Genomic DNA, 72,089 nt, shown 5'->3' on the forward strand with positions numbered 1-72,089 from the left:
TTCGTCTGTTTCCTTGCGCTACCTCGCAAACGCGGGAGACAGCGACAAAGTATAAAAAAAAAAAAAAAAAAAAAATATATATATATATATAAATATATATATATATATTTTCTTTTTTATTTCAAACTATTCGCCATTTCCCGCATTAGCGAGGTAGCGTTCAGAACAGAGGACTGGGCCTTTGAGGGAATACCCTCACCTGGCCCAATTCTCTGTTCCCTCTTTTGGAAAATTAAAAAAAAAACGAGAGGGGAGGATTTCCAGCCCCCCGCTCCCTCCCCTTTTAGTCGCCTTCTACGACACGCAGGGAATACGTGGGAAGTATTCTTTCTCCCCTAACCCCAGGGAAAATATATATATATATATATATATATATATATATATATATATATATATATATATATATATATATATATATATATATATCTCCTCTTTGTCAACCTTTTCTCATTCATTCCCTCCATATGTCAAAGTTATTTCAGCACGCCCTCTTCAGATCTCTCAACCACATTCTTTTTCTTTTACACTTTCTTTATTTATGAAACTATCTCATCACATGTTGTCCATGAACATTTCATTTCCGAAACATCCATCCTCCTCCACACAGCCTCATCTTGCCTCACATCCACATAATATTGTCAGGACTGCTACACCTTCAAATATACCCATTTTTGCCCTCCCAGATAATGATCTCCCAGATAATGATCTCTCATATAATGCTCCTTACACTCTTTATCTTCCAATAGATTTAGATATTTCTCTAAAGTTTCCTCAATATTCTCTCTCACCCTATTTCTCATTTTTTCTCTCTTTTTCTAGAGCTGCCATCTCTATATGATGTTAGTTTCGATTAAGGGTTCCTATCTCTTTGAATTGTCAGTTTATATGTTATGAATCTCATTCTCATGTATTAACAGGGTCAAATGTAGGATTTCTAATTACCTGATCTTGGTATGTTTACATTTAATGTAAAAGTTTTACCTTTACCTGTTTGTAGACCTTGCATTACATTCAGCACATGTAATGTTAATGTTTATTTGATTATTTGCAGAGCTTCTTTCTATACAAGAACATGATATATGCCTCCAAACTTCACTAACTAACAAGCTTCCCACAGAGCAAATTTTGAAAAACCATTGCTGTATGCAGAGCCTTGCAGTAATAACATTGAAAGAAACAAGCATTGTCATTGAGGTAGATAATGATGAACAGAACAACAACAACAGAAGCAGCTGAAGAACATGAATGACAGTCAGAGTACATACCAACTGAAACACTAGAGGTAATAGGAACAACATTAAAAACAGCAGTTGAGGGCTAATGGAAACATTAAGGAAAAGAGTGGACAAAAGAATCTGATGAAAACTTTTCATTGTTCATAAGGACTGTAGTTAATGTGAGGCACAGTCCAACATCTTATATCTAACCAGATTTTTATTATTGACGATATTTAGTTATGCCAAGACCATAGTTAATGATTCATTCAGTTAAACTGTTCATTGTATGTACATCATACCTTTGGTAATGATATGTATTTAACAGCTTGTATATTGTCTCAGAAGTCATTTTATTTAGAGCAAATTAGAATTGTGTTTAAGAAGCATATCTTATCCATGAGTCATTACAAGTACTGAGTAAATTTTGCACTGGCATTTGACTTATGGAGAGTTTGAGATGTAATTACCTATCTTTGTAAAAAAAATAGTTATAATAGGTATTGTATACATTTTTTTATTATCAACATATGAATGAAACTGAGAAATACAAGTCCATTAATGTTGACAATGGTCAAGAGAAGACATAATGAGCTGATTTGCAGTGTATGAAAGAGTTTATGCAAAGGAGCTCCTGGATTAAGGCACACACTGAGGAACAGTACACAAGTTGAGAGGACTGTAGATTGTAAACCTTGAGAAATGGTATGTTTAGCAAGTTATGATGAGAAGGGTGTGGTGTTTCACTTTATGGGTTAAGAGGAGAGGGCCTACCTTATGTAACCTAGCAGAAGAATGAAGAAGTGAGACGAGAAGCCACTGTATTCTCACGAAGCCCAGATTATGAACAGTGTTCCTTGCTGAGTTTTCCACAAAGTGCTTTGGCGTTGGCTGGTTTGAGACTGCTGCTCCTTGTTCTACTATTCATGCATTGTGAACAGTTCTTACACTTAGTAACTTAAGGCAACTTACCCTAGAAAATAGAACAGCTCAATGATCTTTTCTTGCACATTCCATATACTGCGCTTGTGGGGATCATGTATTTCACCTTTGATGCTTAATCATTGAATATCTATGGTTCCCATAGGCTGCACAATGAATTGTAGTGTTCATATATTTAAAGATTTTGATATGGAGGGCAAACAAGTGATATGTTCATTGTAAAAAATACAGATTTAGAGAATTCAAGAAAATGCTTACATACAAATGAAAAATTGTTCAATGCTAGGAAAGCTTTATAAAATATTATAATTTTAGCAGGTGCATGATATTTCCCTCTTGAGAAACAATGTGAATGTTCACAATGCCAGATGTCCTACTGTCAGTGGAAAGGTTTAGTGCAACACATGACAGCCCATGCTGTGGAGATGCCATATGAATGTTCACAGTGCCAGAAGTCCTTCTCACAGAGGAGTGATTTAGTACGGCACACAACTATTCATACTGGGGAGAAGCCATATGAATGTTCACAGTGCCAAAAGACCTTCTCTCAGAAAAGGTATTTAGTGCAGCACATGGCTATTCACACAAAAGAGAAACCATATGAATGTTCACATTGCTGGAAGACCTTCAGTTGGAAGAGTAATTTAGTGAAACACATGACTATTCATACAGGAGAGAAGCCACATGAATGTTCTCAGTGTCAAAAGACCTTCAGTCAGAGGATTCATTTAGTGCAGCACATGACCATTCATACAGGAGAGAAGCCTTTTGTGTGTCTTCAGTGTCAAAAGACCTTCAGTCAGAGGAGTACATTAGTGCAGCATATGACTGTTCACACAGGAGAGAAGCCATATGAATGTTCACAGTGCCAGAAGACCTTTTCCCGGAAGGGTAATATAATACAGCACATGAAAGTTCATAAAATAGAGAATGCATTGACTAGTGTCAATTATGGTCATGGCTTCTGTTACACAGCTGGTCAAACATGCCACACTTCTTGCCATGTTAAATGTGACAAGATGATTTCCTATCATCAAAAAACATTAGAAGACCATTATATATCCCACTCAGTGGATGAGAAGTCTGTCATTGCTGAGGAAGTGAAACAAGAAATTGATAATGATCCAGAATCCATCTTAGGTAAGACAGGCTATAGTCCAGAAATGACCAGAAAAGCCTGTGAATCATCTATAAAGGCTGAAACAGATGATATTGACATTGTTGAGGAAGAGTTATAAGCCTTTTGAAGTTAATCCGTAAGGCTGAAGATGAAACCCTTCCACATGTACGTAATATTGTGACCACAACAAACCTCACCCATCCTTAGATGCATGAACCTCATTCAGTGACTTGTCCAACAAGTTATGTACTTGATTTTGGATCCATTGAAAATTTATTATCTCTGATGTGTTCGGGGAGAACAATATGTCAGCTTCATCACTCCCTGTGTAAAGTGGTAATAAAACTTTTATGTAAAATCAGTTTGCATATTTTATCATATCTTTACTTATTTTAAGGATTGACATTCATATATCTGAAATGCTTGTGATGACAGTTTAATTCTTATTGCTTCAATTACTGTGATTTTTTTCTGATATGATAATTATCAGTTAATTATCAGTTTAAAACCATTTTAGGAAAAGCCAAATTTTAAATGTGGAATCTGTAAACAAGGCAGCTGGTCTTATACAGTGTTGATGAGATTGGTAAAGTAAAACTTGTATTAACACTTGGTTCTCTTGCTGTACAAGGCCTGGTTGTCAGCAAAAGTACTACTGCCTGATACCAAACAGTTTGTTGAAATATAACAGAGTATATCATAAGTGTGGGTATATATGTATATATTATTATCATTATTGAAATGTACATTTTGTACTGATTCCCAGAGTTTTCCAAGCTGTACCACACTATGCTCCAGTTCATCCTGTAGTTCAAAAAGTCAAAGATTGGATTATTTAGAATCATAAGGGTATAGAATTCTGCATGTGTCTTGGACACATTGGTATGGATTTTAACATACACATGAGATTCATTTCCAAAACCAATAACATCAACACAAAAGTAACACACAAACCAAATGTCAACAGACCACTAAATGGCACCAGATCTAAAGAAGCAAGACAATCCCTGAACATCCTTCACAAACAGTTTATCCATATCAACTTTAAACTATGTTTCACCTGCCTGGTCTCATATCCTCTTAGAGGCATATGTGACAAAGTTGCAAACCACACAAAATAGTGCACTCAGAACAATCCCTGGCAGCTTAGCAGTCACAAACACTCAAGATCTTCACAATGAAACAAAGATCCTCCCAATAAGGTCACACCTCAACATGCTTGGCATTCAGTTCTTTGCAACAGAATTGGACATCTCCCCCTCCCCCAAATCACTCTTTAACTAACCACCAACACCCAAGTTGAATGAAAAGCTTACCCTTTCTTCACTCTTCAGTAATTTTTACTCATAGATCCCCACACACTAACAAATATGACACCAACAAGACACACACACACACTCCCAAATATAAACTGACAAGCATTAAACAACCAAATCCCGACTCAGTCTTAAAGTCCAACCCACTAGAAATACTACACGAATCAGAAATCACCTCCTCAGACAAACACGTCTCACTCTCCCACTTGTTATCTTGACATCACCCGTTACCACAGCACTACAAGCTCCATGTCCTCATATCCCAAACCCTCATACTCACAGTGCAACTGCCATAATGAAGCCACTGGGCTCATACTACTGAATTGCCCTGCATCCTCTGCACAAACATCGGAATACTTTATAACTTATGGCCCGATTAGTGGATGTGGCCACCTTCCTGAGTGCTACAAGAACCTTACAAGGATAGGATGGATTCCTGGAGCATGAAGTACATATGCTTCACTCTTTAGTAAAAACTACACACTTCTGCCAACAGCTTTCCTCCCACACCATATGTTCTTAAGACCCTCTACAAGGCGTCTCTCTCAACCCAATCATATGCTTTCTCGAGATCAATGAATGCCACATACAAATACCTCTGTTACTGTAAGTACTTCTCATACACATTCTTCAAAGCAAACACCTGATCTGTGCATCCTCTGCCACTCCTGAAACCACACTGTTCCTCTCCAGTCTGATGCTCTATGTATGCCACCACCTACTCAGTCACCAATCTCCCATACAACATACCAGGTAATCTCAGCATTTATTTTTTATGTTGGAGGCTCTAGTCATAGACAAAAGTCCACATCAAAGCCAGGCCTTAATTGAAACATAAAGAAGTAAATGTAAGTGGAAAAGAAGAGGAGACAAGGAAAGTATTTACAAGTTTTGGAGGAAGTGAAAAACCTGTCTTTTAAAAAGTGCTGGGTCACAGGTATTGGGAAAGTCATGAAACAGTAGGGGGTTTCAGAGCTTCGAGGTGTTGGGAAAGAGAGTTATCAAAGTGGCTCACCTTTGAGTTGTAATGACCATACCATAATCATGCCCATTACACTACATGGGGGGTACACGAACAGCTAGCTCTTAGGAGCAAAAACCAAAGTATTGATTATAAAACAAGGGAGTAATTCGAACATTCATTTTTGTCCCCTGTGCCTGTATAGCATGGCTTTATACAGGTATTCCACCAAATCCCAGGCACCTCACCATTTTTTTCCACATTGGAGGCTTCAGTCATGGACAAAAGTCCACATCAAGGATGGGCCTTAACTGAAATACAGAGTTTAATGAATGTGAAAAAGAAGAGACAAGGGAAAGTAATCATAAACTTTTTGATTAAAAAAACTTGTCTTTCAAAAAGTGTCAGGTCACAGTTGTTGGGAAAGATGAGAGGGTGGAGAGTTCTAAAGCTTCGAGGTGTTGAGAAAGAATCAGTTATCAACACAGGCAACCCTGGAGTTGCCAACAGCCACACAGCAATCATGTAATGCACTAGCTTACTGAGTATTACATGGTCTAGCTAGTGGTGGGGGACACACAAGAAGCCAGTTCACAGGAGCAGAAACCAAAGTAATACTTATAGAAGAAAAAAGTAATACTTATAGAAGAAAGATTAAGCATCGTTGTGGCATAGGACAAGCAGGTAAATTTTTGAAGTTCCCTTGGGAGAGTCTATAAGTAGGACTGCTTTCAGTTCACTTCTGTCAAGTAAGGATGCAGAGCTAGAACCGTCCCAGATGTGAGATCAGTACTCCATACATGGATGGATCAATCCCTTGTATAAGTGGAGCAACTGTATGGTAGAAAAGAAATTACATCTAAACAAGACTCCTATTTTCTTAAAGGCAAATTTAGCTATTTCTGTGATGTGAGGTTTCTAAGCAAGAACATTATGCTAATACCAAGTATGATCATTGAGTTAAGAGGTGGAATTACAGGACAGTCAAAGAAGAGGGGAAAGTTGTGAGGAATTTTTGCAAGAGATATGGATAGAAAATGAGTTGGAGATATTAAACTTAACCAGATTTTGTCTGTTCCAATGAGATATCCCTCCAAGGCTGAGTTTGTTGAGGAAGTTGTGTTGAGAGCAAGTGCAGATCAAATGAGAGAAGAACAAACAGAACTGAAGGATGTGGAGGAATGCATTGTTGAGTCATCAGCATATGAGTGCATTTGGTTATTTGTGGAAAAAAGGAAATTGTTGATAAAAAGGAGAAAAAGTGTGAGAGAAAGGACAGAACGTTAAGGGATACCACTGTTGAAGAAGGGAGGGGAAGGGACTGATCCATCAACAATCATTGAGATAGAGGGAGGGAGGGGAGCTTCAACATGAAACTCCAAGCTGCACCCAGTCAAAAATTTTGGATATGTGAAGGACAGCTACATAGGAGTCACCAAAATCTTTCAGCAATGATAACTAGGTGTTGCTAAAATAGGAATGAATATTACCATTGGATTTCACCTCATGGAAGCCATACCAATGATTCATGATGTCTGAGAATATGGAAGTTGAGATAGGATTCAAAGACTTCGGAAAAAGCAGATGTCAAAGCATCAGGTTGATAGTTGGAGGGATTAGAAAGGTCACTCTTCGTAGGGATGCGGTGCACCAGTGTATGCTTCCAAGAAGAAGGAAAAGTTCTGGTTTTTATACAGAAATGGAACAGATGAGCAAGTTCAGGGACACACTCAGTGCACAGGGATGGATGCCATCAGGACCATAATCTTTGTTTACATCCAGAGAGAACTGCTTTTAGGACAGTTTGAAAAGAGATTACATGGAAGGGCATGGGATTGTTAAGAGGAGACTGGAGGTGAAGAATGTTAGTCAGCCAAGTCTACGTAGAGTTAGAGGAGAAATGAGAACCAGAGAATATTTTTGTCTACGGGAAAGACAGCTATAGTACCGTCAGAACGGAAAAGTGAGGGAAAGGTTGAGCGACAGAAGCTGTTAGTGATGCAGGTGGCTAAAAAGACCTATCAGTGGATGATGAGGAGAGGTTACCACATTCCTTTGAATAAAGAAACATTTTACTTCACAGATAACATACTTGCAATGATTACAGGCATTGATAAATGCTGAATGGGAGTCATAGGAAGGACAGTTTTTCCATGTCCGATATGCCTAATCCCTTGCCTAAATGGCCTCAGAACAGGAGTGGTAGAACCGTGGGCTGGAAGTATAGGTTGTCTTGGAGAAAGAGGGGATAAATGCTTCCATTCCAACAACAGAAGCATCATCACATAAGACACAGTAATTTTCCTAAGGAAAGTCAGAAAAGAATTGTCAGAAGTTATTCAGGTCAGCTTTGTTAAGGTACTAATATTTACATTTAGAATGGGCTGCTAGTAGGGAAAGTGCCATTAATGAACACATGGTCATATGAACTAATTGAGGGCAAGGCTGTGTAGTTACAGCATGAAAGATTAGAGGTGAAAGATAGATACAGGATATTAGGAGAATGGTCACCGTGGTCAGGAATATGGGTGGGATGGGGGGATAATTTGCTTGAGATCATTGAGAATGGAGAATGTGAAAGCTTCAATCCCTCCACCATCCTTATAGGAGAAATTCATCCATAACCTACGGTGAATGTTCAAAATCCTTAAGTATAGAATCCCAGCTTGTGGGTGAGAGGATGCCACAGCCTTATGATAGGAATTTAGATAGTCAAAGAAAGATATAATGTGTGTAGAATTAGGAGGGCAGTAGGCAAAACAAAGGAAAAGTGTGGTAGTTAGGGGACAGACCTTGAGCCATATAACATCAAAGTTTGGGGACTCATGGACCTCGAGGCATGCAACAGGTGTGTTGATGTAGGAATAATTGCAAACACCATCTTTGAACTGGAATCATGAGTGGGGATTATAGCTGGATATGAAAAAGGGACAAGTGAGAACATCATTAGAAATCTGGGTTCCAGAGGGAAAGAGGATATTAGGAGATGTAGTAGACAGATGGTATTCACCGAATAAGAGGTTAATTATTAGCGAGACCACAAATATCGGCACTGTGGAAAGAAAAAGAGGAAGGTCTGTCAGGGAGGGAAAGGTCATGGGAAGGGCCATTACTACTCCTATCTGAGACCTTCCTCTCACTGGCAGTAGATTGAGATGGAGACCTGGAGATTCTTAGCACCCCATGATGCCGGGGACTAGGGGCCATAGGTTTGCTGGACTACATCATGATTAAATCTAAAATTGATTGTGCAGACAGGAAATGGCAAAAGAGCTTATGTGAAGAAAATAAGTGAGGTTTGAGTAGGTGTATGGTGCTCGTAAGATGAAAAGATTAGCCCAGTGATCCCATTTTCATGAGACAGAAAGTAAGACCAGCAATCATGGTGGGTGTAAAGTGGTTCCAGGCACTACTTTAGTGCTCCTCAGTCAGGACAGTAACACCACCCTGGGTAACTGCTGTCAACAGCCAACTACCTAATGGATTGCATACAATGAAAATCCTAACTAACCAATTAGTAACATAGGCACACCCTTTCTTAAGAAATTTAACAGCAATCTTGTCCACTTTGTCACATTTCATCTTATGCAGGGCTTTCACCATCCCTTTTCATGAAGCCACATGTTATGATTCTCTAACCCCACATATATCCATGCCCGAAAATCCTTACATGTGACACCCTATCATCAAACACTTTTAAAAGTCCTTCAAAATACACTCTTCACCTCTTCTTCACCTTATCTGTCTATTGCCACAACCCCATTGGCCCCCTTAACTGATGTTCTCATTTGTTCTTTTGTTTTCATTGCACTATTAACATCCTTCCATAACACTGTCTTATTCTTCTTGTAGTTTGTTGACATTTAGTCTACCCCAGCTCTCACTTGCTCCTTTTCTCATCACCTGCTCCTTTCTCTTGACCTCCTGCTGCTCTGTTTTGTACATCTTCCAATCATATGCACTCCTTCCCTTCAAGTAATGCCCCCATAAACCTCTCTTTTCTCTTATACGAGCAAATTAATTCTGCCAGTGACTACCCTTTCTCAACCATCCACCTCCTGCATATCACACACTTCTCTTGCACATACAGGCAGAACTTCCCTAACTACCTCCAGTCGTCACCAACTCCCATCACTTAATTTACTTTTATCTTTTTTCACTCCATCCAATCTCTCCAGATATTTCTTCAGATAAGTCTCTTTTTCCAAGCTGATTCACGAGGTAGGTGGTGGAGTTTTAATCTACGTTGATACAGTCTACGTGCTATTAAGATAAGCAAAGTAGACACGCACACTTATGACTCTCTTTCACATAACTGACAAGGTCAAAAGCAAACTATGTCAGACGAATTTGCTGGAATTTTGTAGTGTTATTCATAAGAATTGGGATGAAAAAGTACCGTCTGAAGTAGTATATCTAGATATCCAAAAGGCTTTTGATAAAGTACCTCACATGAGACTTTTACATAAAGCACATGGAATCGGTGAAGAACCCTGTACGTGGATCAGAGACTGGCTTACTAAAAGAAAGCAGCGTGTAGTATTAAACGGCGAAGCCTCAGATTGGCTAGACATAACGAGTGGTGTGCAATAGGGCCCAATTCTTTTCATGACATACATTAATGACCTAGAACTCAGTCTCATAACTAAGATCTTCAAATATGCTGAAGCTTCTAAACTAGGAGGTATCTGTAAACAGGATGGACTGCGAAATAATTCAAAGAGATTTTGACTTGCGAGCAAAGTGGTCAGACAGATTGCAAAAGAAATTTTATGTTGACAGGTGTAAAGTTTGCACTTTGGAGACAAGAATATACGTTAAGACTACAAACTATGCGGAAACTCTCTAACTAAAGTAAGTGAAGAAAAGTACCTTGGAGCTGTCATTAGCAACAATCTGAAACACACTGAACAGTGTCAAGCAGCAAGTAAAAAAGGCACCCAAATGTGAGGTTTCATAGCCAGGGACATAGATTACAAGAAGCAATTCTCACACTTTATAATTCTCTAGTAAGACCACACCTTGAATATGCAATACACTTTTGGTCCCCAAACTATAAAAAAGATGAAGAAAAATTAGAGCATGTACAAAGACGCGCGACAAAATTGATCCCATCCCTTGGAAATCTGTCATACGAAGAGAGGCTAAAACAATTAGATCTCCCTATAAAACGTAGACTTCGCAGCGACTTAATCCAAGTGTTCAAAATTCTCAACCAGTTTAATAAAGTAAATTATGAACAACAAACAAGAAAGTGTGGTTACCAGGAAAAATGGAATAAAACTCAAAGCTGAAAAATGTAGTACGGACATGAGAAAAAGCTTCTTTTCCTATAAGTGTGTTGAGCACTGGAATAAGTTACCATCAGACCTAGTGAATGCTAAGATAAATATTTTTTGAATTCAGGTATCTTTGAGAAAAACGTCAGAAATATACTGTTTAAACAACACTGGTAACGGGGACAGTAGAAGGCTAATGTGCAGCAGTGGGGAGTCGATGGTAGCTTAAAAAGCTGCTGAGCAGAATTACGTTTTCTTGTCAAGTTAAACTCCTTTTTTCCTAGACAATCCAGTTGTGGGCCAATCAGGTCTCCTGTTGTCTCTTTCTCATATAAACCCTCTTCCCACCCATAACTCTTTTCATTGCCATTTTCTGGCTGCATATTAGTTATTGAGATGTTTGGATGAGATGGGTCTACTACCGTTTCAAAGTACTGAGTGACAAGCATGTTGAAGTGTGGTTGTATTGGGAGATCTTTCTTTCATAGTCTAGGTGCCGAGTGCCCATGTTTGCTAGGTAGCCAATGATAATTCTGCTTGCTTTGTACTACTTGCTTTTAAAAAGGAGGGTGATTGATGATACCTTTGGAAATACAGACAATCTTTTCTGGGCGAGTCATTTTTCCAATTGCGTAATGTAGTGCTGCATTTTTGTTATTGTTGCTGAGGTGTCAGGGTGTTGTAATGTGATTGTGCGCTCGTCTGCTTATGAAAGGACCTTCGTACTGAGGTTTGTAGGAAGTAACCGAAAGTCGTGTGGGAAGAGATTAAGAAGGGTTAGATAAACAACTGCTTCTTGGGAAACTCCAGTGTAGAGCGAAAGGGTTTTAGGGACGAATTCAATGGATGGCGTGCATGAGAGCAGACAATGAAGTTGGCTTATTAATTTTTGTTGTTTGTGGAGGGTAGTGTTAAGTTGTACATTCTCAAAGGTTTTGTTTTGTTGGTGTTTATTGCCTGTAATAATATTTATGTATATATGGATGTATGTACATATGTTTGAATGTAACACTCTTACATCAAACCATACTATTCTCCATCACCAGTGACATTACAAGGCAGCAGACAGATATTGACAACACATTAGAAATACAGGTAATAAGAATAAACTTCACATACAATATAATCCTCAACATTCCTCCCCTCAACCACAAAACCTGACCAACATAACCAATACTTTTCTCTGGAAATTTCAATGCACACCATTCCGCTTGGCTGAACACACACACCCATGATCCCGAGGTGAATTACTCATAAACTAACTGGAACCTCTCAGTATCCTCAAACTATAAACCAACCATCTGGACTTCAAACACGCCATCTCAAGCGACCTACCTCGTTACATACACATTCTACCCAGTCTCATAAGGATGAACTGGAGCACTACATGAACTATCCTCTAATCATGGCTCACACTTACAACACTCTGTCTATCTCACCCAGTCAGCACAACCACCAAAATGAAAAAAAAAAAAAAATCAAGCTACAATAAAGCAGATTGGCCAACATTTACACACACACACACACACACACACACACACACATATATATATGTATATATATATATATATATATATATATATATATATATATATATATATATATATATATATATCCCTGGGGATAGGGGATTAAGAATACTTCCCACGTATTCCCAGCGTGTCGTAGAAGGCGACTAAAAGGGGAGGGAGCGTGGGGCTGGAAATCCTCCCCTCTCGTTTTTTTTTTTAATTTTCCGAAAGAAGGAACAGAGGGGGCCAGGTGAGGATATTTTTCAAAAAAGGCCCAGTCCTCTGTTCTTAATGCTACCTCGCTAATGCGGGAAATGGCAAATAGTTTAAAAGAAAGAAAAAAATATATATATATATATATATATATATATATATATATATATATATATATATATATATATATATATGTATATATATATATATATATATATATATATATATATATATATATATATATATATATATATATATATACATATATATATATATATATATATATATATATATATATATATATATATATATATATATATATATATATATATTAAGAATATATGGTGTGGGAGGAAAGTTGTTAGAAGCAGTGAAAAGTTTTTATCGAGGATGTAAGGCATGTGTACGTGTAGGAAGAGAGGAAAGTGATTGGTTCTCAGTGAATGTAGGTTTGCGGCAGGGGTGTGTGATGTCTCCATGGTTGTTTAATTTGTTTATGGATGGGGTTGTTAGGGAGGTAAATGCAAGAGTTTTGGAAAGAGGGGCAAGTATGAAGTCTGTTGGGGATGAGAGTGCTTGGGAAGTGAGTCAGTTGTTGTTCGCTGATGATACAGCGCTGGTGGCTGATTCATGTGAGAAACTGCAGAAGCTGGTGACTGAGTTTGGTAAAGTGTGTGGAAGAAGAAAGTTAAGAGTAAATGTGAATAAGAGCAAGGTTATTAGGTACAGTAGGGTTGGGGGTCAAGTCAATTGGGAGGTGAGTTTGAATGGAGAAAAACTGGAGGAAGTGAAGTGTTTTAGATATCTGGGAGTGGATCTGGCAGCGGATGGAACCATGGAAGCGGAAGTGGATCATAGGGTGGGGGAGGGGGCGAAAATTCTGGGGGCCTTGAAGAATGTGTGGAAGTCGAGAACATTATCTTGGAAAGCAAAAATGGGTATGTTTGAAGGAATAGTGGTTCCAACAATGTTGTATGGTTGCGAGGCGTGGGCTATGGATAGAGTTGTGCGCAGGAGGATGGATGTGCTGGAAATGAGATGTTTGAGGACAATGTGTGGTGTGAGGTGGTTTGATCGAGTGAGTAACGTAAGGGTAAGAGAGATGTGTGGAAATAAAAAGAGCGTTTTTGAGAGAGCAGAAGAGGGTGTTTTGAAGTGGTTTGGGCACATGGAGAGAATGAGTGAGGAAAGATTGACCAAGAGGATATATGTGTCGGAGGTGGAGGGAACGAGGAGAAGAGGGAGACCAAATTAGAGGTGGAAAGATGGAGTGAAAAAGATTTTGTGTGATCGGGGCCTGAACATGCAGGAGGGTGAAAGGAGGGCAAGGAATAGAGTGAATTGGAGCGATGTGGTATACCGGGGTTAACGTGCTGTCAGTGGATTGAATCAAGGCATGTGAAGCGTCTGGGGTAAACCATGGAAAGCTGTGTAGGTATGTATATTTGCGTGTGTGGACGTATGTATATACATGTGTATGGGGGGGGTTGGGCCATTTCTTTCGTCTGTTTCCTTGCGCTACCTCGCAAACGCGGGAGACAGCGATAAAGTATAATAATAAAAAAAAAAATATATATGTATATAAATATATATATATATATATATATATATATATATATATATATATATATATATATATATATATATATATATATATATATATATATATATATATATATATATATATATATATATATCATACAAACCACCAACAGCCAGGATTGAACCCGGGACCCTGATGCCACAGGTGGGAATGCTACCGCTAGGCTATGGACCTAGTGGTAGCATTCCCGCCTGTAGCACAGGGGTCCCAGGTTCGATCCTGGCTGTTGGAGGTTTGTATGTTCTATGAAACTGTGCGTTCATATGCACTTTATTAGTATATATATATATATATATATATATATATATATATATATATATATATATATATATATATATATATATATTTTTTTTAATTTTCCAAAAGAAGGAACAGAGTGGGGCCAGGTGAGGATATTCCAAAAAAGACCCAGTCCTCTGTTCTTAACGCTACCTCGCTAACGCGGGAAATGGTGAATAGTTTAAAAGAAAAAAAGAAAAAGATATATACGAGGTAGCGTAAGGAAACAGACGAAAGAATGGCCCAACCCACCCACATACACATGTATATACATACACGTCCACACACGCAAATATACATACCTATACATCTCAACGTATACATATATATATATATACACACGCAGACATATACATATATACACATGTACATAATACATAGTCTGCCTTTATTCATTCCCATCGCCACCCTGCCACACATGAAATAACAACCCCCTCCCCCCTCATGTGCACGAGGTAGCGCTACGAAAAGACAACAAAGGCTACATTCGTACACACTCAGTCTCTAGCTGTCATGTAATGATGCACCGAAACCACAGCTCCCTTTCCACATCTAGGCCCCACAGAACTTTCCATGGTTTACCCAAGAAGCTTCACATACCTTGGTTCAATCCATTGACAGCACGTCAACCCCGGTATACCACATTGTTTCAATTCACTCTATTCCTTGCACGCCTTTCACCCTCCTGCATGTTCAGGCCCCGATCACTCAAAATCTTTTTCACTCCATCTTTCAACCTCCACTTTGGTCTCCCACTTCTCCTCGTTCCCTCCACCTCTGGCACATATATCCTCTTGGTCAATTTTTCCTCACTCATTCTCTCCATATGACCAAACCATTTCAAAACACCCTCTTCTGCTCTCTCAACCACACTCGTTATTACCCCACATCTTTCTTACCCTATTATTACTTACTCGATCAAACCACCTCACACCACATATTGTCCTCAAACATCTCATTTCCAGCACACCCACCCTCCTGCGCACAACTCTATCCATAGCCCACGCCTCGCGACCATATAACATTGTTGGAGCCACTTTTCCTTTAAACATACCTATGTTTGCTTTCCAAGATAATGTTCTCGACTTCCACACATTCTTCAACGCTCCCAGAACTTTCACCTCCCCTGCCGCAAAACAACATTCACTGAGAACCAATCACTTTCCTCTCTTCCTACACGTACATCCTTACATCCTCGATAAAAAAATTTTCACTGCTTCTAACAACTTACCTTCAACACCATGTATTCTTAATACCTTCCACAGAGCATGTCTATCAACTCTATCATATGCCTTCTCCAGATCCATAAATGCTACCTACAAATCCACTTGCCTTTCTAAGTATTTCTCACGTACATTTTTCAAAGCAAACACCTGATTCACACATCCTCTACCACTTCTGAAACCACACTGCTCTTCCCCAATCTTATGCTCTGTACATGCCTTCACCTCTCAATCGATAGCCTCCCATATAATTTCCCAGGGATACTCAACAAACTTATACCTCTGTAATTTCAGCACTCACTCTTATCCCCTGTGCCTTTGTACAATGGCACTATGCAAGCATTCCGCCAGTCCTCAGGCACCTCACCATGAATCATACATACATTAAATAACCTTACCAACCAGTCAACAATACAGTCACCCCCTTTTTTTTTTTTTAATAAATTACACTGCAATACCATCCAAACCCACTGCCTTGCCGGCTTTCATCTTCCGCAAAGCTTTTACTACCTCTTCTCTGTTTACCAAATCATTCTCCCTAACCCTCTCACTTTGCACACCACCTCAACCAAAACACCCTATATCTGCTACTGTATCATCAAACACATTAAACAAACATTCAAAATACTCACTCCATCTCCTCACGTCACCACTACTTGTTATCACCACCCCATTAACCCTCTTCACTGATGTTCCCATTTGTTCCCTTATCTTCCGCACTTTAATAACTTCCTTCCAAAACATCTTTTTATTCTCCTCAAAATTTGATGATACTCTCTCACCCCAACTCTCATTTGCCCTCTTTTTCACCTCTTGCACCTTTCTCTTGACCTTCTGCCTTTTTCTTTTATACATCTCCCAGTCATTTGCATTATTTCCCTGCAAAAATCATCCAAATGCCTCTCTCTTCTCTTTCACTAATAATCTTACTTCTTGATCCCACCACTCACTACCCTTTCTAATCTGCCCACCTTCCACGCTTCTCATGCCACAAGCATCTTTTGCACAAGCCATCACTGCTTCCCTAAATACATCCCATTCCTCCTTCACTCCCCTTACGTCCTTTGTTCTCACCTTTTTCCATTTTGTACTCAGTCTCTCCTGGTACATCCTCACACAAGTCTCCTTCCCAAGCTCACTTACTCTCACCACTCTTTTCACCCCAACATTCTCTCTTCTTTTCTGAAAACCTCTACAAATCTTCACCTTCACCTTCATAAGATAATGATCAGACATCCCTCCAGTTGCACCTCTCAGCACATTAACATCCAAAAGTCTCTTTTTCGCGTGATTATCAATTAACACATAATCCAATGACGCTCTCTGGCCATCTCTCTTACTTACATACATATAATTATGTATATCTCTCTTTTTAAACCAGGTATTCCCAATACCAGTCCTTTTTCAGCACATAAATCTACAAGCTCTTCACCATTTCCATTTACAACACTGAACACCCTGTGTACATCGGTTATTCTCTCAACTACCACATTACTCACCTTTGCATTCAAATCACCCATCACTATAACCCAGTCTCGTACATCAAGACTACTAACACACTTACTCAGCTGCTTCCAAAACACTTGTCTCTCATGATCTTTCTTCTCATGACCAGGTGCATATGCACCAATAATCACCCACCTTCAATTCGGTCTCTCACTTCTTGTTACCTCCACCTCAGACGCATATATCCTCTTTGTCAACCTTTCCTTACTCACTCTCTCTGCATGTCTAAACCATTTCAATACATCCTCTTCTGCTCTCTCAATTGCACTCTTTATTTCCACACATCTCTCTCTTTCATTACTTACTCGATCAAGCCACCTCACACCACATGTTGTCCTTAAGTATTTGATTTCCAACACATCCACCCTCCTCCGCACTATTCTATCTATAGCCCATGCCTCGCAACTATATAACGTTGTTAGAACGAATACTCCCAGAAACATACCCAATTTAATTATCCGAGGTAACATTCTCTCTTTCCACATATACTTCATTGTTCCCAGAACCTTAGCCCCCTCCCCCACTGGTTCCATTCCCTGCCAAGTCCGCTTCCAGATATCGAAAACTTTTCGCTTTCTCCAGTTTCTCTTTATTCAAACTTACATCCCAATTAAACTGTCCCTCAACCTTACTGAACCTGATAGTCTTGCTTTTATTCACATTTACTTTTCAGCTTTCTTTTTTCTCACTCTTTTCAAAACTCACTAACCAAGCTCTGAAGTTTCTCACTTGAATCTGCCACAAGTGCTGTATCATCAGTGAACAACAACTAACTCACTTCCGAAGCCTTCTCATCCCCAACGACTGCATACTCGCCCCTCTCTCCAAAACTATTGCATTTACCTCCCTAACCACCCCATCCATAAACAAATTAAATAACCATGGGGATATCACACAACCCTGCCGCAGACAGAGATTTACTGGGAACCAATCACTTTCCTCTCTTCCTACTTGTACACAAGCCTTACATCCTTAGTAAAGAAAAAAAAAATTAACTGCATCTAGCAACTTACTTCCCACACCATATATTCTTAAGCATCTCTATCAACCCTATCATATGCCTTCTCCAGATCCATAAATGCCACATGTAAATCCAATGTTTTTCTAAGTATTTTTCACATGCATTCTTCAAAGCAAACACCTATTCCATACATCCCCTACCACATCTGAAACCACACTGCTCTTCCCCAAACTGAGGCTTTGTATATGCTTTCACCCTCTCAGTAAATACCCTCCCATATAATTTTCCAGCAATACTCAACAGACTTATGACTCTGCAGTTTGAACACTCACCTTTATTCCCTTTGCCTTTGCACAATGACAATATGCATGCATTTCGACAATCCTCAGGCACTTCACCATATATATAGTGGCGGATGGCATGGAAGCGGAAGAGAGTTACAAACTGGGGGAGGGGGCGAAGGTTTTAGAAGCGATGAAGAATGTATGGTTGAGAGAGCAGAAGAGGATATGTTAAATGGTTTGGACATATAGAGAGAATGAGCGAGGAAAGATTGACAAAGAGGATATATGTGTCAGAGGTAGAGAGAGCAAGGAGAAGTGGGAGACCTAATTGGAAGTGAAAGGACGGAGTGAAGAAGACTTTAAGTGATCGAGGCGTGCAAGGAATAAAGTGAATTGGAAGGATGTGGTATACCGGGGTCGACGTGCTGCCAGTGGACTGAATCAGGACATGTGAAGTGTCTGGGGTAAACCATGAAAAGGTCTGTAGGGTCTGGGTGTGGATAGAGAGCTGTGGTTTCGATGTATTACACATGACAGCTAGAGACTGAGTATAAAGGAATATGGCCTTTTTGTCTGTTTTCCCGGCGTTACCTTGCTGAAGCAGGGGGTAGCAATGCTGTTTCCTATGGGGCGGGGTAGCACCAGGAGTGGATGAAAGCAAGCAAGTATGAATGTGTAAATGTGTACGTATGTAATGTTTATGTATGTATATGTATATGTTGATATGTATATGTATGTATATGGGCGTTTATGTTTATATATGTGTATATGAGTGGATGCGCTATTCTTCGTCTGTTTCCTACCGCTACCTCGCTGACGCGGGAAGTGCGTCATCTTAACAAGTTGAGGCTGGGTCAAGTGTCACAAGACCCTTGGTGATCTGAGCAGAATTCTTAAAGCATAAGCCGCAAGACCCCAACTCTATGTCAGTTCCTTATAAGACTTGGTAATTCATGATCCACTGGGATGGCGGACATATAAGTACCAAATCTACTCAGACACACCAGTCAGAGCAGGAGGAGCAGGCGTAGGTGAACTTATGTGACAACCCTGTTCTCTTACGATTGGGTGGAAATATGGGTGTTCCATTGCTTCTTGGTCTATCAAGAGATCTTGGTGGTCACAGCATAGCAATTTGTCCAAGATGTCAAGGGCTTTAGGGGACACTAAGTGTTGCTTTTCACTTTGGACAAACCTTTCCCAAAGCTTTCATGAATGCCTTCCAAGAATATCATTGACCCTACGATCTAGTTAAATTTGATATTTCTCAACATACTCATATAGTTCTTCGGTTCCCAACACCTTAGCAATGCGGACTAACTGATCATAATTTTCATGAACATGGAAGAAAGGCTCCTTGAGAAATATACTCGCCAGCACATACACACACACACACACACACACACACACACATATATATATATATATATATATATATATATATATATATATATATATATATATATATATACATAAGTATATATATACATAAGTATACGTATGTAAGTAGGAGAGATGGCCAGAGAGCGTTATTGGATTACGTGTTAATTGACAGGCGCGCGAAAGAGAGACTTTTGGATGTTAATGTGCTGAGAGGTGCAACTGGAGGGATGTCTGATCATTATCTTGTGGAGGCTAAGGTGAAGATTTGTATGGGTTTTCAGAAAAGAAGAGTGAATGTTGGGATGAAGAGGATGGTGAGAGTAAGTGAGCTTGGGAAGGAGACTTGTGTGAGGAAGTACCAGGAGAGACTGATTACAGAATGGAAAAAGGTGAGAACAATGGAAGTAAGGGGAGTGGGGGAGGAATGGGATGTATTTAGGGAATCAGTGATGGATTGCACAAAAGATGCTTGTGGCATGAAAAGAGTGGGAGGTGGGTTGATTAGAAAGGGTAGTGAGTGGTGGGATGAAGAAGTAAGATTATTAGTGAAAGAGAAGAGAGAGGCATTTGGACGATTTTTGCAGGAAAAAAATGCAATTGAGTGGGAGATGTATAAAAGAAAGAGACAGGAGGTCAAGAAAAAGGTGCAAGAGGTGAAAAAGAGGGCAAATGAGAGTTGGGGTGAGAGTGTATCATTAAATTTTAGGGAGAATAAAAAGATGTTCTGGAAGGAGGTAAATAAAGTGCATAAGACAAGGGAGCAAATGGGAACTTCAGTGAAGGGCGCAAATGGGGAGGTGATAACAAGTAGTGGTGATGTGAGAAGGAGATGGAGTGAGTATTTTGAAGGTTTGTTGAATGTGTTTGATGATAGAGTGGCAGATATAGGGTGTTTTGGTCGAGATGGTGTGCAAAGTGAGAGGGTTAGGGAAAATGATTTGGTAAACAGAGAAGAGGTAGTAAAAGCTTTGCGGAAGATGAAAGCCGGCAAGGCAGCAGGTTTGGATGGTATTGCAGTGGAATTTATTAAAAAAGGGGGTGACTGTATTGTTGACTGGTTGGTAAGGTTATTTAATGTATGTATGACTCATGGTGAGGTGCCTGAGGATTGGCGGAATGCGTGCATAGTGCCATTGTACAAAGGCAAAGGGGATAAGAGTGAATGCTCAAATTACAGAGGTATAAGTTTGTTGAGTATTCCTGGTAAATTATATGGGAGGGTATTGATTGAGAGGGTGAAGGCATGTACAGAGCATCAGATTGGGGAAGAGCAGTGTGGTTTCAGAAGTGGTAGAGGATGTGTGGATCAGGTGTTTGCTTTGAAGAATGTATGTGAGAAATACTTAGAAAAGCAAATGGATTTGTATGTAGCATTTATGGATCTGGAGAAGGCATATGATAGAGTTGATAGAGATGCTCTGTGGAAGGTATTAAGAATATATGGTGTGGGAGGCAAGTTGTTAGAAGCAGTGGAAAGTTTTTATCGAGGATGTAAGGCATGTGTACGTGTAGGAAGAGAGGAAAGTGATTGGTTCTCAGTGAATGTAGGTTTGCGGCAGGGGTGTGTGATGTCTCCATGGTTGTTTAATTTGTTTATGGATGGGGTTGTTAGGGAGGTGAATGCAAGAGTTTTGGAAAGAGGGGCAAGTATGAAGTCTGTTGGGGATGAGAGAGCTTGGGAAGTGAGTCAGTTGTTGTTCGCTGATGATACAGCACTGGTGGCTGATTCATGTGAGAAACTGCAGAAGCTGGTGACTGAGTTTGGTAAAGTGTGTGAAAGAAGAAAGTTAAGAGTAAATGTGAATAAGAGCAAGGTTATTAGGTACAGTAGGGTTGAGGGTCAAGTCAATAGGGAGGTAAGTTTGAATGGAGAAAAACTGGAGGAAGTAAAGTGTTTTAGATATCTGGGAGTGGATCTGGCAGCGGATGGAACCATGGAAGCGGAAGTGGATCATAGGGTGGGGGAGGGGGCGAAAATCCTGGGAGCCTTGAAGATTGTGTGGAAGTCGAGAACATTATCTCGGAAAGCAAAAATGGGTATGTTTGAAGGAATAGTGGTTCCAACAATGTTGTATGGTTGCGAGGCGTGGGCTATGGATAAAGTTGTGCGCAGGAGGATGGATGTGCAGGAAATGAGATGTTTGAGGACAATGTGTGGTGTGAGGTGGTTTGATCGAGTAAGTAACGTAAGGTTAAGAGAGATGTGTGGAAATAAAAAGAGCGTGTTTGAGAGAGCAGAAGAGGGTGTTTTGAAATGGTTTGGGCACATGGAGAGAATGAGTGAGGAAAGATTGACCAAGAGGATATATGTGTCGGAGGTGGAGGGAACGAGAAGTGGGAGACCAAATTGGAGGTGGAAAGATGGAGTGTAAAAGATTTTGTGTGATCGGGGCCTGAACATGCAGGAGGGTGAAAGGAGGGCAAGGAATAGAGTGAATTGGATCGATGTGGTATACCGGGGTTGACGTGCTGTCAGTGGATTGAATCAGGGCATGTGAAGCGTCTGGGGTAAACCATGGAAAGCTGTGTAGGTATGTATATTTGCATGTGTGGATGTATGTATATACATGTGTATGGGGGGGGGTTGGGTTGGGCCATTTCTTTCATCTGTTTCCTTGTGCTACCTCGCAAACACAGGAGACAGCGACAAAGCAAAAAAAAAAAAAATATATATATATATATATATATATATATATATATATATATATATATATATATATATATATATAAGAATAAAGTGCATATGAATGCGCACTTTCTTAGAACAAACAAACCTCCAACAGCCAGGATCGAACCTGGGACCCCTGCGTAACAGGCGGGAGCGCTACTGGTAGGCTATGATCACCCCTGACAGGGAAATGACTATGCAGTTACTAACTACTCGAATACCCTTCATCTCACGTTCATATTCATATACCTCCGCGTTGTACGGTTAGGTTCAGTAAAATGCTATAAGTTCGAACTGGCTTGCCCAGCAGCTCTCTTGGCTGAAGTCGCCTTGGATGACTGCGTTAAGTCCCCTCCTTGTTGTTAAGGCTGGGTCCACATACACCTCGTTGACTAGTGACCAGGTCGTGAAGCAGGCAGTGCTGAGAGCTTATTATTTAAATCCGGAAGCATACCGACTCAAGTTTCGAGCTAAAAATAAGCATCTTGATCAAGACTACATAGATTACTTTTGTGAAAAGGTCAGGTTATACGCGCAGTGTCTACACTCCGAACGTTTGTGATTTTAAGGCGGTTGCAGAATTAATGGTACTCGAGGAATGTAAGGACGGTGTACCCCATGATGTACTGAGGTACTTAGTTATTAAAGAGGCGAGGACTGTTGAGAAGGCTGGGTAACTAGCGGATGAGTACGTCCTAAATCTCAAACTTGATGCGCAGAGACGTTCAAAGGGTTTTGATGGCGGAGGAAAATCCAAAAATCATGTAACCTCACCTGAATCTGCTCTCTTGCCGATAACTCCTAAGAGTCAGAGGAACAACTCTCAGAGAGTTAAGGTTTGTTCTAACTGTCGCAAGGTTGGGCACCAGGTGAGGGACTGCTGGGTTCTGGTGAAGCAATCCAGAGACTCCACCAAGCGTAGGCCGGTGAGTCTCTTCTCAACTGTAGGGCCACCTAGTAATGTAAGTGAGGCTAGCCCTGCTCTTAGGAAAGTGAGGGGCTGCAAGAGTGGTAATCAGTCTGTAGTTAAGGATCCGTTTCGTGGGAACTACAATGCATTCCTGTCTAAGGGTTATGTCAGTAGCGGTGGAACCCGAAGAACTGTGACTGGATTGCGGGATTCTGGTGCGCTGTAATCCCTGATGTTGGATGGCTTGGTGCCGGTAGGAGAATATAAGCACCGAGTCTTGCTAGCTGGAGTGTTGGGTCTCAAGGCAGTTCCACTAGCAGATGTGAGTGTGGTTACAGATCTCTTCATGGGCCCTCCCCAGGTCGGGGTTGTAGATCGGTTGCCTGTCTCAGGAGTGGACTTTGTGTTAGGCAATGACCTAGTGGGGGGAATCATGGGTCCAGCGCCAGTGGTGTCGGTGAGACCGGCAATGTCCGCAGAGACAGAGCGACTTCAGGAAGAGGTACCAGGGGTATTCCCCGTGTGCACAGTTACTCAGTCCATGTCCGTTAAGAAGGCAGGCTGTAGGCCAAAGGAGACAGAGCTTGAGGCGGAGAGACTGCAATCACTCTCCGAGAGTGAGCCCAGTGAGGTGGAGCTGGGTGATACCTTCTTTGCTGGTTTAGACTCTGAGCAAGAGTCAGCGGATGAGGCTGATGATTTGTCTCGAGAGAATCTGAAGAAATTACAAAGAACCGAACCAGAGTTTGAGAAATTGAGTCGGCTGAAGAATCGGCTGATGGTTATTACCTCCGGGATGGGTTGTTAATGAGGAAATGTTGTCCGGTGTCGTTTAATGGGGGACGAAGAGTGGCAGGCAGTCCACCATGTTGTGGTGCCAGAAGGGAGATTTTGAACCTTGCACATGACTCAAGCTTCGCCAGTCATTTAGGGGTGCGGAAGACCCTGGACCGAGTGTGGCAGAATGTATATTGCCTGGTGTACGCCAGGATGTCGCTCAGTATGTAAAGACGTGTCATACATGTCAAGTGATGGAAAAGCCCGATCAGAAGCTTAAGGCTGCTCCCTTAGTTCCTATTCCCCCATTTGAAGTTCCGTTTGACCGAGTCATAGTTGACATTGTGGGCCCATTTCCAAGAACCTCATCTTGCAACTGTTACATTTTAAGTATTATTGATATGGCCACGAGATATCCCGAGGCACTACCATTAAGAAGCATGAATGCTGCTTAGCTTCTTCACAAAGAAGTACAATCTGATCGGGGATCCAGTTTCATGTTCAGAACTTTTCAACAACCTGAAGAAGCTGGGTATCGGTAACATTACTTCCACTGCTTACCACCCTCAGAGTCAGGGCGCATTGGAACATTACCATTCCACCCTAAAGTCAATGCTAAAGAAGTATTGTGCCGACAACACTAAAGACTGGGATAAGGGACTCCCGTTTCTTCTCTTTGCCTCCTCCCCCATATAATTCCCATGAATACTCAACAAACTTATACCTCTGTAATTTGAACACTCACATTCATCCCCTTTGCCTTTGTACAATGGCACTGTACATGCATTCCGCCAATCCTCAGGCACTTCACCATGAGCCAGACATACGTTACATACATTGAATATCATTGCCAACCAGTCAACAACACAGTCACCCCATTTTTTAATAAATTCCACTGCAATACCATCTATACCCGCCGCCTTGCCGGCTTTCATCTTCCGCAAAGCTTTCACTACCTCTTCTGTGTTTACCAAATCATTCTCCCTAACCCTCTCACTTCGCACACCACCTCGACCAAAACACCCTATATCTGCCACTCTATCATCTAACACATTCAACAAACCTTCAAAATACTCACTCCATCTCCTCACATTACCACTACTTTTATTACCTCCCCGTTAGCCCCCCTTAACCGATGTTCCCATTTGTTCTCTTGTCTTACGAACTTTGTTTACTTCCTTCCAAAACATCTTTTTATTGTCCCTAAAATTCAATGATACTCTCTCACCCAAACTCTCATTTGCCCTCTTTTTCATCTCTTGCACCTTTCTCTTGACCTCCTGCCTCTTCCTTTTATACATCTCCCATTCATTTGCACTGTTTCCCTGCAAAAATCGTCCAAATGCCTCTCTCTTCTCTAATAATCTTACTTCTTCGTCTCACCACTCACTACCCTTTCTAATCTGCCTACCTCCCACGCTTCTCATGCCACAAGCATCTTTTGTGCAAGCCATCACTGCTTCCCTAAATACATCCTTCCCCACTCCCCTTACCTCCTTTGCTCTCACCTTTTTCCGTTCTGCATTCAGTCTCTCCTGGTACTTCCTCACACAAGTCTTACATACCAAAGCATGTGAATGTCCCTCTTTTTAAACCAAGTATTCCCAATCACCAGTCCTTTTTCAGCACAAAACTCCCATCTGTTCACCATTTCCATTTCCATTACTGAACATCCCATATACCCCAATTATACCCTCGACTATCACATTACTCACCACTGCATTTAACTTACTCATCATTAATACCCGACCTCTTTCATCATTCTGTGTATGTGTATGTGGGTGAGTTGGGCCATTCTTTCGTCTGTTTCCTTGCGCTACCTCGCTAACGCGGGAGACAGCGACAAAGTATGATAATAATAATGAAATAATTACCCTGTCTTTCTTAAAGACAGTCCTGGTGTTATCCAAAATCTTTTTGCAGAAATTTCTGTAGCCCAAGGCAGCACCTCTTATAGCAACACGGAACTCTGGACTCTTGGAATGAGAGGTTCTTTGATGAGACCATTCTCCCAATGTTACAGCCTCGCCAAAGTGATTTATCACTCGCGGTGTAACCTTTTGCAGGCCGTGACTAGTAACGAATATTAGAAGAGAGACTGGTAGTATGTTTGAGGAAAAGAACCCTGTTGTTTTTGTTTTGAGCGAAACAAAGCATAAAGGCAAAGGGGAAGAAAGGTGTGGAAATGTTTTAGGTGTAATAGCTGGGTTCGGTGAGAGGAAAAGAGCTAAAGAAGGGGTAGCACTACTGTTGCAACAGGAGTTATGGAAGTGCGTGAAAGAGTCCAAGGAAGTGAGCTCTAGACAGATGTGAGTGAACATGAAAGTGAATTGTGGGGTATGGGTGATTATTAGTATCTAAAACACCTGACCAAGAGAAGATGGATAATGAGAGGAAAGTGTTTAAGGAGCAGCTGAATGAGTGTGTGAGGAGTTTTGATGAAAGAGGTCGGGTATTAGTGATGAGTAATTTAAATGCGATGGTGAGTAATGTGATAGTCGAGGGTATAACTGAGGTATATGGGATGTTCAGTAATGGAAATGGAAATGGGGAACAGCTTGGAGTTTTGTGCTGAAAAAGGACTGGTGATTGGGAATACCTGGTTTAAAAAGAGGGACATTCACTTGCTTTGGTATGTGAGTAAGAGAGCATTGGATTACATGCTAACTGAAAGGAGAGCAAAAGAGAATGTTTTGGATGTGAATGTGCTGAGAGGGGCAGCTGGTGAGATGTCTGATAATTACCTTGCGAAGGCGAGGATAAAGACTTGTAGAGGTTTCGGAAAAGAGGAAACGTAATGGATGAGAAATGAATAGTGAGGGTAAGTGAGCTTGGAAAAGAGACGGATAAAGAAATACTGGGAGAGATTGAGAACAGAAAGGTAAAATGTGAGAGTAAACAAGACGGAGAGAGAGAGAGAGAGAGAGAGAGAGAGAGAGAGAGAGAGAGAGAGAGAGAGAGAGAGAGAGAGAGAGAGAGAGAGATGGGAATCTGGCATGTGTGAGAGATGCATGTGGCACGTGTAAGGTGGAATGTAGGCAGGTTAGGAAGGGTAGTGAGTGGTGGGATGACGAAGTGAATTTCCTGTTGAAACAAGAGAAGCGTTTGGACGGTGCTTACATGAAAGAACTAGAGTGGTGGGATGAAGTGAATTTGCTGTTGAAACAAGAAAAGCGTTTGGACGGTGCTTACATGAAAGAACTAATGTTTGGCAGATATTCAAGAGAACGGCTGGAGGTCAAGAGGGAGGTGGTGCAGGGGTTGAAAAAGACATAGCACATTATAGCTGGTGTGAGAGAGTATCGGTAAACTTCAATGAAAATAAGATATTTTGAAAGGATGTTAATTAATTGCGAAAAGCAAGAGAACAAATTGGAACATTGGTCGAGCGGGCAAATGCGGAAGGGGTAACAGGTAATGATGATGTGAGGAGATAGAGTGAGTATACTGAAAGATTGTTGAATGTGTTTGGCAGCTGTAGGGTGTTTGGGTCAGGTTCGTATGCGAAGTAAAATAGTCATGGAGAGAAGTGGTGAAAGCTTCACATACGATGAAATATGGCAAGGCAGCTGGAGTGGATGGTACAGCGGTTGATTTTCTTAAAAAGGGATCCATTTCTTAATTAACTTTACCATAGAAATAATTGAGGTTTATGTTGTTTCCATGATTAAATCTCCTCTTTATCTCCTATCGTGTCTCCACTCTTTTTGTGTCTTCTTTTACCACATGTTCAAACTTGAGCATTACTTGATCACTTCTAAGTGATGCATTGTATATAATCATCCTCAATATCTATGCTAGTATGAGTGAAGATGAGATCTAGTAATAATGGCATATCGGTCCTTCTCATTCTAATATGTTCCATTACATGTTGGTAACGGAAATGTTTCTGTATATACTTAAAACTTGTTTCTCTATGACTCCCAATCACCATGAGTAGTCAAGTCTGGACAGGGTTTAAAGCTATTCACGTAAGTTTTGAAGACAGTTTTGAGGATGAAAATTATTAACTATAGTTCCCCGAAGCCCAAATTCTGAGGATAGGTGTATCATAATCTGGGCCAGATTTTATACTACTTCATGGCCTTAAAGCCCGTTTTCACGCCACTATAGGCCACCCCAGCCGTACCGATTGCACTCAGTTCACTGCACATTACAAATAGTCAACCTAGCCGCCTCAAATTGCAGTGGCGGTACTTCAGGATGAAAGGTAATGCCTAAGGATACTGGTGCCTTACCTTAAGGGCCACCAAAGCGCACCCTTTCAAGGTTGAGACATACAACATCTTCATGCAGCACCAAACGGCTCTAGATTTTGGGATTAGGTGCGCCAGGATCTAGGCAAGGTTTTAACTTGCAACAAGTTGGCCTCATGTGCCATTTTAAAGACCCTAAAGGCTACCAATTTCCACCTCAGCCTTACAGTGTGCTCTTATTTCACCGCACATATTCAAAATAAGCAACCTAGCTGCCACGTATCATATGAATGATACATGTTACTCGTATTCAGAGGGGTCCTGGCTCTCGTGGTGTCCGGTGGGATAACCAGCCAACCCCCTAGACTAGTGCTTAGGTCCCTCACCTCCGGCGGGCCGCCCTAGGGCATAGGGCCCGCACCTCTCAAGTTGTAGCGAGATTTAATGAAAAAACAACAACTAGACGGACGTCTCTACTCAAAGAATCAGCAAAGTTCGTTTTTAAAACAGTTTCTGTGTCCTGTCAGCCTGACATTAAAGCGACCTTTAGACAACCTTTCGATCTCTTTGTTTAAAAAAACATGCAACAGGTTAGTGCTATATAACCTGGTTTCAAGTATTCCAATTAGTAATGGATGTTATGGTTGCCTTAATGCTCTCCACACTGTCCAATATTTTACACCTACATGCACAGTGAAAAACAGTGAATAGACACATAAAGGGAAACAACTGAAAACACATGTAAGACAAAGTAACATTAGTAATAAGTGTTGAAAAGCTTGGGGAGGCAAAGTTACAAAAAAAAAAAAAATAGTACTAAGAAAATGTAATTTTGAGTGGCTCTTGAAAATGAATATGATTATTCAGTCATGATTATCATTATAAATCAGTATATATATATATATATATATATATATATATATATATATATATATATATATATATATATATATATATATATATATGATAGAGTTGATAGAGATGCTCTGTGGAAGGTATTAAGAATATATGGTGTGGGAGGAAAGTTGTTAGAAGCAGTGAAAAGTTTTTATCGAGGATGTAAGGCATGTGTACGTGTAGGAAGAGAGGAAAGTGATTGGTTCTCAGTGAATGTAGGTTTGCGGCAGGGGTGTGTGATGTCTCCATGGTTGTTTAATTTGTTTATGGATGGGGTTGTTAGGGAGGTAAGTGCAAGAGTTTTGGAAAGAGGGGCAAGTATGAAGTCTGTTGGGGATGAGAGAGCTTGGGAAGTGAGTCAGTTGTTGTTCGCTGATGATACAGCGCTGGTGGCTGATTCATGTGAGAAACTGCAGAAGCTGGTGACTGAGTTTGGTAAAGTGTGTGGAAGAAGAAAGTTAAGAGTAAATGTGAATAAGAGCAAGGTTATTAGGTACAGTAGGGTTGAGGGTCAAGTCAATTGGGAGGTGAGTTTGAATGGAGAAAAACTGGAGGAAGTGAAGTGTTTTAGATATCTGGGAGTGGATCTGGCAGCGGATGGAACCATGGAAGCGGAAGTGGACCATAGGGTGGGGGAGGGGGCGAAAATTCTGGGGGCCTTGAAGAATGTGTGGAAGTCGAGAACATTATCTCGGAAAGCAAAAATGGGTATGTTTGAAGGAATAGTGGTTCCAACAATGTTGTATGGTTGCAAGGCGTGGGCTATGGATAGAGTTGTGCGCAGGAGGATGGAGGTGCTGGAAATGAGATGTTTGAGGACAATGTGTGGTGTGAGGTGGTTTGATCGAGTAAGTAACGTAAGGGTAAGAGAGATGTGTGGAAATAAAAAGAGCGTGGTTGAGAGAGCAGAAGAGGGTGTTTTGAAGTGGTTTGGGCACATGGAGAGAATGAGCGAGGAAAGATTGACCAAGAGGATATATGTGTCGGAGGTGGAGGGAACGAGGAGAAGAGGGAGACCAAATTGGAGGTGGAAAGATGGAGTGAAAAAGATTTTGTGTGATCGGGGCCTGAATATGCAGGAGGGTGAAAGGAGGGCAAGGAATAGAGTGAATTGGATCGATGTGGTATACCGGGGTTGACGTGCTGTCAGTGGATTGAATCAAGGCATGTGAAGCGTCTGGGGTAAACCATGGAAAGCTGTGTAGGTATTGTATATTTGCGTGTGTGGACGTATGTATATACATGTGTATGGGGGGGGGGGGGTTGGCCATTTCTTTCGTCTGTTTCCTTGCGCTACCTCGCAAACGCGGGAGACAGCGACAAAGTATAATAATAAAAAAAAAAGAATATATATATATATATATATATATATATATATATATATATATATATATATATATATATATATATCGCGGGAAATGGCGAATTGTATGGAAAATATATATATATATATATATATATATATATATATATATATATATATATATATATATATATATTTTTTTTTTTTTTTCCATACAATTCGCCATTTCCCGCGATAGCGAGGTAGCGTTAAGAAGAGAGGACTGGGCCGTTGAGGGAATATCCTCACCTGGCCCTCTTCTCTGTTCCTTCTTTTGGAAAATTAAAAAAAAGAAGAGGGGAGGATTTCCAGCCCCCCGCTCCCTTCCCTTTTAGTCGCCTTCTACGACACGCAGGGAATACGTGGGTAGTATTCTTTCTCCCCTATCCCCAGGGATAATACAGGGATAATTTCTCTCTCCATATATATATATATATATATATATATATATATATATATATATATATATATATATATATATATATATATATATGTTGCCTTGCCGGCTTTCATCTTCCGCAAAGCTTTTACTACCTCTTCTCTGTTTACCAAATCATTTTCCCTAACCCTCTCACTTTGCACACCACCTCGACCAAAACACCCTATATCTGCCACTCTATCATCAAACACATTCAACAAACCTTCAAAATACTCACTCCATCTCCTTCTCACATCACCACTACTTGTTATCACCTCCCCATTTGCGCCCTTCACTGAAGTTCCCATTTGCTCCCTTGTCTTACGCACTTTATTTACCTCCTTCCAGAACATCTTTTTATTCTCCCTAAAATTTAATGATACTCTCTCACCCCAACTCTCAATTGCCCTCTTTTTCACCTGTTGCACCTTTCTCTTGACCTCCTGTCTCTTTCTTTTATACATCTCCCACTCAATTGCATTTTTCCCTGCAAAAATCGTCCAAATGCCTCTCTCTTCTCTTTCACTAATAATCTTACTTCTTCATCCCACCACTCACCACCCTTTCTAATCAACCCACCTCCCACTCTTCTCATGCCACAAGCATCTTTTGCGCAATCCATCACTGATTCCCTAAATACATCCCATTCCTCCCCCACTCCCCTTACTTCCATTGTTCTCACCTTTTTCCATTCTGTACTCAGTCTCTCCTGGTACTTCCTCACACAAGTCTCCTTCCCAAGCTCACTTACTCTCACCATCCTCTTCACCCCAACATTCACTCTTCTTTTCTGAAAACCTCTACAAATCTTCACCTTAGCCTCCACAAGATAATGATCAGACATCCCTCCAGTTGCACCTCTCAGCACATTAACGTCCAAAAGTCTCTCTTTCGCGCGCCTGTCAATTAACACGTAATCCAATAACGCTCTCTGGCCATCTCTCCTACTTACATACGTATACTTATGTATATCTCGCTTTTCAAATCAGGTATTCCCAATCACCAGTCCTTTTTCAGCACATAAATCTACAAGCTCTTCACCATTTCCATTTACAACACTGAACACCCCATGTATACCAATTATTCCCTCAACTGCCACATTACTCACCTTTGCATTCAAATCACCCATCACTATAACCCGGTCTCGTGCATCAAGACCACTAACACACTCATTTAGCTGCTCCCAAAACACTTGCCTCTCATGATCTTTCTTCTCATGTCCAGGTGCATATGCACCAATAATCACCCATCTCTCTCCATCCACTTTCAGTTTTACCCATATTAATCGAGAATTTACTTTCTTACATTCTATCACATACTCCCACAACTCCTGTTTCAGGAGTAGTGCTACTCCTTCCCTTGCTCTTGTCCTCTCACTAACCCCTGACTTTCCTCCCAAGACATTCCCAAACCACTCTTCCCCTTTACCCTTGAGCTTCGTTTCACTCAGAGCCAAAACATCCAGGTTCCTTTCCTCAAACATACTACCTATCTCTCCTTTTTTCACATCTTGGTTACATCCACACACATTTAGGCACCCCAGTCTGAGCCTTCGAGGAGGATGAGCACTCCCCGCGTGACTCCTCCTGTTTCCCATTTTAGAAAGTTAAAAAATACAAGGAGGGGAGGATTTCTGGCCCCCCGCTCCCGTCCCCTCTAGTCGCCTTCTACGACACGCGAGGAAACAACAGGTTTGGATGGTATTGCAGTGGAATTTATTAAAAAAGGGGGTGACTGTATTATTGACTGGTTGGTAAGGTAATTTAATGTATGTATGACTCATGGTGAGGTGCCTGAGGATTGGCGGAATGCGTGCATAGTGCCATTGTACAAAGGCAAAGGGGATAAGAGTGAGTGCTCAAATTACAGAGGTATAAGTTTGTTGAGTATTCCTGGTAAATTATATGGGAGGGTATTGATTGAGAGGGTGAAGGCATGTACAGAGCATCAGATTGGGGAAGAGCAGTGTGATTTCAGAAGTGGTAGAAGATGTGTGGATCAGGTGTTTGATTTGAAGAATGTATGTGAGAAATACTTAGAAAAGCAAATGGATTTGTATGTAGCATTTATGGATCTGGAGAAGGCATATGATAGAGTTGATAGAGATGCTCTGTGGAAGGTATTAAGAATATATGGTGTGGGAGGCAAGTTGTTAGAAGCAGTGAAAAGTTTTTATCGAGGATGTAAGGCATGTGTACGTGTAGGAAGAGAGGAAAGTGATTGGTTCTCAGTGAATGTAGGTTTGCGGCAGGGGTGTGTGATGTCTCCATGGTTGTTTAATATGTTTATGGATGGGGTTGTTAGGGAGGTGAATGCAAGAGTTTTGGAAAGAGGGGCAAGTATGAAGTCTGTTATGGATGAGAGAGCTTGGGAAGTGAGTCGGTTGTTGTTCGCTGATGATACATCGCTGGTGGCTGATTCATGTGAGAAACTGCAGAAGTTGGTGACTGAGTTTGGTAAAGTGTGTGAAAGAAGAAAGTTAAGAGTAAATGTGAATAAGAGCAAGGTTATTAGGGACAGTAGGGTTGAGGGTCAAGTCAATTGGGAGGTAAGTTTGAATGGAGAAAAACTGGAGGAAGTAAATTGTTTTAGACATCTGGAAGTGGATCTGGCAGCGGATGGAACCATGGAAGCGGAAGTGGATCATAGGGTGGGGGAGGGGGCGAAAATCCTGGGAGCCTTGAAGAATGTGTGGAAGTCGAGAACATTATCTCAGAAAGCAAAAATGGGTATGTTTGAAGGAATAGTGGTTCCAACAATGTTGTATGGTTGCGAGGCATGGGCTATGGATAGAGTTGTGCGCAGGAGGGTGGATGTGCTGGAAATGAGATGTTTGAGGACAATGTGTGGTGTGAGGTGGTTTGATCGAGTAAGTAACGTAAGGGTAAGAGAGATGTGTGGAAATAAAAAGAGCGTGGTTGAGAGAGCAGAAGAGGGTGTTTTGAAATGGTTTGGTCACATGGAGAGAATGAGTGAGGAAAGATTGACCAAGAGGATATATGTGTCGGAGGTGGAGGGAACGAGGAGAAGTGGGAGACCAAATTGGAGGTGGAAAGATGAAGTGAAAAAGATTTTGTGTGATCGGGGCCTGAACATGCAGGAGGGTGAAAGGAGGGCAAGGAATAGAGTGAATTGGATCGATGTGGTATACCGGGGTTGACGTGCTGTCAGTGGATTGAATCAGGGCATGTGAAGCGTCTGGGGTAAACCATGGAAAGCTGTGTAGGTAGGTATATTTGCGTGTGTGGATGTATATGTATATACATGTATATGGGGGTGGGTTGGGCCATTTCTTTCGTCTGTTTCCTTGCGCTACCTCGCAAACGCGGGAGACAGCGGCAAAAAAAAAAAAAAAAAAATATATATATATATATATATATATATATATATATATATATATATATATATATATATATATTTTTTTTTTTATACTTTGTCGCTGTCTCCCGCGTTTGCGAGGTAGCGCAAGGGAACAGACGAAAGAAATGGCCCCCCCCCCCCAGACACATGGACATACACACGTCCACACACGCAAATATACATACCTACACAGCTTTCCATGGTTTACCCCAGACGCTTCACATGCCTTGATTCAATCCACTGACAGCACGTCAACCCCTGTATACCACATCGCTCCAATTCACTCTATTCCTTGCCCTCCTTTCACCCTCCTGCATGTTCAGGCCCCGATCACACAAAATCTTTTTCACTCCATCTTTCCACCTCCAATTTGGTCTCCCTCTTCTCCTCGTTCCCTCCACCTCCGACACATATATCCTCTTGGTCAATCTTTCCTCACTCATTCTCTCCATGTGCCCAAACCATTTCAAAACACCCTCTTCTGCTCTCTCAACCACGCTCTTTTTATTTCCACACATCTCTCTTACCCTTACGTTACTTACTCGATCAAACCACCTCACACCACACATTGTCCTCAAACATCTCATTTCCAGCACATCCATCCTCCTGCGCACAACTCTATCCATAGCCCACGCCTCGCAACCATACAACATTGTTGGAACCACTATTCCTTCAAACATACCCATTTTTGCTTTCCGAGATAATGTTCTCGACTTCCACACATTTTTCAAGGCTCCCAAAATTTTCGCCCCCTCCCCCACCCTATGATCCACTTCCGCTTCCATGGTTCCATCCGCTGACAGATCCACTCCCAGATATCTAAAACACTTCACTTCCTCCAGTTTTTCTCCATTCAAACTCACCTCCCAATTGACTTGACCCTCAACCCTACTGTACCTAATAACCTTGCTCTTATTCACATTTACTCTTAACTTTCTTCTTCCACACACTTTACCAAACTCAGTCACCAGCTTCTGCAGTTTCTCACATGAATCAGCCACCAGCGCTGTATCATCAGCGAACAACAACTGACTCACTTCCCAAGCTCTCTCATCCCCAACAGACTTCATACTTGCCCCTCTTTCCAGGACTCTTGCATTTACCTCCCTAACAACCCCATCCATAAACAAATTAAACAACCATGGAGACATCACACACCCCTGCCGCAAACCTACATTCACTGAGAACCAATCACTTTCCTCTCTTCCTACACGTACACATGCCTTACATCCTCGATAAAAACTTTTCACTGCTTCTAACAACTCGCCTCCCACACCATATATTCTTAATACCTTCCACAGAGCATCTCTATCAACTCTATCATATGCCTTCTCCAGATCCATAAATGCTACATACAAATCCATTTGCTTTTCTAAGTATTTCTCACATACATTCTTCAAAGCAAACACCTGATCCACACATCCTCTACCACTTCTGAAACCGCACTGCTCTTCCCCAATCTGATGCTCTGTACATGCCTTCACCCTCTCAATCAATACCCTCCCATATAATTTACCAGGAATACTCAACAAACTTATACCTCTGTAATTTGAGCACTCACTCTTATCCCCTTTGCCTTTCTACAATGGCACTATGCACGCATTCCGCCAATCCTCAGGCACCTCACCATGAGTCATACATACATTAAATAACCTTACCAACCAGTCAACAATACAGTCACCCCCTTTTTTAATAAATTCCACTGCAATACCATCCAAACCTGCTGCCTTGCCGGCTTTCATCTTCCGCAAAGCTTTTACTACCTCTTCTCTGTTTACCAAATCATTTTCCCTAACCCTCTCACTTTGCACACCACCTCGACCAAAACACCCTATATCTGCCACTCTGTCATCAGACACATTCAACAAACCTTCAAAATACTCATTCCATCTCCTTCTCACATCACCACTACTTGTTATCACCTCCCCATTTACGCCCTTCACTGAAGTTCCCATTTGCTCCCTTGTCTTACGCACTTTATTTACCTCCTTCCAGAACATCTTTTTATTCTCCCTAAAATTTACTGATAGTCTCTCACCCCAACTCTCATTTGCCCTTTTTTTCACTTCTTGCACCTTTCTCTTGACCTCCTGTCTCTTTCTTTTATACGTCTCCCACTCAATTGCATTTTTTCCCTGCAAAAATCGTCCAAATGCCTCTCTCTTCTCTTTCACTAATACTCTTACTTCTTCATCCCACCACTCACTACCCTTTCTAAACAGCCCACCTCCCACTCTTCTCATGCCACAAGCATCTTTTGCGCAATCCATCACTGATTCCCTAAATACATCCCATTCCTCCCCCACTCCCCTTACTTCCATTGTTCTCACCTTTTTCCATTCTGTACACAGTCTCTCCTGGTACTTCCTCTCACAGGTCTCCTTCCCAAGCTCACTTACTCTCACTACCTTCTTCACCCCAACATTCACTCCTCTTTTCTGAAAACCCATACTAATCTTCACCTTAGCCTCCACAAGATAATGATCAGACATCCCTCCAGTTGCACCTCTCAGCACATTAACATCCAAAAGTCTCTCTTTCGCACGCCTGTCAATTAACACGTAATCCAATAACGCTCTCTGGCCATCTCTCCTACTTACATAAGTATAAGGCCTTACATAAGTATAAGGCCCCGATCACACAAAATCTTTTTCACTCCATCTTTCCACCTCCAATTTGGTCTCCCTCTTCTCCTCGTTCCCTCCACCTCCGACACATATATCCTCTTGGTCAATCTTTCCTCACTCATTCTCTCCATGTGCCCAAACCATTTCAAAACACCCTCTTCTGCTCTCTCAACCACGCTCTTTTTATTTCCACACATCTCTCTTACCCTTACGTTACTTACTCGATCAAACCACCTCACACCACACATTGTCCTCAAACATCTCATTTCCAGGTGAGTTTGAATGGAGAATAACTGGAGGAAGTGAAGTGTTTTAGATATCTGGGAGTGGATCTGGCAGCGGATGGACCCATGGAAGCGGAAGTGGATCATAGGGTGGGGGAGGGGGCGAAAATTCTGGGAGCCTTGAAGAATGTGTGGAAGTCGAGAACATTATCTCGGAAAGCAAAAATGGGTATGTTTGAAGGAATAGTGGTTCCAACAATGTTGTATGGTTGCGAGGCGTGGACTATGGATAGAGTTGTGCGCAGGAGGATGGAGGTGCTGGAAATGAGATGTTTGAGGACAATATGTGGTGTGAGGTGGTTTGATCGAGTAAGTAACGTAAGGGTAAGAGAGATGTGTGGAAATAAAAAGAGCGTGGTTGAGAGAGCAGAACAGGGTGTTTTGAAATGGTTTGGTCACATGGAGAGAATGAGTGAGGAAAGATTGACCAAGAGGATATATGTGTCGGAGGTGGAGGGAACGAGGAGAAGAGGGAGACCAAATTGGAGGTGGAAAGATGGAGTGAAAAAGATTTTGTGTGATCGGGGCCTGAACATGCAGGAGGGTGAAAGGAGGGCAAAGAATAGAGTGAATTGGAGCGATGTGGTATACCGGGTTGACGTGCTGTCAGTGGATTGAATCAAGGCATGTGTATGGGGGTGGGTTGGGCCATTTCTTTCGTCTGTTTCCTTGCGCTACCTCGCAAACGCGGGAGACAGCGACAAAGCAAAAAAGAAAAAAAAAAATATATATATATATATATATATATATATATATATATATATATATATATATATATATATATATATATATATATGTATATATATATATATATATATATATATATATATATATATATATATATATATATATATATATATATATATATATATATATATATATATATATATATGTATATATATATGTGTGTGTGTGTGTGTGTGTGTGTATGTGCGTGTGTGTGTGTGTGTGTGTGTATGTGTATATATATATGTATATTATCCCTGGGGATAGGGGTGAAAGAATACTTCCCACGCATTCCTCGCGTGTCGTAGAAAGCGACTAGAGGGGACGGGATCGGGGGGCCAGAAATCCTCACCTCCTTGTATTTTTTTAACTTTCTAAAATGGGAAACAGAAGAAGGAGTCACGCGGGGAGTGCTCATCCTCCTCGAAGGCTCAGATTGGGGTGCCTAAATGTGTGTGGATGTAACCAAGATATAAAAAAGGAGAGATAGGTAGTATTTTTGATGAAGGGAACCTGGATGTTTTGGCTCTGAGTGAAACGAAGCTCAAGGGTGAAGGGGAAGAGTGGTTTGGGAATGTCTTGGGAGTAAAGTCAGGGGTTAGTGAGAGGACAAGAGCGAGGGAAGGAGTAGTAGTACTCCTGAAACAGGAGTTGTGGAAGTATGTGATAGAATGTAAGAAAGTAAATTCTCGATTAATATGTGTAAAACTGAAAGTTGATGGAGAGAGATGGGTGATTATTGGTGCATATGCACCTGGGCATGAGAAGAAAGATCATGAGAGGCAAGTGTTTTGGGAGCAGCTGAATGAGTGTGTTAGTGGTTTTGATGCACGAGACCGGGTTATAGTGTTGGATGATTTGAATGCAAAGGTGAGTAATGTGGCAGTTGAGGGAATAATTGGTATACATGGGGTGTTCAGTGTTCTAAATGGAAATGGTGAAGAGCTTGTAGATTTATGTGCGGAAAAAGGACTGATGATTGGGAATACCTGGTTTAAAAAGCGAGATATACATAAGTATACTTATGTAAGTAGGAGAGATGGCCAGAGAGCGTTATTGGATTACGTGTTAATTGACAGGCGCGCGAAAGAGAGACTTTTGGATGTTAATGTGCTGAGAGGTGCAACTGGAGGGATGTCTGATCATTTAATTGTGGAGGCTAAGGTGAAGATTTGTATGGGTTTCCAGAAAAGAAGAGTGAATGTTGGGGTGAAGAGGGTGGTGAGAGTAAGTGAGCTTGGGAAGGAGACTTGTGTGAGGAAGTACCAGGAGAGACTGAGTACAGAATGGAAAAAGGTGAGAACAATGGAAGTAAGGGGAGTGGGGGAGGAATGGGATGTATTTAGGGAATCAGTGATGGATTGCGCAAAAGATGCTTGTGGCATGAGAAGAGTGGGAGGTGGGTTGATTAGAAAGGGTAGTGAGTGGTGGGATGAAGAAGTAAGAGTATTAGTGAAAGAGAAGAGAGAGGCATTTGGACGATTTTTGCAGGGAAAAAATGCAATTGAGTGGGAGACGTATAAAAGAAAGAGACAGGAGGTCAAGAGAAAGGTGCAAGAGGTGAAAAAAAGGGCAAATGAGAGTTGGGGTGAGAGAGTATCATTAAATTTTAGGGAGAATAAAAAGATGTTCTGGAAGGAGGTAAATAAAGTGCGTAAGACAAGGGAGCAAATGGGAACTTCAGTGAAGGGCGCAAATGGGGAGGTGATAACAAGTAGTGGTGATGTGAGAAGGAGATGGAGTGAGTATTTTGAAGGTTTGTTGAATGTGTTTGATGATAGAGTGGCAGATATAGGGTGTTTTGGTCGAGGTGGTGTGCAAAGTGAGAGGGTTAGGGAAAATGATTTGGTAAACAGATAAGAGGTAGTAAAAGCTATGCGGAAGATGAAAGCCGGCAAGGCAGCAGGTTTGGATGGTATTGCAGTGGAATTTATTAAAAAAGGGGGTGACTGTATTGTTGACTGGTTGGTAAGGTTATTTAATGTATGTATGACTCATGGTGAGGTGCCTGAGGATTGGCGGAATGCGTGCATAGTGCCATTGTACAAAGGCAAAGGGGATAAGAGTGAGTGCTCAAATTATAGAGGTATAAGTTTGTTAAGTATTCCTGGCAAATTATATGGGAGGGTGTTGATTGAGAGGGTGAAGGCATGTACAGAGCATCAGATTGGGGAAGAGCAGTGTGGTTTCAGAAGTGGTAGAGGATGTGTGGATCAGGTGTTTGCTTTGAAGAATGTATGTGAGAAATACTTAGAAAAGCAAATGGATTTGTATGTAGCATTTATGGATCTGGAGAAGGCATATGATAGAGTTGATAGAGATGCTCTGTGGAAGGTATTAAGAATATATGGTGTGGGAGGCAAGTTGTTAGAAGCAGTGAAAAGTTTTTATCGAGGATGTAAGGCATGTGTACGTGTAGGAAGAGAGGAAAGTGATTGGTTCTCAGTGAATGTAGGTTTGCGGCAGGGGTGTGTGATGTCTCCATGGTTGTTTAATTTGTTTATGGATGGGGTTGTTAGGGAGGTGAATGCAAGAGTTTTGGAAAGAGGGGCAAGTATGAAGTTTGTTGGGGATGAGAGAGCTTGGGAAGTGAGTCAGTTGTTGTTCGCTGATGATACAGCGCTGGTGGCTGATTCATGTGAGAAACTGCAGAAGCTGGTGACTGAAAGAAGAAAGTTAAGAGTAAATGTGAATAAGAGCAAGGTTATTAGGTACAGTAGGGTTGAGGGTCAAGTCAATTGGGAGGTGAGTTTGAATGGAGAAAAACTGGAGGAAGTGAAGTGTTTTAGATATCTGGGAGTGGATCTGGCAGCGGATGGAACCATGGAAGCGGAAGTGGATCATAGGGTGGGGGAGGGGGCGAAAATTCTGGGAGCCTTGAAGAATGTGTGGAAGTCGAGAACATTATCTCGGAAAGCAAAAATGGGTATGTTTGAAGGAATAGTGGTTCCAACAATGTTGTATGGTTGCGAGGCGTGGACTATCGATAGAGTTGTGCGCAGGGGGATGGATGTGCTGGAAATGAGATGTTTGAGGACAATGTGTGGTGTGAGGTGGTTTGATCGAGCAAGTAACGTAAGGGTAAGAGAGATGTGTGGAAATAAAAAGAGCGTGGTTGAGAGAGCAGAAGAGGGTGTTTTGAAATGGTTTGGTCACATGGAGAGAATGAGTGAGGAAAGATTGACCAAGAGGATATATGTGTCGGAGGTGGAGGGAACGAGGAGAAGAGGGAGACCAAATTGGAGGTGGAAAGATGGAGTGAAAAAGATTTTGTGTGATCGGGGCCTGAACATGCAGGAGGGTGAAAGGAGGGCAAGGAATAGAGTGAATTGGAGCGATGTGGTATACCGGGGTTGACGTGATGTCAGTGGATTGAATCAAGGCATGTGAAGCGTCTGGGGTAAACCATGGAAAGCTGTGTAGGTATGTATATTGCGTGTGTGGACGTATGTATATACATGTGTATGGGGGTGGGTTGGGCCATTTCTTTCGTCTGTTTCCTTGCGCTACCTCGCAAACGCGGGAGACAGCTGCAAAAAAAAAAAAAAAAAAATATATATTTTTTTTTTTTTGATACTTTTTATATATATATATATTTTTTTTTGTCGCATATATATATATATATATATATATATATATATATATATATATATATATATATATATATATATATATATATATATATATATATATATATATATATACGAACAAATTATCTCGACTGGTACAGTGTGAATTGTAATAGGTCAAATACTAAATTATTTTGGTCGTCCCATAGATATATATTTAGTTACGTATCCTATTTTTGTTGTCAACACAAACTAGCCCATCGGTTGTATAATGTAAACATCAGCTGGTCTCAAGTCAGCCAGCTCACTAGGAGGTTCAAATCAGTTCACTGTAAAGGCTTAAGTCAGCTCACTGGAGGGATTTAACAAACTTCTATATTGGGTTCACTTTGAGTTACTTTTAGCACCAACTCGTAAATGATGGTAATTTGTCAGTTTAGCTCCGCAAGGAAACTAGTTTTACAGTGAGTAATCATATTTTGCATTGCGAGTGTAGGGCTTAGAGTATGCAGTCAAAGGTGCCAAGGATAAGTGCTGATCTTTATTTAGAGAAATATATTTCATTCTGTTAGATCAGATAAGACAAAAATGGTGGTGGCTGTGACTGTAAGGGATGAATATGGGGTTAATTGATTTAAAATTAGGTTAAACACTTGTAAAAATACACATAAGGATGAAATCCTCACCTTCCTTAGCAACTGAGATTTTCAGTCTTGCATTTTAGTAGCTCTAGATATTGAACAATTTTGCTTTGCAGTTGTATTATAATGTATTGAGAATAGAATATTAATTGCAGCATATAATTTGGTCTACTAATGAAAAATGTTTATATTAGCAATTTGTTATCTGTACACATTTCTATGATTTTATTTTGTGGTCATTCAGTGATGCGTTGCCATACTTTCTGGTCTTTCTAAATAAAGAGTGCTTTTCAAATGAAAAACAGTGCAGTAATAAGCATCCGTTTCCAATAAAAGGATTTAACAGATTTATTGCTTAAGGATATGGCCAGCAGAGTTAATGCCATTAGAATCCCAAAGGTTTTGCCTAGCATTACACAAATTATTATTTCGCGATTTGCATGAGAAATATAGTGCAGTAATTCTTCTTGGCAGAAATTTCCAGGTGATTTGTAAGATAATTGAGTGCTTAAAGGTTTATTATGGAATTTACATGATTTTTTTTTTCATACTATCCGCTATTTCCCGCGACAGCGAGGTAGCGTTAAGAACAGAGGACTGGGCCTTTGAGGAAAATCCTCACCTGGCCCTCTTCTCTGTTCCTTCTTTTAAAAAAAAAAAAAAAAAAAAAAAAATTTACATGATACATCTAAAAATTAGAGTGTTCCATTATCAGCTGCACGGGTAGCTGAGGCCCTAATCAAGGCCATCCAGTTAATGCTATATACATATAGATATATATATATATATATATGTATATATATATATATATATATATATATATATATATATATATATATATATATATATATATATATTGAGTGGGAGATGTGTAAAAGAAAGAGACAGGAGGTCAAGACAAAGGTGCAAGGGGTGAAAAAGAGGGCAAATGAGAGTTGGGATGAGAGAGTATCATTAGATTTTAGGGAGAAAAAAAAGATATTCTGGAAGGAGGTAAATAAAGTGCGTAAGACAAGGGAGCAAATGGGAACTTCAGTGAAGGGCGCAAATGGGGAGGTGATAACAAGTAGTGGTGATGTGAGAAAGAGATGGAGTGAGTATTTTGAAGGTTTGTTGAATGTGTTTGATGATGGAATGGCAGATATAGGGTGTTTTGGTCGAGGTGGTGTGCAAAGTGAGAGGGTTAGGGAAAATGATTTGGTAAACAGAGAAGAGGTAGTAAAAGCTTTGTGGAAGATGAAAGCCGGCAAGGCAGCAGGTTTGGATGGTATTGCAGTGGAATTTATTAAAAAAGGGAGTGACTGTATTATTGACTGGTTGGTAAGGTTATTTAATGTATGTATGACTCATGGTGAGGTGCCTGAGGATTGGCGGAATACGTGCATAGTGCCATTGTACAAAGGCAAAGGGAACAAGAGTGAGTGCTCAAATTTCAGAGGTATAAGTTTGTTGAGTATTCCTGGTAAATTATATGGGAGGGTATTGATTGAGAGGGTGAAGGCATGTACAGAGCATCAGATTGGGGAAGAGCAGTGTGGTTTCAGAAGTGGTAGAGGATGTGTGGATCAGGTGTTTGCGTTGAAGAATGTATGTGAGAAATACTTAGAAAAGCAAATGGATTTGTATGTAGCATTTATGGATCTTGAGAAGGCATATGATAGAGTTGATAGAAATGCTCTGTGGAAGGTATTAAGAATATATGGTGTGGGAGGCAAGTTGTTAGAAGCAGTGAAAAGTTTTTATCGAGGTTGTAAGGCATGTGTATGTGTAGGAAGAGAGGAAAGTGATTGGTTCTCAGTGAATGTAGGTTTGCGGCAGGGGTGTGTGATGTCTCCATGGTTGTTTAATTTGTTCATGGATGGGGTTGTTAGGGAGGTGAATGCAAGAGTTTTGGAAAGAGGGGCAAGTATGAAGTCTGTTGTGGATGAGAGAGCTTGGGAAGTGAGTCAGTTGTTGTTCACTGATGATACAGTGCTGGTGGCTGATTCATGTGAGAAACTACAGAAGCTGGTGACTGAGTTTGGTAAAGTGTGTGAAAGAAGAAAGTTAAGAGTAAATGTGAATAAGAGCAAGGTTATTAGGTACAGTAGGGTTGAGGGTCAAGTCAATTGGGAGGTAGGTTTGAATGGAGAAAAACTGGAGGAAGTAAAGTGTTTTAGATATCTGGGAGTGGATTTGGCAGCAGATGGAACCATGGAAGTGGAAGTGAATCATAGGGTGGGGGAGGCGGCGAAAGTTCTGGGAGCATTGAAAAATGTGTGGAAGTAGAGAACATTATCTTGGAAAGCAAAAAATGGGCATGTTTGAAGGAATAGTGGTTCCAACAATGTTATATGGTTGCGAGACGTGGGCTGTACATAGAGTTGTGTGGAGGTGGGTGGATGTGCTGGAAGTGTGATGTTTGAGGACAATATGTGGTGTGAGGTGGTTTGATCGAGTAAGTAATGTAAGGGTAAGAGAGATGTGTGGTAATAAAAAGAGTGTGGTTGAGAGAGCAGAAGAGGGTGTTTTGAAATGGTTTGGTCACACGGAGAGAATGAGTGAGGAAAGATTGGCCAAGAGGTTATATGTGTCAGAGGTGTAGGGAATGAGAAGTGGGAGACCAAATTGGAGGTAGAAAGATGGAGTGAAAAAGATTTTGAGTGATCGTGACCTAAACATGCAGGAGGGTGAAAGATGTTCAAGGAATACAGTGGATTGGAACAATGTGGTATACCGTGGTCGACGTGCTGTCAGTGGATTGAACCAGGGCATGTGAAGCCTGGATGTGGAAACAGGGCTGTAGTTTCGGTGCATTCGTACATGACAGCTAGAGACAGTGTGTGAACGAATGTGGCCTTTGTTTTCTTTTCCTAGTGCTACCTCGCATACATGTGGAGGGAGGGGGTTGTTATTTTCATGTGTGGTGGGGTGGCATTGGGAATGAATAAAGGCAGACAGTATGAATTATGTACATGTGTATATATGTATATGTCTGTGTGTATATATATATATGTATACGTTGAGATGTATAGGTATGTATCTTTGTGTGTGTGGACGTGTATGTATATGCATGTGTATGTAGGTGGTTTGGGCCATTCTTTCGTCAGTTTCGTTGCGCTACCTGACTAACACGGGAGACAGCGAGAAAGCAAAAAAAAAATAGATAATATATATATATATATATATATATATATATATATATATATATATATATATATATATATATATATATATATATATATTTTTTTTTTTTTTTTTTTTTGCTTTGTCGCTGTCTCCCGCGTTTGCGAGGTAGCGCAAGGAAACAGACGAAAGAAATGGCCCAACCCACCCCCATACACATGTATATACATACGTCCACACATGCAAATATACATACCTACACAGCTTTCCATGGTTTACCCCGGACGCTTCACATGCCCTGATTCAATCCACTGACAGCACGTCACCCCCGGTATACCACATCGATCCAATTCACTCTATTCCTTGCCCTCCTTTCACCCTCCTGCATGTTCAGGCCCTGATCACACAAAATCTTTTTCACTCCATCTTTCCACCTCCAATTTGGTGTCCCACTTCTCCTCGTTCCCTCCACCTCCGACACATATATCCTCTTGGTCAATCTCTCCTCACTCATTCTCTCCATGTGCCCAAACCATTTCAAAACACCCTCTTCTGCTCTCTCAACCATGCTCTTTTTATTTCCACACATCTCTCTTACCCTTACATTACTTACTCGATCAAACCACCTCACACCACACATTGTCCTCAAACATCTCATTTCCAGCACATCCATCCTCCTGCACACAACTCTATCCATAGCCCATGCCTCGCAACCATACAACATTGTTGGAACCACTATTCCTTCAAACATACCCATTTTTGCTTTCCGAGATAATGTTCTCGACTTCCACACATTCTTCAAGGCTCCCAGGATTTTCGCCCCCTCCCCCACCCTATGATCCACTTCCGCTTCCATGGTTCCATCCACTGCCAGATCCACTCCCAGATATCTAAAACACTTTACTTCCTCCAGTTTTTCTCCATTCAAACTTACCTCCCAATTGACTTGACCCTCAACCCTACTGTACCTAATAACCTTGCTCTTATTCACATTTACTCTTAACTTTCTTCTTTCACACACTTTACCAAACTCAGTCACCAGCTTCTGCAGTTTCTCACATGAATCAGCCACCAGCGCTGTATCATCAGCGAACAACAACTGACTCACTTCCCAAGCTCTCTCATCCCCAACAGACTTCATACTTGCCCCTCTTTCCAAAACTCTTGTATTTACCTCCCTAACAACCCCATCCATAAACAAATTTAACAACCATGGAGACATCACACACCCCTGCCGCAAACCTACATTCACTGAGAACCAATCACTTTCCTCTCTTCCTACACGTACACATGCCTTACATCCTCGATAAAAACTTTTCACTGCTTCTAACAACTTGCCTCCCACACCATATATTCTTAATACCTTCCACAGAGCATCTCTATCAACTCTATCATATGCCTTCTCCAGATCCATAAATGCTACATACAAATCCATTTGCTTTTCTAAGTATTTCTCACATACATTCTTCAAAGCAAACACCTGATCCACACATATATATTATTTCATTTTTGTTTTTCTATTGTACTTTGTCTCCTGCGTTAGCGAGGTAGCGCAAGGTAACAGATGAAAGAATGGCCCAACACATCCACATACTCATGTATATACATACACGTCCACACACGCACATATACATACCTATACGTCTCAATGTATATATATGTATACACACACAGACATATACATATATACACATGTTAATAACTCATACTGTCTGCACTTATTCATTCCGGTCGCCACCCCACCACACATGAAATGACAACACCCTCACCCCGCATGTGAGCGAGGTAACGCTAGGAAAAGATAACAAAGGCCACATTCGTTCACACTTAATCTCTAGCTGTCATGTATAATACACCGAAACTACAGCTCCTTTCCACATCCAGGCCCCACAAAACTTTCCTTGGTTTACCCCAAGCGCTTCACATGCCCTGGTTCAATCCATTGACAGCACGTCGACCTGGGTGTACCACATCGTTCCAATTCACTCTACTCCTTGCACACCTTTCACCTTCTGAATGTTCAGGCCCTGATTACTCAAAATCTTTTTTACTCCATCTTTCCACCTCCAATTTGGTCTCCCACTTCTCCACGTTCCCTCCACCTCTGATACATATATCCTCGTTGTCAATCTTTCCTCACTCATTCTCTCCATGTGACCAAACCATTTCAAAACACCCTCTTCTGCTCTCTCAACCACACTCTTTATTACCACACATCTCTCTTACCCTTTCATTACTTACTCGATCAAACCACCTCACACCGCATATTGTCCTCAAACATCTCATTTTCAGCACATCTACCCTTCTTCGCACAGCTGTATCTATAGCCCACGCCTCACAAACATACAACATTGTTGGAACCACTATTCCTTCAAACATACCCATTTTTGCTTTCCAAGATAACGTTCTCAACTTCCACACATTTTTCAATGCTCCCAGAACTTTTGTCCCCTCCCCCACTCTATGATTCACCTCTGCTTCCATGGTTCTATCCGCTGCCAAATCTACTCCCAGATATCTAAAGGACTTCACTTCCTCCAGTTTTTCTCCATTCAAACTTACCTCCCAATTGACTTGTCCCTCAACCCTACTGTACCTAATATTATTACCTTGCTCTTATTCACATTTACTCTCAGCTTTCTTCTTTCACACACTTTACCAAACTCAGTCACCAGCTTCTGCAGTTTCTCACCCGAATCAGCCACCAGCGCTGTATCATCAGTGAACAACAACTGACTCACTACCCAAGCTCTCTCATCGACAACAGACTGCATACTTGCCCCTCTTTCCATACCTTTTGCATTCACCTCCTTAACAACCCCATCCATATACAAATTGAACAACCATGGAGACATCATACACCCCTGCCGCAAACCAACATTCACTGAGAACCAATCACTATCCTCTCTTCCTACTCGTACACATGCCTTACATCCTCGATAAAAACTTTTTACTGCTTCTAACAACTTGCCTCCCCTACCATATATTCTTAATACCTTCCACAGAGCATCTCTATCAACTCTATCATATGCCTTCTCCAGATCCATAAATGCTGCTAACAGATCCACTTGCTTTTCTAAGTATTTCTCACATACATTCTTCAAAGCAAACACCTGATCCACACATCCTCTACCACTTCTGAAACCACACTACTCTTCCCCAGTCTGATGCTCTGTACATGCCTTCACCCTCTCAATCAATACCCTCCCATATGATTTCCAATGAATACTCAACAAACTTATGCCTCTGTAATTTGAGCACTCACTTTTATCCCCTTTGCCTTTGTACAATGGCACTATGCAAGCATTCCGCCAATCCTCAGGCACCTCAGTATGAGTCATACATACATTATATATATATATATATATATATATATATATATATATATATATATATATATATATATATATATATATATATGTGGAAGGTGAGAACATTAACTCGAAAAGCAAAAATGGGTATGTTGAAGGAATAGTGTTTCTGACAATGTTATACGGTTGCGAGGCATGGGCTATAGATAGAGCTTTGCGGAGGAGGGTGGATGTGTTGGAAATGAGATGTTTGAGGACAATATGTGGTGTGAGGTGGTTTGACTGAGTAAGTAATAAAAGGGTAAGAGAGATGTGTGGTAATAAAATGAGAGTGGTTGAGAGAGCAGAAGAGGGTGTTTTGAAATGGTTTGGTCACATGGAGAGAATGAGTGAGGAAAGATTGACAAAGAGGATATATGTGACAGAGGTGGAGGGAACGAGGAGATGGGCGAGACCATATTGGAGGTGGAAAGATGGAGTGAAAAAGATTTTGAGTGATCAGGGCCTGAACATGCAGGAGGGTGAAAGGTGTGCAAGGAATAGAGTGAATTGGAACTATGTGGTATACCGAGGTCGATGTGCTGTCAATGGATTGAACCAGGGCATGTGAAGCATTTGGGGTAAACCATGGAAAGTTCTGTGGGGCCTGGATGTGGAAAGGGAGATGTGGTTTCGGTGCATTATACATGACAGCTAGAGACTGAGTGTGAACGAATGTGGCCTTTGATGTCTTTTCCTAGTGCTACCTCGCACACATGAGGGGGGAGGGGGTTGTCATTTCATGTGTAGCGGGGTGGCGACGGGAATGAATAAGGGCGACAGAGTGAATTGTGTGTATATATATATATATATATATATATATATATATATATATATATATATATATATATATCGAGGAGTAAGGCATGTGTACGTGTAGGAAGAGAGGAAAGTGATTGGTTCTCAGTGAATGTAGGTTTGCGGCAGGGGTGTGTGATATCTCCATGGTTGTTTAATTTGTTTATGGATGGGGTTGTTAGGGAGGTAAATGCAAGAGTTTTGGAAAGAGGGGCAAGTATGAAGTCTGTTGGGGATGAGAGAGCTTGGGAAGTGAGTCAGTTGTTGTTCGCTGATGATACAGCGCTGGTGGCTGATTCATGTGAGAAACTGCAGAAGCTGGTGACTGAGTTTGGTAAAGTGTGTGGAAGAAGAAAGTTAAGAGTAAATGTGAATAAGAGCAAGGTTATTAGGTACAGTAGGGTTGAGGGTCAAGTCAATTGGGAGGTGAGTTTGAATGGAGAAAAACTGGAGGAAGTAAAGTGTTTTAGATATCTGGGAGTGGATCTGGCAGCGGATGGAACCATGGAAGCGGAAGTGGATCATAGGGTGGTTGAGGGGGCGAAAATTCTGGGGGCCTTGAAGAATGTGTGGAAGTCGAGAACATTATCTCAGAAAGCAAAAATGGGTATGTTTGAAGGAATAGTGGTTCCAACAATGTTGTATGGTTGCAAGGCGTGGGCTATGGATAGAGTTGTGCGCAGGAGGATGGATGTGCTGGAAATGAGATGTCTGAGGACAGTGTGTGGTGTGAGGTGGTTTGATTGAGTGAGTAACGTAAGGGTAAGAGAGATGTGTGGAAATAAAAAGAGCGTGGTTGAGAGAGCAGAAGAGGGTGTTTTGAAGTGGTTTGGGCACATGGAGAGAATGAGTGAGGAAAGATTGACCAAGAGGATATATGTGTCGGAGGTGGAGGGAACGAGGAGAAGAAGGAGACCAAATTGGAGGTGGAAAGATGGAGTGAAAAAGATTTTGTGTGATCGGGGCCTGAACATGCAGGAGGATGAAAGGAGGGCAAGGAATAGAGTGAATTGGAGCGATGTGGTATACCGGGGTTGACGTGCTGTCAGTGGATTGAACCAAGGCATGTGAAGCGTCTGGGGTAAACCATGGAAGGCTGTGTAGGTATGTATATTTGCGTGTGTGGACGTATGTATATACATGTGTATGGGGGGGGTTGGGCCATTTCTTTCGTCTGTTTCCTTGCGCTACCTCGCAAACGCGGGAGACAGCGACAAAGTATAATAAAATAAAAAAATATATATATATATATATATATATATATATATATATATATATATATATGTATACGTTGAGATGTATAGGTGTGTATATGTACATGTGTGGACATGTAGGTATGTACATGTGTATGTGGTTGGGTTAGGCCTTTCTTTCGTCTGTTTCCTTGTGCTACCTCGCTAACGCGGAAGACAGCGACAAAGTGTAATTAATGAATAAATAAATGAATAAATAAATCTTTCTTTCAAACTATTCGCCATTTCCCGCATTATCGAGGTAGCGTTAAGAACAGAGGACTGGGCCTTTGAGGGAATATCTTCACCTGGCCCCCTTCTCTGTTCCCTCTTTTGGAAAATCAATAAAGTAATAAGAGGGGAGGATTTCCAGCCTCCCGCTCCCTCCCCTTTTAGTTGCCTTCTACAACACGCAGGGAATACGTGGGAAGTGTTCTTTCTCCCCTAACCCCAGGGATATAATAAAAAAATAAATGAATATATATATGTATATTTTCTTTTCCATACTATTCGCCATTTCCCACTTTAGTGAGATAGCGTTAAGAACAGAGGACTGAGCCTTTGAAGGAAATCCTCACTTGGCCCCCTTCTCTGTTCCTTGTTTCGGAAAATCAAAAATGATAGGGGAGGATTTCCAGCCCCCTGCTCCCTCCCCTTTTAGTTGCCTTCTACGACACGCAGGGAATATGTGGTAAGTAGGGTTGGTGAGGATTTTCAATTTATGTGTGGTTCATGATGAAGTGCCTGAGGATTGGCAGAATGCATGCATAGTGCCATTGTACAAAGGCAAATGGGATAAAGGTGAGTGTTCAGATTACATATGTATATGTTTGTTGAGTATTCCTGGGAAATTATATTCGAGGGTATTGATTGAGAGGGTGAAGGCATGTACAGAGCATCAGATCAGGGAAGAGCAGTGTGGTTTCAGAAGTGGTAGAGGATGTGTGGATCAGGTGTTTGCTTTGAAGAGTGTATGTGAGAAATACTTAGAGAAACAGATGGATTTCTATGTAACATTTATGGATCTGGAGAAGGCATATGATAGAGTTGATAGAAATGCACTGTGGAAGGTATTAAGAGTATATGGTGTGGGAGGTAAGTTGCAAGAAGCAGTGAAAAGTTTTTATCAAGGATGTAAGGCTTGTGTACGAGTCAGAAGAAAGGAAAGTGATTTGTTTCCAGTGAATGTAGGTTTGCGGCAGGGTGCGTGATGTCTCCATGGTTGTTTAATTTGTTTGTGGATTTGGTTATTGGGGAGGTGAATGCAAGAGTTTTGGAGAGATGGGCTAGTATGCAGTCTGTTGTAGATGAGAGGGCTTGGGAAGTGTCAGTTGGTGTTTTCTGATGATACAGTGCTGTGGCTGTTTCGTATGAGAAACTGCAGAAGTTGGTGACTGAGTTTAGTAAAGTGTGTGAAAGAGGAAGCTGAGAGTAAATGTGAATAAGAGCAAGGTTATTATGTTCAGTAGGGTTGAGGGAGAAGTAAATTGGGAGGTAAGTCTGAATGGAGAAAAAGTGGAGGAAGTGAAGTGTTTTAGAAATCCAGAAGTGGATTTGGCAGTGGATGGTACCATGGAAGTGGAAGTGTGTCACAGGGTGGGGAGAGGGCGAAGGTTTTGAGAGCATTGAAGAATGTGTGGAAGGTGAGAAAGTTATCTTGGAGAGCAAAAATGGGTATGTTTGAAGGAATGGTGGTTCCAACAATGTTATACGGTTGTGAGGCATGGACTATAGTTAGGGTTGTGAGGAGGAGGGTGGATGTGTTGGAAATGATATGTTTGAGGACAATATGTTGTGTGAGGTGGTTTGATCAAGTAAGTTATGAAAGGGTAAGAGAGAGGAGTGTGGTAATAATAAGAGTGTGGTTGAGAGAGCAGAAGAGGGTGTATTGAAATGGTTTGGTCACATGGAGAGAATGAGTGAGGAAAGATTGACAAAGGAAGACATATGTGTCAGAGGTGGAGACAATGAGAGAAGTGGGAGACCAAATTGAAGGTGGAAGGATGGAGTGAAAAGATTTTCAGCAATCGAGGCCTGAACAAACAGGAGGGTGAAAGGTGTGCAAGGAATAGAGTGAATTGAAACGATGTGGTATACCGGGATCGACGTGCTGTCAATGGATTGAACCAGGACATGTGAAGCATCTGGGGTAAAGCATGGAAAGTTTTGTGGGGCTTGGATGTGGAAAGGGAGCTGTGGTATCAGTGCATTGCACATGACAGCTGGAGAGTGTGAACGAATGTTGCCTTTTCCTAGCGCTGCCTCGCACGCACACGGGAGAAGGGGGATGCCAGTTCATGTGTATATATGTATGTATGTATGTGTATGTGTATGTATACATTGAAATGTGTGGGTATGTATATTGTGTGTGGGCATTTATGTATATACATGTGTATGCGGGTGGGTTGGGCCATTCTTTCATCTGTTTCTTTGTGCTACTTCGCTAACGTGGGAGACAGCGATAAAGTATAATAAATGAATAAATGTATATAAGTATATATATCCACTTACCAGCACAGCATTGAGAGTTGTCTTCTCGAAGAGCTTCTTTCTCCAAAGGAAACTACTTTTCCCTACTACAGGATGGAGTACAGGCTTTTAGCTGTAGGAGCCTTTTGAAAGGTCCTGGGTAACATCAAGATTGTTTCATAGAAATTGGTCTCAGGGTAATGATGAATAAAGATGTATTTTACATGGATACCCCATTGAGAGCTGGTTTTTTTTTTTTTCTTTTTAGAACTCTTTAGTGGAACAAATGTAAGTTTAAGTGAATGAATCACCTCCACCATTTTTTTTTTTTATGTTTGCTTAACCAATGATGAGCTGTGCATGCAGGGTGTTTTAGGCCAGTCAGCGTTTAGCTTCTGGTGCTTCTTCACTTCAAAGACATGCATGAATGGTCAGTCTCTCATTTGCTCCATTCATTGTTTTGAGAGTAGATTGTATTTCCTATTGAGCAGTTATTATAATAAAATGCTGGAACCTAAAGATCTTATATGTACATATCCTTATCTCAGTGAGCAGTTGGTATCCAATTTGTATATTTTGAAATATCTGATAGATATATGGTATTTAGGACCTGCTTTCTGTATATTGGTAGTATTTGATGTTCTGATTTGAAGTCTGCGTATGGTCAACAGATGATGCGAAACTCCTGATCTTTTTATGTGACTTGACATACAAAAAACTTGATGTTAAAGTTCTGTTCTCGTGACAGTGATATTAAGGTTTAGAAAGATTTGTAATATTGACAGTTAAACCTAAGGATCTTATTTCTTTATATCATCAGAAGATGATATAAGGGTTCTTTCTATAAATCTTCTGTATTTGATGTTAGGAAATTTATCTTTATGTACAGACAGTTCTGGTGTCAAGGATCTCATCTCTTATGTTACTAGAGTTTGATGTAATGGCTTTTATATCCATGTGTCTTTTGTATCTTATGCCAATATATTGATTGTATCTGATGTTAAAGACTTTATCTCTACATGATGTTGACATCATTTGTCAGAGACTTCAGTCCTACGTCATCAGTACCTAATGTGAATGACCTAATCTTGATATGATGTTAGAATTTCATGTAAAATCTTATCTCTTCCTGTTAGCAGCTTTTAATACAAATGGTCTCAGTATTACCTTTTTATTTAATGGTAATGCTTATTCTCTTGTCCTTTGCAGTTCTCTGTGTTCAACAAAAGACCATGTTATATTCCTCCAAGCTTTCATGATAGGCAGACTGCTACAAGAACAGAGTATGGTGACTACAGCAGTATGGAGAGTCTCACAATAGCAACATATAACAAATACATGCTCATCCTACTAAAAACAGAAGCAGCTTTGATGAAAAAGACTATGCTGAGTTGAGTAGCAACAGCTGTAGAAGTAGATGAAATACATTAATGACAGTAAAATCATGTTGTATCAGTAACAGCAGAGGTAACAGGAACAGTATTGATATCAACAGGAAAGTGACATGGCATGAAAAGGAAACATTAATGACCAAAATGAAATTTGAAGAAAAGGAAGGCATTTCTCAGTTAATGAGAAATCAGGCTCATGCTCAGTACAAGTTGTACTTTTCCTGATGTTTATCAGAATTATTTTTAGTCTTATTTTTTACGACAAGGATCATAGTTAATGATTGGTAATACCAAACTTTTCGTAATATATCTATTAAAACTATGGCAGCCAGATATTTTAGCAGTGCTCATATTGTCTAAGAATTCCTTTCACTTTTTGGTTGTTAGATTATCACAATGAATTGTTGCCTGCACCAAGTTGATTTTCTTCAAAATTTCCATCTGGAACTTTGAACTTGCACATTATACATAGGGAGGAGATACTTTTTTTTTTTTTTTATGTTTGCTTAACCAATGATGAGCTGTGCATGCAGGGTGTTTTAGGCCAGTCAGCGTTTAGCTTCTGGTGCTTCTTCACTTCAAAGACATGCATGAATGGTCAGTCTCTCATTTTGCTCCATTCATTGTTTTGAGAGTAGATTGTATTTCCTATTGAGCAGTTATTATAATAAAATGCTGGAACCTAAAGATCTTATATGTACATATCCTTATCTCAGTGAGCAGTTGGTATCCAATTTGTATATTTTGAAATATCTGATAGATATATGGTATTTAGGACCTGCTTTCTGTATATTGGTAGTATTTGATGTTCTGATTTGAAGTCTGCGTATGGTCAACAGATGATGCGAAACTCCTGATCTTTTTATGTGACTTGACATACAAAAAACTTGATGTTAAAGTTCTGTTCTCGTGACAGTGATATTAAGGTTTAGAAAGATTTGTAATATTGACAGTTAAACCTAAGGATCTTATTTCTTTATATCATCAGAAGATGATATAAGGGTTCTTTCTATAAATCTTCTGTATTTGATGTTAGGAAATTTATCTTTATGTACAGACAGTTCTGGTGTCAAGGATCTCATCTCTTATGTTACTAGAGTTTGATGTAATGGCTTTTATATCCATGTGTCTTTTGTATCTTATGCCAATATATTGATTGTATTGATGTTAAAGACTTTATCTCTACATGATGTTGACATCATTTGTCAGAGACTTCAGGTCCTACGTCATCAGTACCTAATGTGAATGACCTAATCTTGATATGATGTTAGAATTTCATGTAAAATCTTATCTCTTCCTGTTAGCAGCTTTTAATACAAATGGTCTCAGTATTACCTTTTTATTTAATGGTAATGCTTATTCTCTTGTCCTTTGCAGTTCTCTGTGTTCAACAAAAGACCATGTTATATTCCTCCAAGCTTTCATGATAGGCAGGACTGCTACAAGAACAGAGTATGGTGACTACAGCAGTATGGAGAGTCTCACAATAGCAACATATAACAAATACATGGATCTACTAAAAACAGAAGCAGCTTTGATGAAAAAGACTATGCTGAGTTGAGTAGCAACAACTGTAGAAGTAGATGAAATACATTAATGACAGTAAAATCATGTTGTATCAGTAACAGCAGAGGTAACAGGAACAGTATTGATATCAACAGCAAAGTGACATGGCATGAAAAGGAAACATTAATGACCAAAATGAAATTTGAAGAAAAGGAAGGCATTTCTCAGTTAATGAGAAATCAGGCTCATGCTCAGTACAAGTTGTACTTTTCCTGATGTTTATCAGAATTATTTTTAGTCTTATTTTTTACGACAAGGATCATAGTTAATGATTGGTAATACCAAACTTTTTGTAATATATCTATTAAAACTATGGCAGCCAGATATTTTAGCAGTGCTCATATTGTCTAAGAATTCCTTTCACTTTTTGGTTGTTAGATTATCACAATGAATTGTTGCCTGCACCAAGTTGATTTTCTTCAAAATTTCCATCTGGAACTTTGAACTTGCACATTATACATAGGGAGGAGATACTTTTTTTTTTTTTTTATGTTTGCTTAACCAATGATGAGCTGTGCATGCAGGGTGTTTTAGGCCAGTCAGCGTTTAGCTTCTGGTGCTTCTTCACTTCAAAGACATGCATGAATGGTCAGTCTCTCATTTTGCTCCATTCATTGTTTTGAGAGTAGATTGTATTTCCTATTGAGCAGTTATTATAATAAAATGCTGGAACCTAAAGATCTTATATGTACATATCCTTATCTCAGTGAGCAGTTGGTATCCAATTTGTATATTTTGAAATATCTGATAGATATATGGTATTTAGGACCTGCTTTCTGTATATTGGTAGTATTTGATGTTCTGATTTGAAGTCTGCGTATGGTCAACAGATGATGCGAAACTCCTGATCTTTTTATGTGACTTGACATACAAAAAACTTGATGTTAAAGTTCTGTTCTCGTGACAGTGATATTAAGGTTTAGAAAGATTTGTAATATTGACAGTTAAACCTAAGGATCTTATTTCTTTATATCATCAGAAGATGATATAAGGGTTCTTTCTATAAATCTTCTGTATTTGATGTTAGGAAATTTATCTTTATGTACAGACAGTTCTGGTGTCAAGGATCTCATCTCTTATGTTACTAGAGTTTGATGTAATGGCTTTTATATCCATGTGTCTTTTGTATCTTATGCCAATATATTGATTGTATTGATGTTAAAGACTTTATCTCTACATGATGTTGACATCATTTGTCAGAGACTTCAGGTCCTACGTCATCAGTACCTAATGTGAATGACCTAATCTTGATATGATGTTAGAATTTCATGTAAAATCTTATCTCTTCCTGTTAGCAGCTTTTAATACAAATGGTCTCAGTATTACCTTTTTATTTAATGGTAATGCTTATTCTCTTGTCCTTTGCAGTTCTCTGTGTTCAACAAAAGACCATGTTATATTCCTCCAAGCTTTCATGATAGGCAGGACTGCTACAAGAACAGAGTATGGTGACTACAGCAGTATGGAGAGTCTCACAATAGCAACATATAACAAATACATGCTCATCTACTAAAAACAAAGCACTTTGATGAAAAAGACTATGCTGAGTTGAGTAGCAACAGCTTGTAGAAGTAGATTGAAATACATTAATGACAGTAAAATCATGTTGTATCAGTAACAGCAGAGGTAACAGGAACAGTATTGATATCAACAGCAAAGTGACATGGCATGAAAAGGAAACATTAATGACCAAAATGAAATTTGAAGAAAAGGAAGGCATTTCTCAGTTAATGAGAAATCAGGCTCATGCTCAGTACAAGTTGTACTTTTCCTGATGTTTATCAGAATTATTTTTAGTCTTATTTTTTACGACAAGGATCATAGTTAATGATTGGTAATACCAAACTTTTTGTAATATATCTATTAAAACTATGGCAGCCAGATATTTTAGCAGTGCTCATATTGTCTAAGAATTCCTTTCACTTTTTGGTTGTTAGATTATCACAATGAATTGTTGCCTGCACCAAGTTGATTTTCTTCAAAATTTCCATCTGGAACTTTGAACTTGCACATTATACATAGGGAGGAGATACTTTTTTTTTTTTTTTGTCGCTGTAAAAAAGATTAAGTAATTTAAGTTTTTTGTCAGTTATTCGTTATTATAAGTTATTTAGTTGGCCTTCATTTGTATGTCATACAGATGCATTTATATTTTCACCCAATGAACACTCATTAGAGATAAGTTTGCACCAGGATTACTGTATTCAGATATACAGATCACCTTTGTGAAGAAAACATTCTGTGTTCTTTTGATATTTCATTCTTTCCATTGATTAACTTCCAAAAAACCTTGGTTACTTATATCATTAGTTACAACATTCTCATACATACTAATGCTCACGCATCTTTCGACATACTGGTCTAGTGAATGATTGTCACTGATGTCACACTTTTCTTTTGTCAAAATTACCATATCACAGTGCCTGTAACATTATTAATCCAACCTAAGTCTCACATTTTTTGCGCCATTCTTACCATATGCAGTATCATTATTGTTAAATTTCACTGTTGAACTATTCTTACCATATAAAATATTATTATTATCATTATTATTATTATTGTTTTTTTTATTTTATATTTTATTATACTTTGTCACTGTCTCCCGCATTAGCGAGGTAGCACAAGGAAACAGACGAAAGAATGGCCCAACCCACCCACATACACATGTGTATACATACATGTCCACACATGCACATATACATACCTATACATTTCAAATTATACATACATATACACATACACGGACATACTTATATACACATATACATACATACTTGCCGCCTTCATTCATTCCTGTTGTCACCCCGCCACACATGAAATGACAACCTCCTCCCCCTGCATGTGCACGAGGTAGCGCTAGGAAAAGACAACAAAGGCCACATTCGTTCACACTCAGTCTCTAGCTGTCATGTATAATGTACTGAAACCATAGCTCCCTTTCCACATCCAGGCCCCACAAAATTTTCCATGGTTTACCCCAGACGCATTACGTGTTCTGGTTCAGTCCATTGACAGCACGTCAACCCCGGTATACCACATTGTTCCAATTCACTCTATTCTTTGCACGCCTTTAACCATCCTGCATGTTCAGGGCCCGATTGCTTAAGATCTTTTTCTTTCCATCCTTCCACCTCCGATTTGGTCTCCAACTTCTCCTCATTCCCTCCACCTCTAACACATATATCCTCTTTGTCAATCTTTCCTCACTCATTCTTTCCATGTGACCAAACCATTTTTATACACCCTCTTCTGCTCTCTCAACCACACTCTTTTTATTACCACACATCTCTCTTACCCTTTCATTACTTACTCGATCAAACCACCTCACACCACATATTGTCCTCAAACATCTCATTTCCAACACATCCACCCTCTTCTGCACAACTTTATCTAAAGCCTACGCCTTGCAACCATATAACAGTGTTGGAACCACTATTTCTTCAAACATACCCATTATTATTATTATTATTATTAGTAGTAGTAGTAGTAGTATCCCTGGGGATAGGGGAGAAAGAATACTTCCCACGTATTCCCTGCGTGTCGTAGAAGGCGACTAAAAGGGGAGGGAGCGGGGGGCTGGAAATCCTCCCCTCTCACTTTTTTTTTTTTTTTTAATTTTCCAAAAGAGGGAACAGAGAAGGGGCCCAGGTGAGGATATTCCCTCAAGGGCCCAGTCCTCTGTTCTCAACGCTACCTCGCTAATGCGGGAAATGGCGAATAGTATGAAAGAAGAAAAGAAGTAGTAGTAGTAGTAGCAGTAGTAGTAGTAGTAGGAGTATTTTATAATAAAAGTGGATGGAGAGAGATGGGTGTTTATTGGTGCCTATGCACCTGGTCATGAGAAGAAAGATCATGAGAGGCAAGTGTTTTGGGAGCAGCTGAGTGAGTGTGTTAGCAGCTTTGATGCACTGGACAGGGTTATAGTGATAGGTGATTCGAATGGAAAGGTGAGTAATGTGGCAGTTCAGGGTATAATTGGTGGACATGGGGTGTTCAGTGTCGCAAATGGAAATGGTGAAGAGCTTGTTGATTTGTGTGATGAAAAAGGACAGGTGATTAGGAATACATGCTTAAAAAGAGAGATATACATGCATAAGTATATGTATGTAAGTAGGAGAGATGGCCAGAGAGCGTTATTGGATTACGTGATAATTGATAGGCATGGAAAAGAGAGACTTTCAGATATTAATGTGCTGAAAGGGGAACTGGAGGGATGTCTGACCATTATCTTGTGGAGGTAAAGGTGAAGATATGTAGAGGTTTTCAGAAAAGAAGAGAGAATGTTGGGGTGAAGAGAGTGGTGAGAGTAAGTGAACTTAGAAAGGAGGTTTGTGTGAGAAAGTACCAGGAGAGATTGAGTGCAGAATAGAAAAAGGTGTGAGCAAATGATGTAAGGGGAGTGAGGGAAGAATGGGATGTATTTAGGGAAGCAGTGATGGCTTGTGCAAAAGATGTCTGTGGCATGAGGAAGGTGGGAGGTGGGCAGATTAGAAAGGGTAGTGAGTGGTGGGATAAAGAAATAAGATTGCTAGTGAAAGAGGAGAGTGAGGCATTTGGACGATATTTGTAGGGAAATAGTGAAAATGACTGGGAGATGTATAAGAGAAAGACTCAAGAGGTCAAGAGAAAGGTGCTAAAGGTGAAAAAGAGGGCAAATGAGAGTTGGGGTGAGAGAGTATCATTAAATGTTAGGGAGGATAAAAAGATGTTTTGGAAGGAGGTAAATATAGTGCGTAAGACAAGAGAACAAATGGGAATATCGGTGAAGGGGGCAAATGGGGAGGTAATAACGAGTAGTAGTGAAGTGAGAGGGAGATGGAGTGAGTATTTTGAAGGTTTGTTGAATGTGTTAGATGATAAAGTGGCAGATGTAGGGTGTTTTGGTCGAGGTGGTGTGCGAAGTGAGAGGTTCAGGGAGAATGATTTCGTAAACAGAGAAGAGGTAGTGAAAGCTTTGCGGAAGATGAAAGCCAGCAAGGCGGCGAGTTTAGATGGTATTGCTGTGGAATTTATTAAAAAAGGGGGTGAATGTGTTGTTGACTGGTTGGTAAGGATATTCAATATATGTATGGCTTATGGTGAAGTGCCTGATGATTGGCATAATGCATGTATAGTGCCATTATACAAAGGCAAAGGGGATAGGGGTGAGTGTTCAAACTGCAGAGGTATAAGTTTGTTGAGTATTCCTGGGAAATTATGTGGGAGGGTATTGATTGAGAGGGTCAAGGCATGTACAGAGCACAAGATTGGGAAGGAGCAATGTGGTTTCAGAAGTGGAAGAGGATGTGTGGATCAGGTGTTTGCTTTGAAGAATGTATGTGAGAAATACTTTGAAAAGCAAATGGATTTGTATGTAGCATTTATGGATCTGGAGAAGTCATTTGATAGCAGTGATAGAGATGCTCTGTGGAAGGTATTAAGAGTATATTGTGTGGGAGGCAAGTTGCTAGAAGCAGTGAAAAGTTTTATTGAGGATGTAAGGTATGTGTTCGAGTAGGAAGAGAGGAAAGTGAGTGAATGTCGGTTCGTGGCAGGGGTGTGTGATGTCTCCATGTTTGTTTAATTTGTTTATGGATGGGGTTGTTAGGGAGGTGAATGCAAGAGTTGTAGAGAGAGGGACAAGTATGCAGTCTGTTGTGGATGAGAGGGCTTGGGAAGTGAGTCAGTTGTTGTTCGCCTATGATACATCGCTGGTGGCTGATTTGGGTGAGAAACTGCAGAAGTTGGTGAATGAGTTTGGTAAAGTGCGTGAAAGAAGAAAGCCGAGAGTAAATGTGAATAAGAGAAAGGTTATTAGGTTCAGTAGGGTCGAAGGACAAGTAAATTGGGAGGTAATTTTGAATGGAGAAAAACTGGAGGAAGTGAAGTGTATTAGATATCTGGGAGTGGATTTGGCAGTGGATGGAACCATGGAAGAGGAAGTGAGTCACAGGGTGGGGGAGGGGGCTAAGGTTGTGGGAGCGTTGAAGAATGTGTGGAAGTCGAGAACATTATCTTGGAGAGCAAAAATGGGTATGTTTGAAGGAATAGTGGTTCCAGCAATGTTATATGGTTGGAGGCAGGGGCTATAATGGGGTAGTGTGGAGGAGGGTGGATGTGTTGGAAATGAGATGCTTGAGGACAGTATGTGGTGTGAAGTGGTTCGATCAAGTAAGTAATGAAAGGGTAAGAGAGATGTGTGGTAATAAAAAGAGTTTGGTTGAGAGAGCAGAAGAGGGTGTATTGAAATGGTTTGATAACATGGAGAGAATGAGTGAGGAAAGATTGACAAAGAGGATATATGTGTCAGAGGTGGAGGGAACGAGGAGAAGTGGGAGACCAAATTGGAGGTGGAAGGATGGAGTGAAAAAGATTTTGAGTGATCGGGGCTTGAACATGCAGGAGGATGAAAGGCGTGCTAGGAATAGAGTGAATTGGAACGATGTGGTATACTGGGGTCGCTGTGCTCTCAATGGATTGACCCAGGACATGTGAAGCTTCTTGGGTAAACCATGGAAAGTTTTCAGGGGCCTGGATGTGGAAAGGGAGCTGTGGTTTCGGTGCATTACACATTAGTTAGAGACTGAGTGTGAATGAATGTGGCCTTTGTTGTCGTTTCCTGGCGCTACCTTGCACGCACGTGTGGGGAGAGGTGTCAATTCATGTGTGGCGGGGTGGTGGCAGGAATGGATGAAGGCAGCATGTATGAATATGTATATGTGTATGTATGTATAAGTCTGTGTATGTAAGTGTATGTATACGTTGAAATGTATATGTTTGTATATGTGCGTGTGTGGGCATTTATGTATATGCATTTGTATGTGGGTGGGTTGGGCCATTCTTTCGTCTGTTTCCTTGTTTTACCTTACTAATGCGGGAGACAACTTCAAAGTATAGTAAATATCATTATACTGAATCACTTTTTTCCTGTCTTCAGCGAGGTGGCGCTAGGAAACAGACGGGGAATGGCTCATCCACTCACATACACATAAATATACATAAATGCCCATACATGCACATATACATACATGTATATGTGGGTAGGAGCAGGGGGCTGGAAATCTCCCCTTCTTGTATTTAAATTTCTAAAAAGGGATACAAGATTACAATTATCAATATTTATTTATATTGTTATGTTATTATACGTTGTCGCTGTCTCCCGCACCAGGAAACAGACGAAAGAATGACCCAACCCACACACATACACATGTATATACATATACAAACATATACACATATTCACATGTATATAATTCACACTTGCTGCCTTCATTCATTCTCGTTGCCACCCTGCCACACATGAAAATGACAACCTCCTCCCCCTGCACACGCACGAGGTAGCGCTAGGAAAAGACAACAAAGGCCACATTCGTTCACACTCAGTCCCTAGCTGTCATGTATAAATGCACGGAAACCACAGCTCCCTTTTCACATCCAAGCCCCATAGAAATTTCCATGGTTTACCCCAGATGCCTGATTTGTCCTGGTTCAATCCATTGACAGCACGTTGACCCTGGTATACCACATCGTTCCAATTCATTCTATTCCTTGCACGCCTTTCACCCTCCTGCATATTCAAGCCCCGATCGCTCAAAATCTTTTTCACTCCATCCTTCTACTCCCAATTTGGTCTCCCACTTCTCATTCCCTCCACCTCTGACACATATATCCTCTTTGTCAATCTTTCCTCACTCATTCTCTCCGTGTGACCAAACCATTTTTATACACCCTCTTCTGCTCTCTCAACAACACTCTTTTTATGACCACGCATCTCTCTTACCCTTTCATTACTTACTTGATCAAGCCACCTCACACCATATATTGTCCTCAAACATCTCATTTCCAACACATCCACCCTCCTCCACACAACTCTATCTATATCCCACGCTTTGGAACCATATAGCATTGTTGGAACCACTATTCCTTCAAACATACCCATTTTTGCTTTCCGAGATAATGTTTTCGTCTTCCACACATTCTTCGACCCTCCCAGATTTTTTGCCCCCTCCCCCACCCTGTGACTCACTTCCACTTTCATGGTTCCATCCGCTGCCAAATCCACTCCCAGATATCTAAAACACTTCACTTCCTCCAGTTTTTCTCCATTCAAACTTACCTTGTACCTAATAACCTTGCTCTTATTCACATTTACTCTCAGCTTTCATATTATTATTATTATTATTATTATTAAGTTGATGGAGAGAGGTGGGTGATTATTGGTGCATATGCACCTGGGCATGAGAAGAAAGATCAAGAGAGGCAAGTGTTTTGGGAGCAGCTGAATGAGTGTGTTAGTGGTTTTGATGCACGAGACCGGGTCATAGTGATGGGTAATTTGAATGCAAAGGTGAGTAATGTGGCAGTTGAGGGAATAATTGGTATACATGGGGTGTTCAGTGTTGTAAATGGAAATGGTGAAGAGCTTGTAGATTTATGTGCTGAAAAAGGACTGATGATTGGGAATACCTGGTTTAAAAAGCGAGATATACATAAGTATACTTATGTAAGTAGGAGAGATGGCCAGAGAGCGTTATTGGATTACGTGTTAATTGACAGGCGTGCGAAAGAGAGACTTTTGGATGTTAATGTGCTGAGAGGTGCAACTGGAGGGATGTCTGATCATTATCTTGTGGAGGCTAAGGTGAAGATTTGTATGGGTTTTCAGAAAAGAAGAGTGAATGTTGGGGTGAAGAGGGTGGTGAGAGTAAGTGAGCTTGAGAAGGAGACCTGTGTGAGGAAGTACCAGGAGAGACTGAGTACAGAATGGAAAAAGGTGAGAACAATGGAAGTAAGGGGAGTGGGGGAGGAATGGGATGTATTTAGGGAATCAGTGATGGATTGCGCAAAAGATGCTTGTGGCATGAGAAGAGTGGGAGGTGGGTTGATTAGAAAGGGTAGTGAGTGGTGGGATGAAGAAGTAAGAGTATTAGTGAAAGAGAAGAGAGAGGCATTTGGACGATTTTTGCAGGGAAAAAATGTAATTGAGTGGGAGATGTATAAAAGAAAGAGACAGGAGGTAAAGAGAAAGGTGCAAGAGGTGAAAAAAAGGGCAAATGAGAGTTGGGGTGAGAGAGTATCATTAAATTTTAGGGAGAATAAAAAGATGTTCTGGAAGGAGGTAAATAAAGTGCGTAAGACAAGGGAGCAAATGGGAACTTCGGTGAAGGGCGCAAGTGGGGAGGTGATAACAAGTAGTGGTGATGTGAGAAGGAGATGGAGTGAGTATTTTGAAGGTTTGTTGAATGTGTTTGATGATAGAGTGGCAGATATAGGGTGTTTTGGTCGAGGTGGTGTGCAAAGTGAGAGGGTTAGGGAAAATGATTTGGTAAACAGAGAAGAGGTAGTGAAAGCTTTGCGGAAGATGAAAGCCGGCAAGGCAGCAGGTTTGGATGGTATTGCAGTGGAATTTATTAAAAAAGGGGGTGACTGTATTGTTGACTGGTTGGTAAGGTTATTTAATGTATGTATGACTCATGGTGAGGTGCCTGAGGATTGGCGGAATGCGTGCATAGTGCCATTGTACAAAGGCAAAGGGGATAAGAGTGAGTGCTCAAATTACAGAGGTATAAGTTTGTTGAGTATTCCTGGTAAATTATATGGGAGGGTATTGATTGAGAGGGTGAAGGCATGTACAGAGCATCAGATTGGGGAAGAGCAGTGTGGTTTCAGAAGTGGTAGAGGATGTGTGGATCAGGTGTTTGCTTTGAAGAATGTATGTGAGAAATACTTAGAAAAGCAAATGGATTTGTATGTAGCATTTATGGATCTGGAGAAGGCATATGATAGAGTTGATAGAGATGCTCTGTGGAAGGTATTAAGAATATATGGTGTGGGAGGCAAGTTGTTAGAAGCAGTGAAAAGTTTTTATCGAGGATGTAAGGCATGTGTACGTGTAGGAAGAGAGGAAAGTGATTGGTTCTCAGTGAATGTAGGTTTGCGGCAGGGGTGTGTGATGTCTCCATGGTTGTTTAATTTGTTTATGGATGGGGTTGTTAGGGAGGTAAATGCAAGAGTTTTGGAAAGAGGGGCAAGTATGAAGTCTGTTGGGGATGAGAGAGCTTGGGAAGTGAGTCAGTTGTTGTTCGCTGATGATACAGCGCTGGTGGCTGATTCATGTGAGAAACTGCAGAAGTTGGTGACTGAGTTTGGAAAAGTGTGTGGAAGAAGAAAGTTAAGAGTAAATGTGAATAAGAGCAAGGTTATTAGGTACAGTAGGGTTGAGGGTCAAGTCAATTGGGAGGTGAGTTTGAATGGAGAAAAACTGGAGGAAGTGAAGTGTTTTAGATATCTGGGAGTGGATCTGGCAGCGGATGGAACCATGGAAGCGGAAGTGGATCATAGGGTGGGGGAGGGGGCGAAAATCCTTGGGGCCTTGAAGAATGTGTGGAAGTCGAGAACATTATCTCGGAAAGCAAAAATGGGTATGTTTGAAGGAATAGTGGTTCCAACAATGTTGTATGGTTGCGAGGCGTGGGCTATGGATAGAGTTGTGCGCAGGAGGATGGACGTGCTGGAAATGAGATGTTTGAGGACAATGTGTGGTGTGAGGTGGTTTGATCGAGTGAGTAACGTAAGGGTAAGAGAGATGTGTGGAAATAAAAAGAGCGTGGTTGAGAGAGCAGAAGAGGGTGTTTTGAAGTTGTTTGGGCACATGGAGAGGATGAGTGAGGAAAGATTGACCAAGAGGATATATGTGTCGGAGGTGGAGGGAACAAGGAGAAGAGGGAGACCAAATTGGAGGTGGAAAGATGGAGTGAAAAAGATTTTGTGTGATCGGGGCCTGAACATGCAGGAGGGTGAAAGGAGGGCAAGGAATAGAGTGAATTGGAGCGATGTGGTATACCGGGGTTGACGTGCTGTCAGTGGATTGAAGCAGGGCATGTGAAGCATCTGGGGTAAACCATGGAAAGCTGTGTAGGTATGTATATTTGCGTGTGTGGACGTATGTATATACATGTGTATGGGGGGGGGGGTTGGACCATTTCTTTCGTCTGTTTCCTTGCGCTACCTCACAAACGCGGGAGACAGCGACAAAGTATAATAAAGATAATAAAATAATTATTATTATTATTATTATTATTATTATTATTATTATTATTAATATTATTATTATCATCATTAACAACAGTTGCATAATGTTTATTAGTATTATTTTTCAAACGTTTGTCAGTTATCCTAACTTTGGTCGGTTCTTCCTTTTTAAATCTGATCCACATCCTTATTTGTTGAAAAGTATGAAACATTGAAAATCAGTTTAATCTTTTTCATTGCATGGATATGTAATGTATTCGCTATATCATTTGGAGAAATACCCTAATAACTTTTGAAAATATTCAGTGAAACAAGTTTTCCTTGTCTCCACATAAACAGGATTCTTACTAAAAGTGACTTATGCTTCTCTACTGCCAAGAAGTATGAATGCAATATATACTTTCTTTTATATTGTACTTCTCAAAATGAAATAGAAATCTTGTGCAACTCTGCTTTTATAATGGAAAGCTGAAGACTAACTGTATTTCCATCCCTTCATTTGCACCAATCTCGCATATCATTATCCTACTTCATCTATTGAACTGTCTCAGAAATTGTATATTAATCTGTTTTAGCCATATCATCAATTGTATTATAGTGCAGTGCAATGCTCTCAGGAATAATGGAATATACATAATCTTATTCATAATCCACTATATAATACCTTCATATGAATTCTCACTTGCACAGGAAGGACAGATATTCCTTCCTTTTTGCAGTGAAATACCGAAATTGAACAGCCTTATACCTGCTCATGCATCCCTTTAGGATTCTCACAAACTGTCTTATATTTTCTTTCACTAAAAATTTTAACGATGTCAGCTTCATTTCTTGCAAATTTATTTCACCTTTAATATCAATTTCCTGGATATCCTCACGAATATTTGGCAGAAGTAGTTCCATCCCTTTTTGCATTGAAATAACGAAATTCAATAGCCTCATGCCTGCTCATGCATCCCTTTAGGATTCTCACAAACTTTGTCTTGTATTTTCTTTCACTAAAAGATTTGAATAATGTCAGCTTCCTTTCTTGCAAATTTATTACACTTTTAATATTAATTTCCTGGATATCCTCACGAATATTTGGCAGAATTGGTTTCATTCTCTTTGCATGAAACATTACAGATTCGTGACATTCTAGAACTGCTTTCATTTCTTTGTTTTGTATCAGCTCAATCTGATCAATCTTACTCTTATCCAGCAGTAGACATGGATGGTGCAGCATAGTCAGCTGAACTCAGATAGTGCTTATGTGTATCATACATAGCATAGGTATATCAAAACTGTATCAGGACTACGATGAATCATGTAACAACTATGATATTATTTTTCATAAAGCCATCTATCTATCTATATTTCCGATGCCCATTCTTTCTGGGAACTCCCATGAAAGGGTTGTTCATAGCAAAAGAGTCTCCATTTACTTATGTCCTTACATGCCTCCCTCGTTTATGCCATTCCATGCATTCTTCCACCATTTTTCTTGCTCCAATGCTATTCCAATCTATTTCCCCATTTCAGATGTAGTCTTCCTCTGACACTAACCCCCATGAATTTGCTATCATACACTCTCTCTGTAAATTCCCCATCTTGCATTCCTTCCTCATGCCCAAACCACCTCAAAGTATTATGTTTCACCCATTCTAATACTCCAAAATTCACTTCCTTTGCATTCTCTGCCATACAACATCTCCCATACACCTCATCATTTCTTTCTTCATTCCGCCTAGTCATACCATATGCTCCTCCCAGACAGTTCATTTCCACAGCTTGGATTCTTGACCTCTGTGACTTATTCCATGTCAACATTTTGGTTGCATAGATCAGGATGAGGAGTATGCTGTCCCTTCATCCTTTCTTCGCTTCCACAATTACACCTGTTCCCTTCATAATTGTATTAAGGTACCAAATTATTCTTCTACACTGTACTGCTCTCCCTTATCTCTCCTTCCATATCACCACACTTACCCAAGACAGCTCCTAAATACTTAAATTCTCTCACCTCTTTCAGTATTTCTCCCCTTATATCTGTACCACAGTTTAGTACACTTTTCTTTTTTCACTCCATAGGGATTTGCAATATCTATACTTTCACTCTGTTTCCTTTCAAATTCCATTACTTTACTTTTTCTTATGCTTTTGCTTTGTCGCTGTCTCCCGCGTTAGCGAGGTAGCGCAAGGAACCAGACAAAAGAATGGCCCAACCCACCCTCATACACATGTAGATGCATACAAGTCCACACACGCAAATATACATACCTATACATCTCAACGTATACATGTATATACACACACAGACATATACATATATACACATGTACATAATTCATACTGTCTGCCTTTATTCATTCCCATCGCCACCCCGCCACACATGTAATAACAACCTCCTCCCCCTCATGTGTGTGAGGTAGTGCTAGGAAAAGACAACAAAGGCCCCATTCGTTCACACTCAGTCTCTAGCTGTCATGTAATAATGCACCGAAACCACAGCTCCCTTTCCACATCCAGGCCCCACAGAACTTTCCATGGTTTACCCCAGGCGCTTCACATGCCCTGGTTCAATCCATTGACAGCACGTCGATCCCGGTATACCACATCGTTCCAATTCACTCTATTCCTTGCACGCCTTTCACCCTCCTGCATGTTCAGGCCCCGATCACTCAAAATCTTTTTCACTCCATCTTTCCACCTCCAATTTGGTCTCCCACTTCTCCTCGTTCCCTCCACCTCTGACACATATATCCTATTGGTCACTCTTTCCTCAATCATTCTCTCCATGCGACCGAACCATTTCAAAACACCCTCTTCTGCTCTCTCAACCACACTCTTTTTATTACCACACATCTCTCTTACCCTATTATTACTTACTCGATCAAACCAACTCACATCACATATTGTCCTCAAACATCTCATTTCCAGCACATCCACCCTCCTGCGCACAACTCTATCCATAGCCCACGCCTCGCAACCTCGTACAACATTGTTGGAACCACTATTCCTTCAAGCATACCCATTTTTGCTTTCCGAGATAATGTTCTCGACTTCCACACATTCTTCATCGCTCCGAGAATTTTCACCCCCTCCCCCACCCTATGATTCACTTCCGCTTCCATGGTTCCATCCGCTGCCAAATCCACTCCCGGATATCTAAAACACTTCACTTCCTCCAGTTTTTCTCCATTCCTACTGTACCTAATAACCTTGCTTTTATTCACATTTACTCTCAACTTTCTTCTCTCACACACTTTACCAAACTCAGTCATCAGCTTCTGCAGTTTCTCACATGAATCAGCCACCAGCGCTGTATCATCAGCGAACAACAACTGACTCACTTCCCACGCTCTCTGATCCACAACAGACTGCATACTTGCCCCTCTTTCCAAAACTCTTGCATTCACCTCCCTAACAACCCAACCCATAAACAAATTAAACAACCATGGAGACATCACACACCCCTGCCACAAACCTACATTCACTGAGAACCAATTACTTTCCTCTCTCCCTACACGTACACATGCCTTACATTCTCGATAAAAACTTTTCACTGCTTCTAACAACTTGCCTCCCACGCCATATATTCTTAATATCTTCCACAGAGCATCTCTATCAACTCTATCATATGCCTTCTCCAGATCCATAAGTGCTACATACAAATCCATTTGCTTTTCTAAGTATTTCTCACATACATTCTTCAAAGAAAACACCTGATCCACACATCCTCTACCACTTCTGAAACCACACCGCTCTTCCCCAATCTGATGCTCTGTACATGCCTTCACCCTCTCAATCAATACCCTCCCATATAATTTACCAGGAATACTCAACAAACTTATACCTCTGTAATTTGAGCACTCACCTTTGTCCCCTTTGCCTTTGTACAGTGGCACTATGCAGGCATTCCACCAATCCTCAGGCACCTCACCATGAGTCATACATACATTGAATACCCTTACCAACCAGTCAACAATACAGTCACCCCCTTTTTTGATAAATTCCACTGCAATACCATCCAACCCCGCTGCCTTGCCGACTTTCATCTTCTGCAAAGCTTTTACTACCTCTTCTCTGTTTACCAAATCATTTTCCCTAGCCCTCTCACTTTGCACACCACCTCGACCAAAACACCCTATATCTGCCACTCTATCATCAGACACATTCAGCAAGCCTTCAAAATACTCACTAGATTGATATGGGTAAAACTGAAAGAGGATGGACCGAGATGGGTGATTATTGGTGCATATGCACCTGGGCATGAGAAGAAAGATCATGAGAGGCAAGTGTTTTGGGAGCAGCTGAATGAGTATGTTAGTGGTTTTGATGCACAAGACCGGGTTATAGTGATGGGTGATTTGAATGCAAAGGTGAGTATTGTGGCAGTTGAGGGAATAATTGGTATACATGGAGTGTTCAGTGTTGTAAATAAATGGAAATGGTGAAGAGCTTGTAGATTTATGTGCTGAAAAAGGAGTGGAGACTGGGAATACCTGGTTTAAAAAGAGAGATATACATAAGTATACGTATGTAAGTAGGAGAGATGGCCAGAGAGTGTTATTGGATTACATGTTAATTGATATCCGCGCGAGAGAGACTTTTGGATGCTAATGTGCTGAGAGGTGCAACTGGAGGGATGTCTTAATCATTATCTTGTGGAGGCGAAGGTGAAGATTTGTAGAGGTTTTCAGAAAAGAAGAGAGAATGTTGGGGTGAAGAGAATGGTGAGAGTAAGTGAGCTTGGGAAGGAGACTTGTGTGAGGAAGTACCAAGAGAGACTGAGTACAGAATGGAAAAAGGTGAGAACAAAGGAGGTAAGAGGAGTGGGGGAGGATTGGGAAGTATTTAGGGAAGCAGTGATGGCTTGCGCAAAAGATGCTTGTGGCATGAGAAGCGTGGGAGGTGGGCAGATTAGAAAGGGTAGTGAGTGGTGGGATGAAGAAGTAAGATTATTAGTGAAAGAGAAG

Source organism: Panulirus ornatus, chromosome 56 (genome assembly GCF_036320965.1).
Source record: "Panulirus ornatus isolate Po-2019 chromosome 56, ASM3632096v1, whole genome shotgun sequence".
NCBI classification, from domain to species: domain Eukaryota; kingdom Metazoa; phylum Arthropoda; class Malacostraca; order Decapoda; family Palinuridae; genus Panulirus; species Panulirus ornatus.